Below are 72,089 nucleotides of genomic sequence, written 5' to 3' on the forward strand. Positions count from 1 at the left end.
GTGCTTATCCCAGTGCGGCTGCACTGGGGCTGCTCCCTGCCCAGCTGCGTGCTCAGCAGGGCTCTGCAGGGAAAACTCTGGGTCTTATCTGGGGCCAGAGTCTAATCTTGAAGCTGCAGCTTCCCCTCTGAAGGGATTCTCCCTCCTCTGGCTGGCGGGAGATAGCTGAACAGGACTGAGCTCCCTCGCAGCTCCCAGCCTCGTGTGCCAGGGCTGCTGCGTGCAGGTGCCGCAGAGCGGGTGATGCTCGCGGCTCATGGGCTCTGACCGCCTCCAGCTATCCCGCAGCCCAGGGGAACTGGGCTCTTCCTACAGCCCTCTGAGGAAAGGGTTTCCACAGCATTCTTCAGCTGCGACTTCTGTAGGAGCCCTCACAGCTGGTGTCTGTTGGAAACCAGGTTGCATGTTTTTCACTGTGTGTGTGAAGGATGCAGAGAGCACGCAGTGATTTCACAGCCCCCTCTGCAGTCAGGTGCTGCTTCATCCATCCCACCTTTCATTTCTTGTTCTTGCTCTGCCCTAGGTTACCCCCTTTCCTTCAGCCTTTCTTTGTGGGTTGTTTGGGTGTGTTTGTTTTGTAACTCCCGCTGCTCTCTCCTCAGTCCTCTCAGTTCATTGAGTTTAGTAAATCTAACAGTCTCTGTAATGGGATGTGGGACCTGGGCTGAGGCCTCTTGTAGAGCTGCTGACCCTGGGGACATGGAGCTGGAATGAGACTCCCCAGGAGCAACAGTGTGAGGTTCTACCTCTGGGTTGCCCAACCCTCTTTAGTGAGTGGTCTGCAGAAAGCCTGGCCACACTGACTTCTGGTGTCCAGTGCAGAAGGGAGTTGGGAGGCAGTTTTGCAGGGAGGCTTTGGTCTGGTGGCTGAGCAGCGCAGGGTGTTGTGTGCAATCAGTGCCTCTGCTCAGGGCCAGGTGACTCTGCTGCTCTAGTTTGCTATTTGGCTTCTCTGAGGTCCAGAGGATACATCTGAAGGTGGTGGGTGGTCTCCAAGCCCTCTGGGCTCTCATCTGGTGTGAGTTTTACTGTGGATTTCTTCCCACACTGTGGCTGCAGCGTAGCTGCAAGGATCTGCTGTGGATGTGAAATGCTGGGCAAGTAGAGACTTTGGGTATATACCCAGGTTTGTAGGGTTGTAGTGTATAACAGAGCTGGAAATCTGCTGCCTCCAAGGACCTAAATGTGCTTAACTAAAGGCAAATTCCAACTGGGTTGCAAATAGATTGCTATCAGTATCGACATTTACTTGTGTTTGAGACCTAAGAAAATGCCATCATGACCTGACCCAGGAGAATGAGGTATGTTCCTAGGCTTCTTTGTACTAAAATCTAGTTAAGTGAATTGGCTTTAAAACTGAATATGTTAAAGAGATGTGAAGCAGCACTGTGTGGTGAATAATTCACACACTGTGTGCTGGGAAAAGTTCCTCAAACCTTCAAACCTATTTATAGCTGAATGTGTGTCCCTCTGTGTAAATTTCAGCCTTCACACAGAGCATGGGTGTTTTCCCTGAGTGCCAGTGGCCTAAAACCACAGCATCCCAGTGCCATCTCTGCTAGATGGAGGTCAGCTCCTTGAGGCCACGCAGGCATCACCTAAGGAGCCTTAGCACATCCTCTCTCGGGGACTACTCTTTCAGTTTAGGACCAGTAAAGGTGACAAGTTGCATTTTTGAACTAGCACTATATATAAGACAGCTTAATTAAATTGTATGTCTGAAGTAATTAAAAGACTACAAAATGATCATGGAGACAGCAGTGCTGCACCAAACTCTGAAACCTTCTTTTCCCTTAGCCAGGCTAAGCTTGGCCCCCTCCTCCAGGCACAGCAAGTACATTCCCAGACAGGCTATCTCTGCAGGAATTACCCCACAGAAAAATTATATCTACCTTGCATCTTCAGAGGAAAGCATTCCAGGTTACCATCCCATGAGGACAAGGTCCTTGTGCCTGTGGGGCTTTGTTTATCTTTGTGCATGCATTGATCAGCCTTAGCAACGTGTTTAACTCTGATTATATTCATTTAATTAAATGCTTTTAACATTCATTATGGGGCTGCTAATTGCTGACTTCCTCAGAGAAGCCTGGCAGCCAGACAGCATGGGGTGTGAACAGCCTTTGAACAGCCTGGGTGGGATTCAGAGGGTCTCAAAATGAGCATTTTAGCTTTGCAATCTCTCCCCACCAAACTGAGAAAGGACTGGCTTGGAGGAGACCTCAGAGAGAAATCCAGCATTGTGGCAGTTCTATCAGGCTGCAGTCAGTGCTACTGAAAGTCTGAAGGGCTACTATTATTAGCAAAATGTTATCAGTGTGATTATCTCTGTGCAAGACTTAAGTTCGAAGAAGCTTAAAGGATGAACTGACAGATGCAGACTGGACTTGGACACTGCATATGATAAAACTATGGCAGTCTGAAGCGGTGTGGGAGCTGTGTGTGAATGCTGGTTCTCCCCTGGTTGCACAGCTTGCCACAGTACTTCCAGTGCCTGGCAGCAAATGGGCCTCGGTGTGAACTCCAGCTCCTTGGTGTGAGAGTGGAGCTGGCCGGGGTGACCCCAGGGATTCCTCATGCTGGGCTGTGCAGTGGGGCTGGGCAGCTTTACCAAGACTTAGGGTAAAAACACCCTGAGTCCCAAAGCCATTGGCCTTCCTTCTGGTCCCACTGCCTGCAGGGCTGGCTCTGCTTCTGCAGTAGCTGTGAATTACACATCGTGGGGAAGAAAAGCAGCCCTAAATACTCGGTTTAGTGTAACAGTGTTTTGGTGTTTTTGGAGGTTTGCAGCTGTGAAAGTCCTTGCTGGAGGGTACTGAGGATGCTCTAAGATTTCGTAGTCTCTAGTGGATGCCAAGAAAGTTCATAGGAGAGAACTCCAAGGAGGAGTAGTTAATATATGGAAAGCACCTCTGCTGAGGCACAGCCCCTGGCTTTTGCCCTGATTTTCCTATTATTTGCAGCACCTCTTTTGTCTGTTGTCAGAACAGGAGCCTCTCTGACAAAGTGCTTGAGTGGAGGGTGAAGGGCTGCTGTGTGCTGTGCGAGCCACCTTCCTCCCCTAGTTGTGCATCACAGCTAAGGCATCTGCTCAGGCCTCAGGGTGCAGCAGTGTGGCTGCTAGCCACAGGCGTGGCTTCCACTCCTCCATCGCGACGGCTTCGTTACAGGCTGCTTGGATAACTCACTGTGATAGAAAAACTAATTCCTCTGTCCTTCTCTGCCTCGCTTCTGTCCATCCTCCTCAGCACACACCTCTTGCTGCTTTCTCCAGGCTGGCCTGCGGTGATGTCTGGACACAGAGGCATCATCTGCTAGAAGGGAAGAGGCTTCCTTGGTGTCCTTCCTACACTCCTTGGTGTCAGCTACCGCCTTTGATAGATCCTTCTTGGGTTGTGCCACGCAAACAGGCCCAGACTGTGGTAGGTGCCTCAACTGCTTGCCACTGCCCTGTTCAGGAGCCCTTCTCAGCTGCCCCTCTCCTTCCTGCCCCATGCCAGTCATTTGCTAGTTGAGCAGTCTGAGCTCGTACAGCCTCCAGAGGCTGGCCACTGCCTGGGCTCCTGTACAGGAGATGGGGAAGGAGCTTCAGGCACTGCTGGCAGAGGATACTGCAGTCCCACACCTGCTCATGCAGGGGCTGAAGGACTGCCAGATACCCCCTGTCCGCTCTGATTTGTGTCAGGCAGGAGAGAAAGGGACAAAAGCTGGTGCTTGGCTTGTGCTGATTTGTGTCTCTCCAGAGCACTGGGCACAGAAGGACCCAGATGGAGCTCCTCCACCAGACCTGCATGCTGAGGCTTTCCAGGGGGTGTGCTGCATTTCGAGGCAGAGTGAGAGGAGCATTTTGGAGCTGACTTTTAAGTGCAAAGATTATTCCAGCCTGAGCAGAGCAGAGCGGCTCTGCTGTTACACTGAGCAGTCACCACGTTTTGAGATGCAGCTTTTGTTTCCTTCTATGAGTTCTCGCACAAAGCTGGTGGCTAAATGGCTGTCAAAGGCAGAGTGGAAGTCAGGCACAGCTTGTGAGATTAATGGGATGATTATGAGGAATTTGGAACTGGTCCTAACCCATCACAAAAAGCAAAGGAATCCTGTGTTCACAGGACTGTTCTGTCTCTCCACCGCCCAGTGTCCGAAGCTTGATCATATAAAGGGTAGAGTTAAATGTACTCCATTGAAACCATACCCTAAAACACTCGGGATGCTTTCCAGCGCTTGATCACTAGCTTGGGTGGAGGTGAACTGTTTCTGCCCTGACCCCTCTTAATGGACTTTTTTCCTGTTCCCATAATGTTTATTCTCAGTCCCTTTGGCTTCACATCCAAAACGATTTGAAGGTTGTTTTTTCCAGATGCCTCTTTTGAAAACTGCACACTGGAGCCATTGTGCATGGCAGCTCTGATTTCAACCTGCTACAAGTTTGACAACAATCTCTGCAGCCTTTATTTTCCTTTCCCTGTGGCTCCTGCTTTGTTTGGTTTTTGAGGGTTATTTTGTGGCAGAAATTTCTTTGTGTCAGGCTGACAGCAGTCTACAGCTTCATTACTGGATTAAAAGACATTTGGGGCGGTCTTCTGTATGTTTATGAATCCCAAATATTTCCCTGGAAAAAAAAAGGTACAGGCTGTCCTGGAGCTGCAGAAATGAATCACTTGGGTGAATGCTTTTTCTTCTTTTTTTTTGCTGCCAGTTTGAAACAGTAAAGTCTGGTTAAACCCTTCCTCCCTAATGAAATCCCATGCAAAACTTTCACTTGGACTACTGCACTCTGTCTGCATGTAGGGACTACTTTCTTCCTGAAGCGATTTTACTGTCCATTTATGCTAACCTTGTCAGAAAAAGGCACTTTCTAAAATTCAGGGCCGAGACCTCAGCTGTTTTGGAGAGGCTGCATCTTTCATTAACTAATTTGCTGGTTTATTGAATCCACACAGACTTGCGGGGAACGTTTCTGTGCCAGACCTTTTCAATGGGCTGGTTGTGCAGGTAAGTGCTCAGTGCTGTAAGGGTTGCACAATCCAACCCTTCAGCTTTTGTAACAATATCCTTTTACAAGCCCTAAGATCAGGAGAAGTACCTGTGATATTTTTACTTTGGTGCAGTTCTCTGTGGCAATGAAGGGCTGTGTGTATGGGATGTTTACTGGGCAAACACCACAGCTTCAAACTCCTGCAAGTGAAACTGCCTTTATTGCTTTTTCACTGTCCAAAGCATACCAACACCAAATACAAATACAGTATAGAATGTGGATCTTCAAGTGCCATTTTGGGATAAATGTTTACAAGGACATGAGTAACAGGCAAAGAAACGTGCTTGTGGCTGAAAGGTGCCCAAGCTTCTTGTTGACCCTGTGTTTGCCTGTCTGGTTCAGCCAGGGAGACAGCAGCAAGCACATGGCCAGCTCTGCCTGGGTGCCTGGATCCAGAACCAGGCAGCAGCAGGTGTAAGGCTGAGAAGGAGGTCACTTCATACAACCATAGAGTCATAGAACCATTTTGCTTGGAAGAGACCTTTAAGATCATCAAGTCCAGCTTTTGTCCCAGCCCTATCAACAACTAGACTATTTCCCAAAGTGCAACATCTAACAGTCTCTTAAATCCCTCCAAGGGACAGTGACTCCACCACCTCCCTGGGCAGCCCCTTCCAATGCCTGTCAGCCCCTTCAGTAAAGAAATTTGTCCTAATATGCAGCCTCAGCCTCCCTTGGCACCATGTTCTGCGGCTTGTTACTAGGGCAAGCAGACTGACCCCTGCCTTGCTACAGCTTCCTTTCAGGTAGTTGTAGTGAGCGATAAGGTCTCCCCTGAGCCTTCTTTTCTCCAGGCTAAACAGCCCCAGATCACTCAGCCGTTCTTCATATGAGATGTGCTCCAAATCCTTTCCTAGCTTGGTAGCCTGCCCCTGGATCCTCTCCAGCCCCTCAATGTCCTTCTTTGTAAAGAGGGGCCCAAAACTTCTGTCTGCTCTGTTTTTTTGAAGCCTCAAGAGGAGAGCCAGCTGCTAATACTCTTTCTGGTGGCACTGAGAAGCGGGCAGGAGCCTGCTGGGAAAAGATCCAAGAGCATCAATTCTTTTTCATTTCCTATGCATCAGTTAGATGGTGAGAGTATCGATTTAACCCAAGAGCTGGAACTGACAAAACCATATCCATGGCTGCTGATAACGAAGTTTTGCTTTTCCTGTTACTTAGAGCATCTGGGAAGTGGCTTTAAATGGACAGCTTATGTGTCTTCTCTGAGGAGGAAAACAATGAAGGTCTGTGCAGAGACGGTTGCTCTGGCACGGCCTTTGCTCAGCTGGATGGATCCTCGACAGATGGGACGTTACCTTAGCTCACTGAATGGTAGGGGTTGGAAGGGACCTCTAGAGAGCATCTAGTCCATCCCCCCTGGATAAAGCAGGTCCACCTAGATCAGGTCAACACAGGTCACATGTGTCCAGACGGGTTTTTAAAACCTCCAGAGGAGGAGCCTCCACACCCTCCCTGGGCAGCCTGTGCCAGGGCTCCCTCACCCTGACAGTAAAGAGGTTTTTCCTTAAGTTGTTTCCGTAGTTGTTGTGGTCACTTTACAATTGTCTTTAATTTGCTGAAGGAATCAGGCCTGACAGGGCTACAGCACTTCACAGACAGCTTGAATTTTCTTTTTCCCTGTCCTGACTCATATCCTCAGGTGAACAAAATCTGAGACAATGTGAAGCCCTGATTGAAAACCCCACACCCTATGGCTGACATCCTATGCTACCCCATCCCACAGTTAACAGCAGCCTAGTTTCTGTGTTTGAAATCAATATGTGAGGATCACTGACCTTTTCACTTGAGGTCAATGTATATGCCAAGGGAGAGTATGATCACAGCACAGAGTGCTGTGGCATGAATGTCAGCAAAGGGGTGTCCAGACTTTCTAGTGCAAGGGTCTGTAAGAAATACCTTTCCTAATGTTGCTGTATGGCCCAGCCTGTGCTCACAGGAACCCCACCTCCAGCTGCTAGTAGATGGCTCTGATTCCCCATGCTTCTGGTGCCAAAGAATTTTGCAATTTTTTTTGTTTTTCTTGGATGGAAAATCGTACTTTGTTGGTGGGTTTTTTTTCTATGATTGCTGCTTTCACTCTCCTTCCCCTAGTATATATGTCTTGGAGAGTTTATACATCCTAATGAAATGATGCAAAGGGGAGGTGTTGCCCAGAGGAGAGGAGCAAGTGGAAAAAAAATATATAGGGTTCCAGAAATAACATGGAAACCTTTCATTGTTTTTTTCTGTAGTGCTGAAAGTCCTTTCTAGAGGGGTAAATTACAGTTTTTTGCAGTTGTATGCTGAAAAGACAATATAAGTTTATTGTCCCTGTGTGGGACCCTCACCTGTAGAAGCACTGCCACCAGAGAGTTTTGCTGCTGTAGCCAGGGGTTTTCCAGGGGATGGCCCTTGGCAAATGCCATCTGATCAATCACACTTTTCTGAGGCAGTTATGGAGTAAGCTTTGGCTGTCCATCCAAATTCCACTGAACAAGCACAACAGAGGAACATTTCCTCACACATGATACGAGGAGAAAGCTGGAGCTGGTCTAGGCCACATCAGCTCCTGGGACAGCCACCTCCCATAGGGTCTCTGAACCACACAGAGCTGGAGCTGGCCTCCATAAGTGGGTGTCTACTGGGCAACCAAAGCCTTTGGGGCCAGTTTCAGGCTTTACCCACCATGTTTACAGTTCCAAAGCAGGTGTTTGTGTGCAGGAATGTGGCAAGAGACAAGGCAGACTGATTGCTTCATGGAGCACTAATCCTGGAGCTCTGAAGCTGGCCCTGGGTATGTGGGACTAGTGTGATGGTAGACATATGTTTACATTTGATTTTTGCCTCTTGTGGAAAAATACATAAGCACATGTCTCTCACAGCATAGCTGTCAGCTGGCTCACCTGGAGTTGCTGGAGCCATAACTAGGAAAGGAGAAAGAAAAAGGAAAAGAGACACATCTGAGCCACGGGGAAGATCTGCATCAGAGCCCATAATGAAGCCAGTTCACCCGTGGAGGTGGCTGGGCTGGCTGCTAAATGTCAACAGGAAGGGGGAACATATGCATTTCTTTTTTGTTCCAGAGTGCTTAACATAGGCAATTTCATGGATCCCTCCCAGAACTACCTCAGATACTTCTGACTTTGTGCAGGGGAGCGTCAGGGGTGAAGAGAGTCAATCCATTAACTCGGCAAAGTTGAGGTTACGTGTCCCTTGACATGTCCCCGGCAAATATAGGTGAGAAAATCTGCCTTGGAAGTCCCCATCAAGCCCTGATGCTCACTTCTGCCCTTCCTCAGAAGGTCCTTTCAGAAAAGCTGATTCAGCTTCTTTGAAAAAGCCCTCCAAAAGGCAGGGTTGTGCACCTGTGCAGGAAACCTGTGCTGTGCATCTGTATTAGGAGCCCTGATCATGGTTAGAAGAGGTTATCAGCATTTGAAGTGCTCCTGAATTGGGAGCACTGGTTATAAGGCCAACTGGAACCACATGCTCAGGAGGTATATGACCCTGGAGCACGGAAGCTCCACGTTTCTCTGGGGTTTTTGAAAGGCAGCCAGCACTGGTTCCAAATTGCTCTCAAGTATCGTGGTGGAAATGTTGACAGGCACTGTGATCTTCACACAGGTGAATGTGCTCAGGCTGTATCAGTAGCTCTAAGTTCATGCCAGGACTTGAGAGACAGATTAACAAGTGCAGTGGAAGAGAAGGAGGAGGAAGCAGAAGCTGATACTGAGGTGATGCTATCATTTTCTGCAGCAGCTTCTCTGTGCTCAGCAGAAGCAGCTATCTCCTGGTGAGGCAGGGCTTCAGGGCCCGCTGCCAGCAGAGCAGGCAAGGGAATCAGGCCAAAGTCATTTTTCAGACCTTAGAGTAAACCTTCCCAGGGCTGTGCACGTGAGACCTCAGGCAGTCCCAAGCTGCTCGTCTCCCTTGACACCCTGGGAGCTGCTCCCCTGGCTGCTGATGCGTGGGAGGGTGGTGGAGGGTGGCACAGCACCCACCTTTTGCAGTGAATAAACCTACCCCTGTCTCCTGACCAAGGCTCCAAAGTGGGTTCAACAGCACAATTACTGAGCTAACAGAGTGTGTAATCATCGGCTGTTTCACGGAAACCGGGATGTTTGGATGTGAGGCTCCTCAGGGCAGATTAAATCAAAGCACAACAAAGCACAGAGAAGCTAAACACACTAAACACAGACATTGTACTAAACACACACTACATGCATGGACCTAATCCAGAAATATGAAATATGTGCAGCAAATGGAGATTTTATAAGCCTTGTGTGGTAAAGTGTTTGCTGAAATTTCTTTCACCCTTGAAGTGCATGGGAAGTAGCATGCACAGTGTGAGGAAGAGGCTGGGGCTACTTATACATTTGAAGGGATTTTGCATATGTTCCCTGTTTTCATGAAACTAAGCAGCAATTCCCCTACAAAACATCAGTAACTGGGACATAAACTGTTAGATGAAAGTGTGTGTGCCACAGTGTGCACACTGTATCATAACCTCAGCACAATCAGACAGCAAATTTCCCTTCCTGCGCTAGAGGAAAATACCTTCTGCAGAACAGCTCTTTTAGCAATAGTCACCAACAAAACAGAGTTTAAGGAAAGAAAATGCTGAGCACTGTCATGGCAGGATGTATTGGGCCATGTGGAAATTGTTCCTTGAATGAACTACTTTTGAAACACAGGAGAAAAACATCTGAAATGTTATGTCAAACCATATGCTGACATTCTGGTGATTCTGTCACAAACCTTCTAACAGTTAGTGTTTGCTGTACACCCCTGCAATCTGTCTCAAGAGAGCATGGAAAGCTGAGTTTTAAATATCAAAATGATACATTAAAAATGACAAAAAATGTTGCTCAGAGTCACACCGAAAAGTTCAAGAATAAAGCCCAAGAGCAGAAGCTCAGAAAGTGGCCTGTGAGTGTAAATAAACATACCCTCAGCCTTTTCTTCCCCCCTCCTTTTTTACTATGTTTAGACTCTGTATGAGTTCACAGCAGTTTGGAGGATGGAGGCACAGGAGCATGGGCAGCCTCCTACCTCTGTGAACAGCTCCTGTAGGAAGTCCACATCCCAAACTCCCCTTTGCTTACTGCAGCAGGGAGAAAAGGAGACATGCCTTTTTCTACCTCTGTCCCTACAAATGCAGTAACAAATATGCTGCTGTGCCCCACTAGTTGTGCAGATGTCAGAGTGGACATGGCAGTCTGCTGTGCATTTTTTAATGATCCTATGGAGGGATGATTTTCTGTTTCAGAAGAGGGATTTTTCAATGGGGGATTGCCAGGAGTAGGACCCTTCCCATGTGGAGCTCTCCTCTTCTGGCTTCTCTTTTGTTCTGCAGTAAGCCCATGGATTGGTCTATACAAACCATAGTCATAAGATTTCTATAAACAGACCAAGATCTTTGGCCTTGGAAGTCCCTATCCACCTTGTATGACAAAAATCACCCATGTGTTTATTTTCTTTCTCTAGGAGATGACATGCTTTCCAACATTTCTCTTGTTGAGCATTCCTGTCTTCAGTCACAGTAACAGCATCCTAGCTAACAGTGACGTTTATTTTAAAGGGGCATGTCTAAAAACATGCCTTTACATTCTGAGATAAGTTGTCTGACTGCTGCTGTGTGCTGCAAATATGTGATCTTCATGTTTTTTAGCTTGGAGCCTGTTGGTTTCTCACACATGCTGCTTCTATGTAAAAAGTATTTCAAATGTATATGCACTGGCCAAACTTTCTAGGAAAACAGTGAACAAAGCCTTGGTGTGAATGGCACGATGCTATTTCAGCTACTCTGTGTGGCAGAGAGGGCATGTGCATAAAATCTACTTAAATGCAAAGTTTCTTGTGAGAGAACTGGGTTTGTTACCTTTCTGATGCATGAGTACTTATACAAGAGGGTTGAGAAATATTAGTAATCAATATTCCTGTTTGTGCTAGTTATCAGCTTGTCTTTTTGACTGGGGTTTTTTGAAGGATAGGGAAAGTTAGGCAGGGAGTATGGCACAGATATCTCTAACACAGGAGCAAATGGGCACGTAACAGGCAACTGAAAGAAGTGCCCCAGGATACCATTGGGCTGACAGTGAAAGGGCAGTGAGCTACAACGAGCCCAGTTCTGTCTGTGTTTAGGGCACCTATGCAGCTCTGACTTGCCTACTGTGGAGGCTGTAGGGCAAAGAGCCCAGCCAGAGTCCTGCAAACCTCCACCAGCACTTTCCTGCAAGATCACTAGAGCTGACCTCCAATGAGCATAAAGGGAAAGTAAGTCACAAATCTAAAGAGAAGCATAATTGCTCCTGAGTATCTGCATGCAAGAAAAGTAAGGCACTTCACTGATAATTTGCCAATTACTAATAAGTTGCTCTGCAAAGACCCTGAAGAGCTGTGCAATGAATGAAACGGATACTCTCGACTGCCAACCAACCAGCAGCTGGAAACCGTGCCAAAAACAAAAACCAAAGCCTGAAATGGCACAGTGTTCCACAGTGACCCAGAAGTTACAGCAATTACTTTTCCCATCAGGTGCCCACCACTGTTAGTGGGATGCTGATGGGGCTCCAGCAGGTCTGTGCTATGGCTTGAAGTCTTTACTGTAAAACAGCTATATAAAGGAGTTTGTTAAGTCTGACTGATTTTTGATCTAGAGTCTAAATGGTTTTGTTTCCTGTAAGAAAGGATGACATGATTAGCCTGTTTCTGCATGACCATGTTTCCATTCCTGCTGAATCTAAGGGCATTTTTTATGCTTGTGTTGTACAGTAGGGCCATAACTTTTCAGCTCTGGAAATACCATATTATAGCTCTGATTTATGCTGTGATGACAGGCACAGGAGCCTACAGAAATCAGTGGCTCTAGATGGTTACCATGGTTCTTCTGCAAGGCTCAGACGGAAGGATCTGCTGCTTTGTTAACATCGAAGAAGAAACAAAGGGAATTAGATTTCACATTCTAGAAAGAATCAACACAATTTTCATGTTCCTGCTCCACTCCCCATTGCTCTAAAATGAAAAAAAAAGCCACCTCCTGAAAACGTCAGGTTTCAGTGGAGAGGTATGTTCAAAACTTCAAGAAAAAAGTAAATCCTACTGCTGTGAATATTGTTTTAACAGCACAGGAGAGATGTGCTGTTGGAGATGTGCTCCTGTAAATTCAAACACTATGTCAATCACACCTGCTCTAAACAGAGTTTAGAGATGAAGAGCCTTCATCAAAGGCCAGAAGAACCCCCCCTATTGTTGATGAGACTCAGATCAACCCTGCTGCAATAAAATAGAAAGGTTTTTTAGAGTTAGGCTTCCACAATTGCTAGTACCTAGTTGCTAGCCACTGTTAGCAGCAATTTACAGTAATTTTACAGAATTTCTTCAGGTTTTAGACAATGCTTTAAATGAAAGGCTGGGAGAAAACACAGCACTTGGAAAGAGGAGAGAGTGTGGGTAGTTACCGTACCGAACTACAGAGGAGCTGTATTTCACAATAACCATGCTGCTGTGTGTGCTTGGAGAAATCACTGATTGTTCTCTACCCCTGTACTGCTCTGAAGAATCTACAAAACAATCCAAGAAAAACCCAGGAAGCAGCAGAACAAGAATTCAAGAGCAGAACAGGATTGCACAGGGAGATCCTACGCTGGGCTCGTGTTTGGAACGAACTAAGTACAATATTGGTCTGTTCCCTTTCTCTTCTTATGTCTCCATTCTGTTTTGCTTTGCTTAGCTTAGATTTTTTTTTTTCCTTTTTGGAATCCTGCAGGGAGGAAAGAAGGAGTCTTTGTTTCAAAAAGCCTGAAACCAACAGTGGCCCATTGATCATAATTAAGTCTAAAATAATACGCTTTTGCTGACCTGTTTGTACTGAATCCAAAAAACTCAACGTTATACCTGCTGTACCCTTGGCCTACCCCTAGATCCAGTTTCTTCTTCTTGAGCTTCTGGGGCACTAACTTTAAAAGCCCAAATACACCTGTGTGTTTGCAGGGCTGCCTGTGAAAGCACATCCTCTTCTGTCTGGTGCCTGAAGTGCTTGTTGGTATATGAACAAATTTTTCGTCACTGGATGTTCTCTTTGCCATGTACCCTCTTTGATAGACTGCTGTCCCCTTGTCAGTAACCTCAGTGACCTCCCTTGTCAGTAACTTCCTCAGAAGATGAAATGACACACAGGATAGCAGTGATTCTGGCACTAACACCGGGGGATTCCATACAAATTACAAGTAACCTTGCCACGGTGTGCGTGGGCACAGTTCAGAGCTTCCTGAAGTCTGTATTAATTTCTCTGCTGACCTCTAACAATCACTGGTTTCTTCAGAGGCTGCTTCTAACCTTTCAAAGCCAGATTTTTAATATGACAAAATGTGGAGGCTTAACCTTGTAACTCTTGGTAGTCTAGTATGCTTTAATGAGTAAATATACTGGTGGATTAGTCACAGAACCAATGTGCTTTAGGAGAATAGGGGAGAGATTCAGAAAAAAAACCCCAATCAGATGCCTTTTTGGCATCAAATCCTTTATTTAGCCTTCCTACAAATGGGCAGTGTTAGGTGCCTTGGCTGTGGTTCTGCCTTGTCTCAGTCCTGGTCTTTACAGAGAGCCACACCACACATGCAAACATTCTAAGGATGTGTGCTCAGGGAAAATCCCCTTCAGTTTGTGTCCCAGACTGCTTCTTTGACTCACTGACTCGTCTGGCTTGGAATTCATGAGCAGATGACACAGACACGGAACAGACAGTATGGTCACATGGAGGCTAACTAAACCCAGAATTTAAAAAGATAGGACAGACAGTAGCATCAGTCACAGGGCTCAGCCATACAAACATATTGACTAGCAGCCTGCTTATAAGAAGCAAGTGGTCCTTTCTATTATCCTTCTTCAATCTACTTAGGTCTTTTTTGTTCTTCCCTGGTCTATCTTTCTCCCACTCTTTCTCTTCTTTGGCCTTCCCCCCCCAAACCTCTTGTAATAATCCTTTACCATTTTAACCGTCCCTTGTTCAATCCCAGTGTTTCCCTCTCAGACACCTGACTAAAAATCCTGTTCTCCTTTATGCAATAGTTCATTTTAGGTTGCATAGCCTACCCGAGAATTCCATTTGTTGGATCCCTCCAGTATGTTTTGCACCAGGGAAAACAGCTAAAACATTCACCTTTGATAGTCTTAGAGGCAGCTGATTCTGATGAATCAGGTTTTGTGGATGTTTATTTTGAACAACCATTAGCCAGATAGTCTTACAGTGATCACAAATCTATCTATTCTGCATGATTTCCTCCCTTCAGAGCTGCTTATTCAATAACATTTTCATTATCCATCTCATTTGGCCCAGCCAGATGCACTGGAAAGGGGTGAGAATCCACTTAGTGCATTCCTCAGCAACTGATCCTGCAGCATGTGTTGAGTCCTCAGGCAGAGATGATACTTTACAACTTTGACTGCTGTGTGTTTCAGGCCAGCTGGGAAAATCAGTGTATTCCCACCATATTTGTATTGAATTGTTACTTAGGATAGCCTTTGGAGTCTTTGCATGTATATGCTATTTCTTAAATCCTCACATTTTTTGTTTTGCATGCAGCAAAATGCATAGAGCTGTGCCCTAGCATTTTCTCACACAGCAAAAATCTTCCTATCTATTTTTCCTGAGAAGAGACAACATCTGCACCAGGTTGTGTTGGCAGACAGGCCCTGGGTAGGTGCTGCTGGCAGATGCCCATTAGCACTGGTGGTGGGTGCCTTCTAGCAGGAGCTCCTCTGACTGTACAGCTCATAAGCTGGATGCTGCTGCTGATGCTTCCTGCTCATAAGCTCATGACTACAGATCAGGTTAAGTAGTGCTACACCCAGCACTGCAACAAAAGGCTGCAGAAAAGAGGCTGCTGTGTTGCAAACATGAGGCATACAGCCCTGAATGTATAGATGGGAAAACGCCTCCTGTATAAATCTCACGTTCATTCAATGCAAGAAATGTGTCTGGTCTGCATAGCGATGCACGTGTGAAGATATGGCTACTTGGAGGGCTATTTCGATGTTGAAATCACCACTCTGCCCAAGCATAACGTATCTCTGTCTAAGCAGTTAGTGGTGAAGCTGAAGGAAATATTCCCTTTGCCAGGGAATAACCATTTTCTCTGCATGTATTTCTCTGCGATGCTGGAGAGAGAAAGGAGCTGAGCTCATCAGGGGAAACGGCTGGACGCGATGCTCTTCCCTAGTTGTAGCAGAGCTGTGACTCAAGTACATTCGCATCTGCTGCCATCCAGAGCTTGGGGAGGGAAACTGACTGCTTTGCCAGGCTTAGGTGTTAGTTTAATACAAAGCTTGGACTCTGGCCCCCGGTGAGTCAAATCTTCCCTTCCTGCAACAGGGTTTGTATTACTTTTCAGATGGGGAGAAACTGGAAGTTTTTGATGTTACCCTGTCAGCCACCCAAGGCCAAAAGAAACCCTTTTTTCCCTATAAAATCAAACCTCAGGAGATAGTGGCTTTGCCCACCCTTGCAACCTGAAAGTTCAGCTTGTCCTCTGAGATATATTCCCCGTTTTTCCGTAACAGATCTGCTCATTGCCATCTCTCTTCCCTTTTGTTTGCTTTTGTCTTTTTTTAGTTCATAGAATCATAGAATCCTTAATCATTGAAACTCACGCTGCCAAGCCCATCACTAAACTAAGCCATATCCCTCAGTACTTCATCTGTGTGTCTTTTGACTGTCTCCAGGGATAGTGACTCCACAGTTCAGGGCTGTGTAAAACATTAAGAAACGATACGGAATGAAACACTTCTCCACGTGTGACCTTCACACAGGACTTTGGGATTTTTTTGCACAATGATGTGTCTGGGGCAAAGTGTATCTTCCTCAAATCTTTGGTTACGCAGAGGAGCACAATATTGTCATACAACTAACTTAAAAGTGGAAATCCGTGTTTGCTGTTAGCTTGTTTCAGCGTTTCAAAGAAGCCTGTTATAGATGCTGAAACGCTTTGTCTTGAGATTGACAGGTAAAGCAGTCTTAACCAGGCGAGGTGCACCAAAGGGAGTACGTTACATGGGTGGCGTTCCCTAAGCGTTTTATTTTGCACAGCCACTTGTTTGCCCCCGTGGGGAGCCGTCAAGGCCGGCGTGCCCGCGGCTGTGGTGCTGCAGGGGAGCTACCGACGGCTCACTCCCGCCAGGCACCGTCCCACTTCTGACCACCATAACGGAACATTTCAGTGCTTGTGCGCGGATGTGTTTTTCTGCAGTGGCCACTTCACCCGGGCCATGCAGTGTATGCGTGAGGGTAAAACTGGATCTTCCGCCGCTGTTAATCCCGGAGCAAGGCCCGGCGCCAGAACACAAAATGACGGCTGCCAGGGTCCAAGATGGCTGCCGCACAGCCTCCCTCGTGACACGGCGGCGCCGCCGCTCTGCGGGCCGGCCTGCTCACGTGACGCGGCGCCCCGGCCAATCGCCGCGCCTCGTGGCCGCGCTGCCGCGCACAAGTCCCGCCTCGCCTCGTTGTGCTGGAAGGCGCCATTGAGAGGGCCGGTCGCTGCCGCCGCTTCCGTTAACCGGCCGACGGAGCAGCGCCCGCCGCCGCCATGGACTACGGGGAAGGTGAGGGCGCGCCCCCACAGCAAGGGTAGGGCTCGGCCGCCGCCGCCGCCGCTGCCGCCGCGGGGCCCGGCCGCTTCTCAAAATGGCAGCGGCTGCTTTGTTCCGCGCAGGACGGAGCCCCCTTCACCCACCTCCTCGCCGCCCGTCCCGGGTCGGGGGGAGCTGCGGCGGCGGCCGGCGGCGGGAGGGCTGCGCGGGAGGAGGGCCCTCCCGGGGCGGGGGGCGGCGCGGGCGGGCGGGCGGCGCGGGCGGGGGCGGCCCTCGGCGGGGCGAGGCGCCCTGGGGCGCGGGGCGAGCGGGGGGCGAGGGGGAGGCGGCGGGCGGGGGCGGCGCGGGCAGAGACGGGGGGAGCTCGGGGCGAGCTCCGTGAGGGGGTCGTGTCAGGAGACTGGAGATCCGACAGGAGAGAGAGCCGCCTCTTGTTGCGGCTCCCTGTCTCTCCCCTCCGGCTCTTGCTAAGAACTAAGTCATTCTCACTGACCCATCCTCTCCAGCTGAAGACAGAGATTGGAGATTCCCAGATACCCCCATGCATTGTGGTGTGAACATGCCCAGTGGGTCAGTCTCAGGTATGAGCTATAAATACGTCTAACCTGTAAAAAAGCGTTGGGGCTGAACAGTCAGTGTTGACAAAAACAAAGAGCGGACGGGTTATTAAAAGTACGTAACGTGGTTTGACTGCACATGTTGTTTTCTGGAGGAGTTATAACTGGCTGGGAGCGAGACTTGATTTTCATCTTGGGCATGTCAACATGTACTCCTGCACTTTCCAAATCAAAATTCTGAGATCAAGGAGTGGGGATGGGGGAGGAATACAGGCTTTTCTTATGATGATGCTTTTTGCATAGATCAGTATTTTGTTTTCTTATGGACTATTGTGTTTGATTCTTGTTACTTCTAACGGAAAGAAAGAGGATGTTTTCCTCTTTTATACAGACTGGAAAAAAACAGAACCTAGAACTGTTTGATTTATGTCTTTGTTATTGCTTTTTTTTTTTAGGTTTACTTTAACAATTTGGAAACATATAAAAAACATAAAGTAAATGTTATACTGTAAAAGCTCTTGGTTTTTTTTACACTGTAAAATACCACATAGATAAAAAATTGGAGTGATATGTCTTCGAAGAAACTTAAGGTTATGAGTTTAGTAAGACTCGAGAAATAATTTGACATCTTTTGCTAGCATGCAAGCAAGTATTAAAAAGATGTTGATATAAAAACTTTACCATACAAACTTTAGCCAGACTTCACTTACAAATGTCATCAAATAAGTGTTTGCTGTTGCATCTCTTGATACTCTTAGTGGCTACTATACAGAAATAACATGTTAGATTACAGACATGTCTTTGGTTGCAGTGTGATGGGTTTTGTGATTCATTCCATGAGTCTTAGCTTTCTTCCTGATGATGCTATTTTTCCTTTATGTTTCTTAATATTAAAAACCATTAAAGCTATGACCCTGTTTTTTTAATCTTACATATTAATTCCTGATTAAAAATCCTTAATATTTTTTTTCTTCTACTAAAAATTTAAAGCAGTAGTTTAAGTCTCTTATTGGAATATTCATTGTAGCCCTTAACCAGAACTTGCTTTTCTGAGACCTAATGATAGCAGTATTAAAGTGAATCCAGGCTAATCTTGGGAAGTTAACAATCAAATGTATGTTGTACAAATAGGTTGTTCCTTTCATGTGCCTCTGTAGTAATAGTTTTCATTGCAATACTTGAGCTTTTTATTATTCATAACTATTAAACAAGATTAATTGTGATGTATGCAGCATGAACCGTTTACCGTAAATGTTTATGCAGTTTATTTATCTTAGTAAGGCATGCATAAAGCTTTGTATTCCCCTTATTCTGTACAGTGGGTAGGCGGCTATTTTGTAGGGCTCCAGTAGATGGCAGTAGAGGACGGATGTTGGGAGTTTCGATCTTTATCCGGTTTTCATTTGAGTTCCTGGCAAGGTGCTTCCTGTGGGAAGCTTTTAGCCAGTGTGAAGCACTTCCCATTGGATGACTGATGACTGCTGTAATTGCACCATTGTCCCTTGCTGATGACTTGTTTTAAGACAGAGATGACATGGCCTGTAGAGTAAATTGGTATTATTAACTATTCATGTTAGTATGTTGATTTCTGTAACTATTGTCCTTTTAATTCTGGAAGGGGAAATGGCTTTTGCTGCTATTCCTAAAATTCACCAACGTTGTTAGACTGGTTCCTTGTTTTGTATGGGACTCAATGATGTGTTAAAACATCTGTATCTAATGACAATATTGTGGTCTTAAAGCAGAGAAGTGTTATGAAAATGTAATGTGTCTGGAAAAAAACGTTACTTGCTGTTTCACAATGAACCCTTAAGCTTGTAGTCACTGTGGATTATGAAATTAAAACACAGGGAAATTTAGCCTGTTTTAAGCTAATACTTGTGTGTTTTATTGTTTAAAGTTTATTTTTATTTTAGTGAAGTTTATTTTTTTAAATTATTTATTACTACAGGATCTTTCTTGTTTTCTCATCTTCCTAGGTTTTACATACACTGCTCCACATGGAGAACACTACTGGAAATTGTTTAGTTTCTTTGTGCTATGGATATGATTTCAGTGTGCTCTGATCTTAAGCTTTTCCTTTCAAAGGGAGTTTGTTGTACCAAAAGATTCTGAGTCTAATCTGCTACATGTTTAACTTCCTAGTTATTTTCTTAAGAAAATATTGGATTTTTCTTAGCTGCAAACTAAACCTCAATAGCCAGAAATGTTAAATGGTATCTCTGCGTATGGCTTTAAAAAAATCTGAAGGATTACATCTATTTTAACTTTTAATTTGTAAATTGAATTGGTTTTTATTGTCCTGTTATTTTTTTTAGAAGTAATGTGTTTTTTCCTCTTTGACATAGTTGTTATTTTTTCTGTCTTACCCAAATAGACTAAGTATCATCTAGAAATGGAGTGAAATTGTTCTTTACAATTCTGTTTCTGTATTTTAGTTCAACTGCTTATTTGTCCACACAGTACTTATGCAAGAGGCTGCAGATACCAAAACCTGATTTATTCCTTCACCAAACTCTTTGTTTCAGATACATTGTCAGCGCTTTCATCAGTTTAGAGAGTTGCTCTTTCACTTTTAAACTTTTTACCAAATATGAACCACTCTTTCTTTTTTCTTCCCCACCTTTTTCATTTTGTAGGATTCATAGACACACAAGTATAATATTTCTTCAAGGTTTTCTTTAATAAACAGTTACTATAATATTACACTGCATACAATTCCAGGTGTTGTTTTTTTTCCTAGTGCTTAAGCACATGTTATCTTGCCATGTGGAACAGTTTCACATTTAGTCTGCACAGACAGGCAACTTCTGTGGATCTCCACTAGTGGTGATGGGCAGAGCTCACACAACAGGGAACAGTAGACTACAGGCAGAGGAAACCATTCTATGTAGTTATGTATCTGTATCCATATGTTCCATATCCATATGTCTTGCTTTAGTTAATAGAAGGCTCAGAAGTGTGAAAGATGCCAGTGTGAATGGATTCTGATATCTGTGGCTGTGACGTTTGTCAACTAATAACCTATTTACCTTGAGACTGTAATAATTAAAGTTGTATGAGTGATTATTATTTTATTGCTACATTCAAAAATTGAAGTATTTTTATTTTGGTTGAACATTTACTGTTGTCTCATATGTTTCTCTCCTTTTTATGATAAAGCCTATCTGGAGAATAGAGTTTCATAGTAAAGAAAGGCGAAATACCGCACTTGTTAATTTGAATGGGATATCATTGTTAGGCTCTGAGCATGAAGTGTAAAATCTGTAAGTCTTTTTGGTAAAGTTTGCAGCTGACAAAACGACTGATCCAGGAGTCCAGTGCAGTGGTTGGAATGGTAGGTTAACTGCTCAGCAATCTGGAATAGTGAATGAAATTATTGGAAAGAGAATAAGATCGCCTTTGTTAGCTCAGGTCAAAGATGTGTCTGTCCCACTTCACCAACATCCTGTATGTCACTGTCTGTTTGGAAATGTGGAAGGAATAGTACAAGTACTCCTCCAGTGTGTTTATATGCCTTCACAGATTTGCAGTGTCAGGACTTTATGAACCAGAGACCCCTAATCTTTATGTTCAGCATCCTTTGAATTTCTTGTCAGTGGATTTATCGAATTTCTTTCTTAAATCTTTGTAAACTTTTAGTAACTTCTTGTCACAGAGCAGTTTCAGGACTTAACTGTTTTGTGAAAAAAGGATCCAATTAATTTTTTGTCTTGCTAATTTGAAGTTTCATTTGCTTCCTCTAGTGCCTTGTACTAGAAAATCAGTCAAATGATCATCCCTCTTCACCTTTTGTGTCCTCTGTTAAACCTTTAAAAATATAAGTGTATAATGATGTAGGTAAACGTAGTGCACTGGTCTGGAAAGGATGAGTAAGTTATTCACTTTTACGGTGGAGGTAGTGATGTCCTAAAGGCAGTGATTTGAGAATTTAAGGACTGACATAACTCTGCAGCAAGATTGCTGATGTTAGATAACATGAACTATGGCTAAGGAGAGCATTGAGCAAAAGTGGATGTCAGAAGTTATCCTGTGATTGTGAAACCTATTTTAGTATTGGCTTTCATGCTAAAAATCCTAGACTAAAAATTTGTTTTAAAACTATGCTTCAGATCACTTTTGGGAAGAGTTCTATTGTATGTAAGTGTTTTCTTATTTTTCCCACTAACAACTTTCTTACCTATGGACAACATTGGTCACCACTTAACACAGTGCAGTAGAGTTAGATTGCAGTGGCAGGCATCTTGACAGGGTGTTGTACTCTTCCTTGTTGAATGATTTGATTCACCTCTTCATCTCTTGAAGTAATTAATTTATGTACCATCTCAGAGTCTGTAGATTACAGGTAGCAGGTGTAATGAAGGTAAATTATTGCTTACTTTCAGGTCAGGTTTCAATTTTCAGAGTATCCATGTCTTTTAGATATACTGTATTTAACAGCTAATGCCTTAGGTTGGAGATTCTAACCTTAATTTCTGTGAAACTGAGCTAATTTTATTGACTACCTTATGCTTTGTACTGGCCTTTATGTAGGCAGTCTTGAGGATATTCAACTGGATTATGTGGCATTCAGTCATACCAGAGAGGACTGTCAGATGCTTCTATTAGAAGGCTCATCTATTTCTTTGAAGAGTAACTTTTTGCAATTGGGGTTGATACTGTGTGGTGCTATGTGATTAGTATTTTGAAAGACTTTTTGTGTGCTTTGCTGCAGAATCTTCATGTTCAGAATATGGAAAGGTGCAATGTGACTTAGATGTTAAAAGTTTTTTTTTCTTTCAGAATTCTCATCTTTAAGTTTTTTGTAGAAAATGCATCATTAGAAGAAAAATGTCAGCAGGAGATCTTCATTGGTTGGAGTCCTTATTCAGGCATTTTACACATCTCTGTAAAAGTGATACAGTCAACTTATTACCGTTTGCAGAGTTCTTGTTGCCAGATGTAAGAAAGAACTTAAGATACTAAGAAATTGTAAGAAATTGCAATGGCTACCTGGTACTAGCAAGAAGCAGGCATGAACAGGAGGCTTGGATATGTGTAAAATACTCTCTCTTGTCAGAGTGGACAAGTCTGCGTGGTTCTGTTTTGATCCTTCTTGTGTTCATTGTGTTTTCCTTCTGTGTGTTACCCTTCTGTGAGGATTGACTTGTTAGGCTTTCTTTGTGTTATCCAAAAGTTGGTGTTGGTTGATAGTGGGAAGCAGTTTTGGTCACTTAGAATGCCAGTGAAGTGCAAATTGTATATATAATAGGAAGATAGTAGATGACACTCGTTATGCAGAGCTATGGCACTGGTTTAGTGCTTTCAGTTTCTGAGTGGGTAATTTATGAATTTTACATAGACCTTCAAGTGTTGAAAAATAAGCGGATTCTTTTGCCAAACTTCATTACAAGTTAAGATGATGTTGTCAAGTGGTATCAGTTCTGTTATGAAATACTAACACATTAATGCAGATAGTGAACTGCAGTTCAGTGCTGATTTGGGTGAATTTTTGTTTGTGCTAGATGGGAGAATTCTTTTGTTTGGCTGTAGCTTATACACAGAGTCAGTGCTGCAGCATGACAGCTTGTAACCTTGACCCAGGGCCTTTGTCAGTGAAAGTGAAGTGTTTTTTGTGGTGTTGGATGGAGAAAGCAGATGCCTGTGATGGGAACTGCTCTTAGTTCTCCACTAACTTCTGACATTCTACATCTGGCATCTCCATTTAATTGTCTTAGTTTAACTTGCGTCTGAATTCCAGCTGATAGAACAAAGATTATCCTCTGCTGTGAAAAAATACAAACTTCAGTTAAGAGGTGCTCAGATGGTGACAAAGACACACAGCTTCCCTAAGCACAGTGCCAAAATTCATTTGTTACTGGCAGTTTTGTATGTTGTTTGTAAGCACTGTGGCAAAGAGTAAACCTTTTACTTAAGACTTTAGCTTGCTTAATAAGACTTCTTGCTTGCTTTCTTTATAAACATTTTTCTGCTCTCTTTTTAGACATGGACCGTGATTATGGGCATGGAGGCTATGGTGGGCCACGATCCATGGACTCTTACCTTAACCAATCCTATGGGATGGAGAGTCATGGAGGTGGAGGCGGAGGAGGTGGTGGTGGTGGTAACAGGTAAAATAATCCTTCAGTTGTCCCAAGAATCCCAAATCCAGTTTAAGTTGAAATCATTCTGTCTTCAAACTTAAGTGTTCCTGAGGCATGTTGTTATGATTTTCTATGAACTCTTTCATTCTGAGTCTTCATGTTTGATAAATACTGGCAACTACTAAACTGGAAGAGCTAGAGTCTTGTAATAATGAGCACTTTTGTGGAAAAGTTCATCAGTGAAACACGCGTCTTTGACAATGGAAAAAGTTTTTTCAGTAATGGCTAGCAATTTGTAGCTGATTGGCCTGAGATACCATTTCTGACATAGCAGACTAGACCTAACTGGTTTAGTGCCTTAGACCGAATCTTATCAACATTCCGTTTTCAAGGAACATTTAGGGTATGTGTTCTTTGGTTTGAATGTGTGGTGCTCAAATGATCTCAGTATTGAAAGTCATGTCCAGATTATTTCATTGGCAGGTACTGATTACACTCAAAACTGTGTGCATGTTCTGGCTGCTTTGTAAGATGGATTGGTCTAAAAATAAATTCTGATGCAGTGGTCTTAAAGTTGTGTATTTAATGCTAGGACACTATTACTGTTGCTCTTTCACATAAAAACAGTAGGGAGCAGCTGATTTTATGTAGGTATTAATAGAGCATTCAAAGAAGCATGCTTTACAGAGTAGTGATTCTGTCTTGGAGGGAGTAAAATGTGAAGAAAACTTAGATAATCTGGTTTTCTTGTGTGCGCCCTTGAATTCTTGTCTGACTGTAGCCAGACTACTGTATAATTCTTGTTTGTAGACACTGATGCCACTGGGCAGGGACAGTACTAAGTAGGAAAGCTGGAGAAGTGTTGTGTTCTGCTGCATGGTTCTGTTAAACATTTTAGTTAAGTATAATTTATTTAATGATTAAGATAGACCTAAAAGTCTAAGCAGAGATTCGGGATTGAGCTGTACCTACCATATAGTAATCTGCATATGATTGAGGTTGAATGACTATTTGAACACTGAAATGTCTCTTGCCATGTAATGTTAATGTTGTGCATGGGCTCTTTCTGTAGATAGTGTTGTTTTCTGTGTAGCTTTGGATCCTCTGAGACTAACATTTTAAAATGAAGGCATTTGGTTTTCTATAGATACAGTTAGTAATTTGAGTCTCTTCTAGTTTATATTTTATCAGTTAAGGGGTTGTCTTTCCCAACTCCTGCTGAATCACCCTGCAGGGACGCTAATGTGTTTCTTTACCAAGTGATTACAAATATTGATGATTCCTATCCTGACCCCCTCCTCTCAGGCAAAGCAAACTCCTGGTAAATAAGATTTCAGCTCCTCCTTACTCTACTCTGAAATTCCAAGGACTCTTTTTGTGTCCACTGTGCATGCATTGGGTAGACTTTCAAAATCCTGAGTTGCTAGACTTAATGGTCTGCAAGTGAAGGATGGATACACTGAAGAGAACAAACTCTTGGACTGGGAGACTGAATCTTATAGGAAAGACAATTTCCAAAATGTGCAAAGAGGAATGGAAGAACATGTGTATTTTTCCTTTAAGATTAGCACTGTAGGGTGTTTAAGACTCACAACTGTACCACTAAAAAAATATTTTTGTTTTCCTCAGTTCAGAACTAAGCCACCTTTTAACTGCTGTTCAATTGTTAGAATACGAGGGCATGATTTTGAAGAAAGGAGGGTTTGACTGGCCTATAGAATCATATGAATGTCTACAGGTGATTATTTTCGTGAGACTAGGGCTGGGCTCCAATAATCTTCTAGTAAATAAATGTTTCTGAAAATTTTAACTAAACAAAGTTCAGACGTACTGAACTTCAGAATTGTTTGTAGCAAAAATGGCTCAGATAGCTTTCTATCTGGTCATAGTGTCGTTTGCCCAGCCCTAATCAAGATCAAACAATAACACAACTGTACGGACCAGTATAGTAATAAATTGATTTTAGTTGATAAATGTCAACTGATAACTTGTCTTTTGAAATGTATAACATTAGTAAGCTTACTTTTTTTTCTCCTCACTGTGCAACTTTTCCAGGTTTGGACCTTATGAGTCTTACGACTCCGGGTCTTCTCTGGGTGGGCGAGATCTGTACAGATCTGGCTATGGTTATAATGAACCCGAACAAAGCCGCTTCGGAGGTAGTTATGGTGGTCGATTTGACAACTCCTACCGGAATAGCCTTGACTCTTTCGGAGGTAGAAACCAGGGCGGGTCTAGCTGGGAAGCACCTTACTCCCGTTCAAAATTGAGGCCTGGGTTTATGGAGGACAGAGGAAGAGAGAGTTACTCTTCCTACAGCAGTTTTTCTTCACCCCATATGAAGCCTGCACCTGTAGGCTCTCGGGGGAGAGGAACGCCTGCTTATCCTGAAAGTGGATTTGGAAGCAGAAACTATGATGCTTTTGGAGGACCATCAACAGGCAGAGGCCGAGGCCGAGGAGTAAGTACAGAATCTTTTCAGATTCTTTTCACTAGACACTCTTTTAAACCCTTTCAAGACCACTGCTTTAAAATGAATGCACTGTTCAGTACAGTGTGGGATTTTTTTTTGTCCAGGCAAACTATCACGGTTGGCAATGTTGTTTACTCCCTTGAAGTTGTCTTCAAGTAGAATCTAGTTCCCTCTTTCTGTGGAAAGTAATAAGTAATAGAAGACTAGCTGTTAAGGTTTGTTAAATCTCTCCTTTTGCTTGAAAGGTGAAGATAAAAGTAATAGGTTTGGTCTAAAAGGGATTAAAAGGACTTGCATTTTTCCTTGTAAACACCAGCATCTTTGCTGCTGGTGGGGAAATTCTTGAATATTATAAAAGTTTAATTCAAAGTCTTTTGAAGTTTTGAGTAGGTTAAAGGTGCAATGTATAAGCAAAAAATAAACCCCAGGTTGTGAATGCTAGAGTAGTTTTTGTTTCCTGTAAAGGTAGAAGTTTAGCAAGTTCTTTAACAGATTGAACATGTGCTTTATCAAACATCAAGTCTTCTTTTAAACTTAATTCTTACTCTGACTTGTGTATTGGAAGCGTGATGGGGAGGAAATTACAAAGGTGGGTGGTTAGCAGTTACAGTGGTTCTTTTTTTAAAAATAAAAGGATGCTTGAAGGGGCATCATCAACTTGAAATCGAGTCCTTTCACAGAACTGAGATTAGTTTCCAGACAGTGTACCTAGTCAGACTTACATTCTAGCTCCTTTTCAATAGATTCCTTTCCAGTGTAGGATGTAAAAACTGTATGTCCAAGAAACAGTGAGATTAATTTTACACAAAATAGTGGATCACAGTTTTGAGAAATAATGCTTAATGTTAAATGAGCTAGGGGAAAAAAAAACCAACCCATCAGAAGACAATTAAAAACCATGCTGTCAGAAGTACTAACTTTAAGTTGATGGTGTCCCTTTATCTTGAGTTTATAATCCCAATTCTGATTATGTTTTTTTTAAGCACGAAGAGTTCAGTGAATGCTTTTCTGCCTGTGACTCTGGGTGTAATTGATTTTAAAATCCTTAAGTGTGCCATATTTCTTTGAGATGCAATTCTTTAGTATCAAACCATACAAATTGTTTGTAGCTTCAAGTGTAGAGGAAGGTTTTTTATTTACTGAATCAAATGACTAATTGTGTGGTGGTTTTGTTGCAGAAAGTTTACTTCACAGCATTCTTGAACACTATAGTTGCTATATTAAAATTGTAGCTCAAGTTTGCATATGGCTGCTAAGTAGCATGTAGCATGGTATGAGAAATAGATTCTAATCTTTATGCTTCTCTGCTTGTGAAGCTGAAGGTGTTAGGTTCTTAAGTTTGAATGCCATCCTTTCAGAACTCATTTAGATCAGAAAGTTTTGTGCAGAGCTCCAACCAAGTAGCCTTATTGCCTTTTTGTTTTGCTTTTGAAATTTACATTGTTAGTCTTTTAGGTAATAAAGGAGAATGTAAAGGGTAAACTACTTACCTTATGTAAAATGCATTGCACCTTTAATAGCTAGACTGTCTGTTTAAAAACCAAAAGTACTTGGGAGTTATCCAAATGCATACTTCATATCAAAATTGTGTACAGTGTAAATGTACGTGCTAGGTAGTTCTGTAACTATCTCAACTAAATAAATTAACATGGAGATGTTGTGCATGGAATTCAGGTTAAGAAAAGTGCCTGTTTTGGTACATTCTGTCCGTCACTTAAAAAATGCTTTAAGAAAACAAGTGATACCCATCATAAGTATGTTGAAGTTATTTTTATGTTCTTTTAACTTTGATAGTGTAGTACTACTTATCTTATCATAGAATGGTAGGGGTTGGAAGGGACCTTTAGAGATCCTCTAGTCCAACCCCCAATTTTCATGGCAATACAAATATTTCTGCTTATCCATGTCACCCATCCAGTCAGTGGGCTCTCTTCTGCTTTATTAATCAAATAATTCAGTTAATATTGAGAAGTATGTTGACACTTTTGACAATGTTGCAGCTCCTTAAATTCTCCCTCTTCAGATTACTCATTTATTCCATGACTCCAGAGAGGTAACTTTCATAAACAAGTGTCCATAACTGATTGTACAGCATTTTAGAAATAATAGAAAGGTTAAGTCTTTCAACTGAGTTTTCATGTTGCTGCCAGGGCTTTGTGTTATTCCCTCCAGGCTCAGCTGGTAGATGCCGAGTGTATTGAAGTTAGTGGAAAGATAAGGATAAAGATAAGTGAAAGGAATGAACTTCAGTTAATTGCCGTTCCACGCTGGACAACCTTCTTTACTCAGTTTTCAAATCACTGCTAGTCATTTGACATGAAGAAGCTCTTTTTAAATTTTTGTCTTATTTAATTTTTTAATAATTACTGACTAAGTGTTGAAAACTGAGTTGGTTAGCTGGTTGTTTTTTTCCCAGAGGGAGAACTCATTTGGCATCTAGAGAATCTGAAGAGAGGAGCCAAGTGATAGGCTGAGAGGTGGACTCTGATAGAAATGTTCATTGTCTGGACATTGGTTCTGAATAAGCAGAAACACAGTTTATACCTATGTGTTCATGCTTACTGGACAAACACCCACAGTGCAATTATACAACACAACATCAGACTAGGAGCTTAAATTTCCCCTGCATCTTGCTCTAGAATGCAGACTTCAGGCAGTTCACAGTTTTATCGTACCAAGTAATTGTGTTATTTCTGTCAATTTCATATGCTAATACTTTTTTTTCTTGATTTCACAAATTTTCAGCATATGGGAGACTTTGGAGGAATGCACAGACCTGGAATTGTTGTTGACTATCATAACAAACCCAGTCCTGCAGCAGTTGCTGCAAGAGGAATAAAAAGAAAAATGATACCACAGCCGTATAACAAACCTGGTGGGACGTTCATCAAGAAACCCAAAATGACAAAACCCATTTTGAAGCTGAGCCAGAAAAAACCACCTAGTAAGTAGCAAGTGCCAAAATTCTTTAGTTAAAATTACTCTTTTGTTGTTCATTAGGAATGGTCTTATTTTAATATTCAGAAAGAGGACTGTATGTGCTGTTTTATAATTCTTAATTTTGTCTCTTTGAAGTACTTCACAACAGGTTTCTCTGAATTTACTCTTCTGAGTCTTCTTTTAAAGAGAATTTACTGAATGAAATTGAATATTTTAATGTGTTTAAATATATACTGCTGAAGACTGTTTAATTCAGACTTTATAATGGTACTTCCTGGAGGCAAATTTTCAGCACTGAAAATGATTTAAAAATCTCAGGTTGCCTTAAGTCACGATACCTGACAAATATGCCTTCGCCCGAGTCTGGATGCTGCTGACCAGGTTCTCAAATGTATCCTGGCAGGAGCTTGAGCCTTTGGAGGGAATGTAAACTTGGGTATTAAGTATTATGAATGGCATGTAAACAGTCAAACTTTAGGTTTTTATGCTTGTAATTTTGTCAGTAATTGGATCTACAGTGTTTTATGTAGTCTGGTTTCAAATCACACCTGAAAAATATTTAAATCACTTTAGCTCAAAGCTTGTAAGATAAATGTGTAGACTTGGCAGAAACTTCCACATGAACATTTTGGGTTTGATTTTGTAATTCTAGTTAATACTACTGTGTATTACAAAACTATTCCCTTAACTTCGAGAGTACTGGAAAAATTTCAGTTACTGGGTATATGGAAAGTGTTCCTCTGCCTTTTGTATAGAGAATGTTATTGTTGGACCTCCCGATTTTGTTCTGATTAAATTAATCTGTAAAATACATGTCCAGGTATAGCCAAGGCTTGTATCTCAAAGGTTTCTCTTAGCTCTTCTGAAAGAAGAGCTTAGTATTGTTTTCCACCTCACCATTTTCTACAGTCCAGTGATGAGTGTACTATGTAATGGTAAAGTTATTCTGAGAAGTAGAGTAGATAGTGCTTGTTAGAATGCACATCTCAACTTCTGTGGCTCTCAGACTGGGGGGAAGAAACTGTTGGTTGGCTTAACATAACTTTCTGAAACTTGAACTGAAAGATGCTCTTGGCAGTATCGTGTAGTTGGAAACTAAAAAGTGGGTGACAGATAACAGAAAATTGGATACAATTAGTATACAGTAGATGTGTGAAAATGTCTCAAAATTACATTGTCCTTTCATTCTTGACTTTCTAGTTTTGTGGAGTTAGATACAGGTGATTGTGTCTAGAAGACTATAGTTTATATTCCTAAGGATAACTGATTTGAGAGTTAGATAAAATCTGTCATGTTTTAGTAATAATACTATAGACTATCCTAGCTGCATAACAAGCTGATTCTTTTTCCTTAATGTGTTGTTGTCTTACAATGCATTGACAGTGACAACATTTCTGCATTATTTATTTTTTTCCTCATTTTATGTTTATAGACATGAAGACATCATTCCAGGATTCTACTATAGAGGTAAAGATTCCCAAATTTGGAACAGGCTTGTGATTCTTTTGGAAGTTTTCACAGTATACCTTAAGATGAATAATTATTAAACCAGAGTTATAGAAATGAAGTACTTAACTATTAAAGTTTTTCTAAAAGTAACGTTTTAAATCCATTTTGTCTGAGTCTTATTTTGATTGCAGTCTGAAATCCTTACTGATTTTGAATGAGAGATATAACTTGTGCAGATAGGCTTGGAAAAAAGCCTACTTGGAAAGTATCTGTAAACCCTCCTTATTCTTGTAAGCTGGCATATGAACACTTCTCATGTTGTCACGTGCAGTCAACTTGATTTTTGTGCAACTGTGACCTGCTTGGATAGGTTGAAAAATTTTAAATACAAAATGACAGGGAGATTACTGAACAGCAGTGAGCAACAATGGATAAGACAGAAGACACATCAAGCAGAGGGGGTAAATAAAACAACCAGTGTTAACAGGTGTTTTTGATTCAGTACAAAGTTTATTTCCCACCTACAGAAAGATCAGTTTGTAAGAATGGGATTATTAAGCTAAATGTGTATCTGTCTCTCCATATCCTGATTCTATGGTGAAAGACTGGAATGGTATTTTTCTTGTTTTGAATGGAGGTATTAACATATTCTCAACTAGTTCTTTAAACATCTGAACTGTAAGAGTATTTATGTAGAAGAGAATTTTGATTGTGAAACTGATTCACAGAGACTTGAAGGCATTAAGGAGAAATGCATAAATCTATGCTGAATCTAAGGTGCTTTGCTTCCTTATATTCTCATATCTGATAAAAATAGCCAGTAACAGGTGATTGGAAGTAAGCAATTTGCACTGTCTTTTTCTGGATTTAGAATGACAGTGTTTTTGTTGGGTTTCTTTTTCCTCACAAAAATTTGTGGATTTCATTTCATTAGGAAATTGAAGTGGACACAAGTGGTGCAGTTGTTATATATGAAGACTTTACGAGAGATGCTTATGATCTTGGCTATCAGACTTTTGGAGGTAAGTCAGTTTGCTTTGTCAGGTAAGGTATTGTGGGTATTATATTTGTGTGACTTTGAATAGATACAGTAAGCTTGTAGGTATGACCTCTGTTAGTTTATAAATTTAGGCCATGAAGATAATTGTAACATCCACCTATCACTTATTTTCTTCTTTACATGCGTATTATCTCCTTCCTTTCTCATCATCTCTGTATGTTGTGGTTGTTAGACTTGTTTTATTTATTGTGAAAATGTAAATGGTCTTCTATGCTTACTGCCATCCACTGCTTAAATATTTATCCCACTGGTTCCTCACCCATATCCTATTATTTATCCCACTAGCTGGTCAACCTCACCCTTAAATCCTAGGTGAGTTGTTTTTATAAAAGTGGATTTAGTTAACTCAGCTGCTCTCAACAACACAGGATTTATTACATGTGCAGTTTTAATGAAACAGATTAATAACTACTTAACAGTAAGGAATGCTGGAAATTTGCAGCAAGCTGATTAGAGTTTCTGTTCTTGAAATAGTAATTTTTTAATGTTTTTTTTGTTCTTTTTTTTTAATTGTGTGAGGTTTTTAATTTCTGAAAGTGTGTGTGAGTGCACTGAAAAATGGGAGCCCCAATAGGGAGTCCCAGGTCATACAGGCAGGTTAATATTCAGACTCCCGTTCCCCAGCTTGCAATAGGATGGGCACTTGAATTTCTGAGCTTGAGGGATAAGATATAGGCCACTTCACTCCACAGAATGCCATACCAGATGAATTTTTTTAACATCTTTGACAATTTTCTAAGCTTGGTGGTAAGGCACTAAGTGAAATTTACATCCTGAGATAAGTCATGGGAATTGCTTCTGTGAGTGGATGGGTGATTTCAGATTGAGTTTAATAAAGTCTTTTGGATGGGAGCTTTTCTCCTCTTCAGCTCAGAGTATTATTTTAAACTCCTTGCTACAAAGTAGAAAAGTTTGGAGTAATCAGGAATGAAATGTTTTAGTGCTTAGTGACACTTCTGGAGCCACAGAGCTTTTTTGCAAGTCTTATTTTTTTGTATTATGCTGCTCTGCGTTGCTTACAGTTGCTGTTTAGATGGAGATAGATTTCATGGAGGTTTAGGTGTTGAACTGCAAAAGAAAAATAAGTGATCCTCTTTCTTCTACTCTAAAACTACTCACTAATTGTTTCCCTTTGTCCATGGGCTTTTAAAGCAGACATGGGAAGAGACAAACATTTAAGTACTCTTATGCAAAAAGTCAATGGTCTTAAAAGTCTTTAATCTTGCAAAGCTGATTTCTAGTTACTGTTTGTTTGCAGTCTTACATGCCAAGCGATAATCTAATGAAGTTCTTTGAAAGTTTGCTTGAGTTTTTGTTGCAGGGAGTTGTCATTCCCCTCCTACCCTCCCCCTTTACTTCCCTGGTTTACTTTTCTGTGAAGTCAAATGAAGTCTAGTGAGGAAAATAATAAACCTGTTGAAGATTAGGTTAGGTTCCATGCCTTAATGAAACATTGCCTTGTCTCCTTTCTGTGACCCTTTGCTTTTAATTTTGGAAACTGCCTTCTCATCAGAAGACTTTAGAAAGTTTATTTAGGGGGTGGTAGCAAGGATGCTCTAAAACTATGGAGAGTTTGAAATTATGTGTTTCTCCCAATGCACTCACAGTACACTTCTTCTGGTCACTTGAGGAGGCCTTTAATAACTAGGATCAATGGGATAGAGTTTGCTTCAACTCTGAATTTCCTTATTTTTAGGAATATAATCTGGAATGTAACCACTTAACTACTGAGTTTGCATTGTTAGAAGCAAATGTTTAAATTGTTTGTCTTTAGAGGAGGAAAATGAAGCAAAACTTGTGGCGTTTAAATAAGTCATGGAACCACTTTCTCTGCGTACTGAAGAGACAGGAAAGACAGTTTAACTGGAGTGGAGGTTTTTTGGTTGCGTTTTGTGTGGGTTTGGTTTTTTTTGTTTCATTCATTTATTTTAACATAACACTTTAAAATCCTTCTGTTGTATGTTAAGATGGCAAAGGAGAAGCCAAAAGTGAGGAAGAAGAAAAGCGACGGATCGAGGCCAGAAGAGAGAAGCAAAGGCGTAGAAGGGAGAAAAACAGCGAAAAATATGGAGATGGATACAGGTTTGTGCTGTAATTTCTGTTTTGTCTGCAGTGGTTTTCTTCCACTTCTGTAACCTTCTGTGAGGTTACATAACCTTCCTTCGGTAAGGTTATGTCTGCTTTCCTGAAAGACCCCTTTGATTTTTAGGAAAATAAAATGCAATGAAGAAAAAAGTAAAAAACCCCTTCCCCCTGCCCCACCTCAAACCAAAAAACCTGAAATTAAAAACCTTCAAAACCCAGCACCAAAATTCTGTGGCTTAGACTGAATGTTTCACTGGACTTCCATATCAGAAAATACACAACTTCCTAACCTCCCCTACAGTGCATCAGTGCACCCTTATTAGCAGCTTAGAATAACACTGCTTTTGATGTGCATGTTACACGTACATATGTATTCATGCTGACTTAATGAGCTGTTAGAAATTGATTTATTCTGTCTACTATTTTATTTGTATGTATGGTGAGCTATTTTCTAGCAAAATTAAGTAGGCCTGTAATTGTTCTTAGTCTGGCAACAGCCAAGCAGGCTAATGTCCACCACTGGACAAAACTGTTCTCTGTCAGTGCAGTATATGATCACAGCATTAGGGCCTCTTCCTCATTGTACTGAGGAGACCATATTTCCTTATAAAGATTATATAGGGTTTTTTTAATGGAAAATGAACTTTAAATGAATTCTTTCTGATTACGTGTAATGAGGAAGTTGTGGACTGGCTTGACTGAGTACTACAAAAGGTGACCCAAACTAGAGAGCTGTGATAGATATACTCAGAGAATAATATGGCTTTTACATGACTAGTTCCTGACTTCAGCAACTTTCATCTTTACGTAGATAATTCATTACTCTGAGCCTGGCCTGATTTGTATTTGGTTATGATAGCAGTCAACCTTCATAATGGTAAAAATCAGTGGATTCTTTTTCACTTAGGCTTCTTTAAAGAATGCTTTTTCCATTGCTTTTCTCATTAAGTTTGTCATATCCTCATGGTTCCGAGGAAAGAACACTTCTTTAATATTCATGTGTTTCTCTTGCTAGAATGGCATTTACTTGCTCATTTTGCAAGTTTCGAACGTTTGAAGAAAAAGAAATCGAGTCACATCTGGAGAGTGCAGCTCACCAGGAAACATTAGATCACATCCAGAAGCAAACCAAATTTGACAAAGTAGTGATGGAGTTTCTTCATGTAAGATCACTGTTTTTATTTATGTAATTCTTCAACTACATTCCAATGCAACGAGTTACTGTCTTCACATTATGCTTAATTTATCATTGTTACTTCTTGTGTAGGTGACTTTTGGCATAGCACATGCTACTAATAGTGGAAGCAAATCAGAATCTGTGTTACTTTTAATCATAAAAGTAGTGCCTTAAGAAGTAACAGTAATTGTTACTTATTACAGAGATGTTCTGAGTAATACTTGAAGTATAGATTCCTATTGGAGTATAAACTGTACATTAAATGTGTTACTTCTCTTTTTCTGATTCTTTGTAGGAGTGTATGGTGAATAAATTCAAGAAGACAGCTATGCGTAAGCAACAGACAAGTAACCAAACAGAAAATGCTCAAGCTGCTGAAAAAGATATAATGGAAGGTGAGTAATGGGTTTTTATGTGAAAGTGCGTATTGTGGAGCTCTGCTTGTCCTTTTCTCTTTTCATTCCTTTTCAAATTTGATAAAAATGTTTGGATTAAAATGATTATTTTTCACACCTTTTCTGTATCGGGTAGGGATTCCTCACTTTGTTTGTGATAGGATGTGGACTTTAAGCACAGTGGGAGATAGTAAACCTTATTTATATTTGCTATCCAGGTAGCCTTGTCAGAAAGCAAGATAAAATTCTGCTAGGTACTTGACAAGTAGTTATGTAGGTTTCACCACAGTCTTACTCAGTATAACATATGAGAAGTGGCAACAGGTAGATGTAGATAGAATGAAAGAGAATGCATAAGAAAGCAATAAGGTGATAACAATGAAATATGGTAGCAGGGATTTGGATAATGTAAGAAGAGTAGTGGCTGTGGTTTTGAGGGACGCTGACAACAGCAGGATTTTGAGCACTGTCTTGGCTACCCAGGATGCATCTTGGCTTTTTTTTCTCCCCCTTCCCCCCTCGGCTGCCCTCCAGGCAGTTTTCTAGAATATTTTGTGTGTTCCTGCCTGATTCTGCCAAGTCCTTCCTCTTTATCCTTTGTTTGAGGGCTTTCTGCTAGAGCCAGAGGGGAATGTCTGTTGAGTACCTTTACTTTAGGCAATAACTACGTTTGGATATTACCCTAATTCACTTGCTAATAGTTACTTAAAAATGGATATAGCCAACATCTTAGCAGTCTCACAAATTCTTCTTGTGTACTTTCCCTAAGTAATGGAGGGCCTGTTTGTCTTTATGATCAGAATGTTCTATTGCAAGCTAATATTTAAAGTGCAAAAGGAACTGGAATGATATGTTTCTTCCTGATGATAAGGAGAAGCAAGGGAACAAATCTGTTGTTCTTATGAGGGGTAAAGTAAATTCAACTGTTTTGATGAAGCTTTGTTTTTCACGTGTGTACTATTAAGGATATTAACTGTTGTTGATTTTAAATAGATGGCATTTTTGTACATGTTTCATTGGGAGTGTTGTGTTATTTGCCTCTGTTTAGGCAGGTAGGTGTTCCTATATCATAACCTAAGACAGCAACCATAATTACCTGGGTCTCATATATAGTCTGTCAAGAGATGTCCAAGTGAAAAACATCCTCCTTCAACATTGCCTTTAGAGAACTTTATTTTGATGCCTGAATTTGGGTGAATATTCCCCTGTGGTTCAGTTTGACATGTTTTAACAACTGAGAGCTTTAAACAACCATTTCCTTGTGCTTCCTTAGAGCAACACATTTTGTGTTAATGATTTGTTGCTTCTTTTTTTGCAGGGGTTACTGCTGATGACCATATGATGAAAGTTGAGACTGTTCACTGCAGTGCTTGCAGTGTGTATGTTCCTGCGTTACACAGTTCTGTTCAGCAACACTTAAAATCTCCTGATCACACAAAAGGAAAACAAGTAAGACATGGCATGTTATTTAAAATAAAACCAAACCAGCAAGTGTAATGTAATAGTAGGTGAAAAGTGTTATGGTACTCTGCAAGCAATTCCTAAGTTCTTGTTAGTATTACTACTTCTGTGGAAAACTGGAATGTCATTGTTACTCTTTGTAAATGTGTTGTCTTGTGAAGTAGCCAGCACTGAAGCATCTCCAGCTAGTGTAACGTTGGTGTGCTTAATAGCTGACAGCAGTAAGTCCTAAGAAGGACTGCTTACATATGTTTCCAGTGAGATAAGCTGGGTGTCTCCTTTGCTTGACTGTTATCTTTTTAATTTGAAGAAAAGTGAGAGCAGCTCAGAATAAGCTGGAGTATGATATTGGTCCCTGTTGCAGTTTATAGTGATATAAGGTTGGTTGAAGGGTTGAAAGAATAGCATGAGTGAAAAAAAGAACAGTTGTCTCAGTAAGCAAGATTACCAAATTAATGTTTTGTCTATGTATGAGCTTCTGTGGTGATGGAATATCATTTGAGTTGGAAGAAACCTTTTAAAGATCATCTAGCCCAGGCTTTCTACAGTGGATGGGAACATCTTCAACAGTATGTTAGGCTGTGATGGAAAAGCATGCATGTTCTCTGTAGATGAGAATAGATAACTGGTTGTAATCGGATGTGTGGTTGCAATTCATTATATAAACAAGACATAGATATATTCTTTTTTCTCAACCTAAAGCAACAAACTATAAACACAACCCAATTTAATTGAGCTTATTTTGTGGTTTGGACTTCAATGCTAAGAATGAACATATAATGCTGCAATATGTTCATGATTTTCCTGACAGAAACTGACCACGAATTCAAATTGTGTATATGATAATTATTCACTGTAAATTTTTTTCACAGGCCTACAGAGAACAAATTAAAAGGGAGAGTGTTCTTACTGCCACCAGTATCTTGAATAATCCTATAGTCAAGGCACGATATGAGCTGTATGTGAAGGTAAGATTCAAATGGAAAAAATCTGTGATGTTTGCTATATGACAATTTCCTCCGTGCTGACGGAGTTTAACCTCAGTGCTCTGTCTTCAGTTTCTGACTTCTAGGTAACTCACAGATTGAGTATACTTGTAATGTATTTTGCCAGTCTCAGATAATTTTTTTGTTTCCAGAATTATCACCTTCAGGTTTACCAGTTTTGTGTTTAGATTTACCATATTTTTATATTTATATATATAGTCAATGTTTCATTAGATGCTTTCATTAAAAAAGTTAAAGCTTTAAGAAAACATGAGCACTGTAGAGGAGTGCAGAGCACTGTAGAAATAGTCTGTTTTTGTGTTTAGAAGCAAAGAATCCAGCATAGCTTTGTACTGAAGTACAGTGCATACACTGCTCAGCTACTTTTTGTTCCATAGAATTTCTAGGATCCATGGCAACACAGAAAAAATGAAAGCTTAAATTTAAAAGGCACGGCAGCCTGTGTTACAGATAAGTGGCCTGAGAAACATATGGGGATTCATTTTTAGGAAAATTGGGATTTTGTTTTTCCTTCTGGCCTAACAAAGTAGCTTTTTCTGTAGTACCATGGATAGCTATTGTGCTTTCCATTGGTTTAGAATTTTGCATGTGACCAAGCTGGACTCTTTTGGACAAAGCAATGCTGTGTCGTGGAAATATGACGAGATATGAGCCAATGCAGAAGTGACTTACGTTATACAGTGTCAAATTAGTCATGTCTTGCAAAATTGTATATGGTTGGATATGGGAATCAGTTTTGAACAACTGTATCTGTTTAGAAAAGGTAGCAAATGAGGAGATATAACACCACCTGTAATACCTGTCACTCTTTCCAGCCACTTCTTCAACTGTTCCTGGTGGCCTGGTACCTGTGGGCATTGTCTTGTACAACTCCCTAGAAGGAGCTGCCTAGGGGGTACTGGGAAGAGGGGCAGTGGAAGTTTGCAGGATTGTCTTCACAAGGAGACTGACATTTTCAGAATGCCTAGTGCAGGTGTTTCCTGAGGTGGATTGAACTTGATACACTTTCAGCAGCACCTGCATAGTGAGATGGATCTGGCTTCAGGTTATGCAAATCCTTCTCAACCTTATCCAAATGTATTACCAACAAGACTGGAGGGAGTCTGGTTTAATTACATAGCATATGATAAATCAGAGCATGCAGTGTGTGATTTGGTGCCTGCAGTCTTCCAGGAGAGGAGGAAGTCCTTCTTAGCAGCTGAAAATAGCTTGCCTGAGGTGAGGGGCAGGCTGGTATGGGGAAACACCCCTGCCCACAGCCTCCCAGCCAAAAAATCCCAAGGGAAATGACCCACAAAAAACCCCAACAGAAAACTAAACCCAAACCCAATTCTAAAAACCCTCCAAACCCAGCAGTGGTTTGGAATGTGTTGACTGTCCTGTATGTGCAGTATGGAAGGAGGAAGTTCAGAGCTGGTAGGCTTTCATACAGATCTATGCAACAGCCTTAAAAGTGGCAAAGGCAGATCATCAGCATCACAAACACATTTGACAAAAGGAGACAAAAGTTTAAGTCAGCAATGCCTAATTTGATACAGTTTGACACGAGCAAAGAAGACTTTTCTGTTACGTGGTTGGCTGTCCGTGTGCATATTGGGAAGTTTGTCCTTTGAGTGAGTGGCCTAGAAGAGGTGCCTATCCTCAATAAAATTCAGTTAGGGAAAGCTCTTTTTCTATTGAGGCCAGGAGTACTTTCTAGAACCACCTTTGGGTCTCACCTTCCCCCAGTGTGGTTTTGTTTGAAAAATTGTGCTTAAGTAATGGGGATTGTCCTGTGGTGCTATTGAGTAACTGCTTGGAGGATGACAATTGAATGTCATTTGGGTTCAGTAGCTGGCTGACACCTGGCAGCAAGGTGGTCAATTTTGAGGATGTTTGTTGTGATTGTATAAGACACTTCAAAGTTGAAAGCTCTGGCAAATGTTTGTCAAATGAAGGAGTGGATCATGACTTCTGGTCTGGAGTAAGCTGGATGATGAGCAGTAACAACTGCTTTTTTACTTGAGATACCTTGGCCACTGCTGAGTAAATGCTATTCTACTCATTACTTAATTCCTCTACCCAGTGCTTAATGGAAAATCTCGTTTGCCCTTTGATTTAATCTTCTCCTCAACTAGAGACTGCTCCACAGATTGCTTGCTGTGTGTGCAAAAAGCAAGCAAGCAGATGCATCCATTTTAAACACACAGCTTCAAATGTGTCATTCCACAAACATTCAACTTTCATTTTTCTCCAACCATGTATTTCTAGTTTGATTGTGAAAAAGGCAGAACTCTTTTTGCCGTAAATATTTTCAATTTTCAATATTGTACTGAAGACAACTTCAGTAAATTAGATGATGTAGGTTTAGAGAAAGTCTTGGTGGTTTATAAAGGCTCTGATCTTTGTTAATGCTTCTGGTCAGTGACTAGAGCTACAAATGGAAGGGAAAAGCCAAAAGTTTCAGGTAGGGCTTGGTAGCAGTTGTTAGTGCCACAGCTGAAGATAAGAGCAGCAAGAGTCACAATGCAGGAGAAGAGTATTTCTTAAAAGTGGCCTTCTTAACTTACTAATGCAGCTTCCTAGGATCTATTAGTATTGGAATAACTGTTGATATGTACTGTTCTTCCACTCTGACTGTCACTTACTGTATCATGTGTTCTGCCACAAAATGCTGCTTCTGTTCCCTGTGCTGCTGCTGCATTCCTGGAAATCTCTCCATTCACTTTCTAGAAAAACTACTTTACCAGAATTGAGGTTTAGAGTTGTCAAAACCCTCATGTGATCTCTAGGATCTTAGTGATGCTGGTGGCATCTTTTATGCTGTCTTATTCCACTACTTTAAGAAAAAAATCCTATATTTGAAAATCCAATTTGGTGCTTAAAATAACAGCATATTTCTTGCCTCCTGTCCTTTGCATGGAAGGAGCCTTTCCTCTTAATATCATTTGATATCCTCATCATAGATATTTTGATCGTAGAACCTTGAAAGGATTTTTTTGAGAGATATCTCTGTTTTCCTCCCATTCATCTTGTGTAGTTCCTTTTCATGCTTCCAGTGTACCCTTTGTATGCTTTTTTAAAAAGTTCTTCATTTCTCCTTACTCTCCTACATTAATGTTGTAAAGAAGAGAGGAAGGAGGTGGGGTGGGGATCCACCACAACCCACCTACTGGCCACTCTGAAACAGTCATCTTAGAAATCTTACGAATGTGTAGCAATTCCCTTTATAATAAGGAAGAAAAGACACTACTATTTCTCACTCAAAGTTACCACTTGATGAAGTCGTGACTGTCTAATTCTGGACCATGTAGAATTTCCTAGATAGAATCATGTCTGTGATTAAAAGCTGTTTGGATGTTAAGAGAAGCACCATAGAGGTTGTTATTTTCTATCTCTGGATCACAGGACTGTTTGATCATGTGTGTCAGTGAAGGGACTCTGCCTCAGCTAGGTAGGCAGACTGTGGTAGCTGTTGGGGTCAGGTTCGCCAGACCTGTTATAAACAGACACAGAGAGTGATTTCTGTGGAGGTTTGAGTTCTGAAGCTTTGGTTGTAAATACCAGTTCACAGCCTTAAGCTTTCCCTGCAGTTTAAATGTTCTAGAGGCAAGGGTCCCAAAGAATGCATCTCTTGGGAATATACTACTTACCTGCTTGTGTTTTGGTGCTCTGTAGACACCACAAAGTCTTTCTGCAGCAGTTCAATTGTGTGCCTGTGTTCTTGTTTTCTTTGGGTTTTTTTTTGTTTTGTATTTTAAAGCCATCTGGGGAAGATGGGACCAGTGTGGCTGTCAAAACCAACTAGGATCAAAATTGACTCTGCATGCTGTGCTGGATGCCTCTGATGCTACACTGCTGGAAAAGAGTGCAGTCGTTAGGATCTTCCCCTTGAGGGCAGTAACTTACTCCTTAGTTTGAGAGCTTGAAAAGTGCATTTTTCTCTGGAAAAAAAACAGTTGGAGAAAGCAATTTCATTTTTGTTGTTGTTATTGTATAGAGATCTGCTCAGATGGAAGCAGTGAGCTGAATCTTTCTACTAGGTTAGACAGAAGCAACGTACTGTCTCCACAGGAATGAAGTGTTGTTTTCAGTAGCTTGTCCCCAAGAGTCAGGAACAGTCAGAAGTTGTCTACAGGAGTGTGGAAGTAGTCATTTCAGGAGTACATTCTTTAGCTACAGTTCAGCATCATGCCTAGTCTGGACATTGAGAGGATTCTCATCTTTCCACTTGTATCAGACCTATAAAAGGACTTTCGAATCTTTGTGAATTGTTTACAGAGAAAGTCCACCTTTTGTTTTCTTTTGCTAGGAAATAATGCTCTCTATTAGGCCATGTGACACTCTTAAAATACCTGTCTTCACTCTTATGTCTGCTGGTGAGCATGTATTTGAAGCTAAACAAGTGGAGTGTTCTTACATCTGCAATTAGCTTATTTCTGTCTGTATTTGCAAATCCTTGTTCCGGGACCCAAATGTGATTGAAAATATTTAGCTGAACCTAAGGAAAATGGCACTAGAAGCTTTGCAGTCAGGAGGTCTTTGGCAGCCAGACTTTGTATCTTGAAGTTGGAAGTACTACCATATTCATGGGGTTTATATGTGGCAATTATGCCCCTGATTGGGCTGCGAATTGATTGGGCTCAACAGATATTACCACCCAAGTGGTGTAGGCTGGCCATTACAAAGCGTGTGCGTAAAATGATCCTGGGACTTGGAAGAGCATGCTCTCAAAGAATTCTGCTTTCTTTGGGTTACTCATTAAATAGAAATTATATTTCTCAATTTTTGGAATAATAACAAAGCCAAGTTTTTGTTTAGTGGCATTTGTGAAGTCTTTTTGTAGCTTTCTAACTTTCCAGTGATTTGTAAGCTGGAAGACCCTACATGAAAGTGTAACTGAAGTAAGAATATGGAATTAAAAAGACAAAGGGCCTAGTACTCATTTTTTTTTAATAATCTTTTAAATAATATTCTTGAAATCCCAATCCTGGTATAATTAGTGGTTGGCATCATCTGTTCGGATGAGACTTGCTCTGTCAAATGTTGTAACATGAAAGGAGTTTTACTACTGAACTCCCAATACTTTGCTCTGTGGTTTTTTTTTGTTGCTTGTTCATAGTTCTTAAATATCTGAAACAAGTGAAAGCTGAGATATGTCTTGTACTGAATTAATGTATCGAACAGAAAATGTGAAATTGGAATACCAGGATATTTAAAATGCTGTCTGAGAAGTCTGCTTGATTGTTTTGCTAGGTGAGCAATGATATTAATTTCAGGCTAGTCAGCGTACTTAATTCTAGATTTCAGTTACTGAAGAGTTTGCATTTGATGGATGGATGGAATTAGAGTGAGTAAAGACTAAGGAGGAGCAGAGCAAAACTCTTCAGGTTTGGGTTTAAGTGGAGAGACAAAGGAAGCAGATGCAGTTCTTAATAAACATATTGCAGTCTAACCGTGTGATTTTAGTTTACTGAATGTTGGATTTAAACTGCATTTGTAGGTAGCGTACTTTTGCTTTTTCTCTATGCCACTTCTGCTTTCATGTAAGCAGTGTATTGGGATCCCAATTTCCAGTGAGCATAAAAATGAGGTGTTGCTAATTTTAAGTCAACTTTGTTTTGATTTTCTTGCAAGAAGTTTCCAGCTATTAAAAAGTTGTATAGAACAGCATTCTTTAGTGGCTGCTCTTTTCATTCACTGAAATGATATCTATTTCAAATATAGAATAATACTTAAAGTGTGTGTTTTCAATCTTCTGTTTCAGGGTGAAAATCCTTTTGAAATTAATGATCAGGCTCAGGAGCAGCAGGCAGAAGAAGAGGACAAAGCTGATGAGCCAGCTGAGGCGGAGGAAGAAGAGGAGGAAGAAGAGGAAGAAGAAACTGAAGAACAGACTGACTTCACTTTAGACCACACTGAAGATAACTAAGTGGAAGAAAATGAAACTATATTAAGGGGGGGGCAAAACAGCTTTTTATTTCTGCTCTAAAGTGGCTAAGACTTTTTAATAGTCTCAGATGACATTGAAGATTCCCCACCATATGCATGCATTCCATTCCGTGGAGAACTTGTTTATATAATTCCTCTGTGTTTCTGATTTTGTTTAAAATGAAATTAAGACTATTTTAGTTGAGCTTTTTATAGAAAACTGACTGTTAAAGCTGATTAAAACATCGTGTTGTATATTTTTTTAAGCATCCTATTTTTTTGGTGTGTGTATTGAAAGTTGGATATAATAATAACTCTCGGTCTAATCAGTTGAGAAGAAAGGCTGGTCTGTGGGGTAAATGTATGAAGTGCTGTATGGCATAAGCATATATTTCCCTCTTAGTACAGAATGAGTAACTTCAAAAACCGTGCTGTTGAGTGTGGCTGTTTCGGGGACTGCATTGCACTCTGTATAATAGAGTATGTGCTATAATATGCCTTGTAGCTTTTTGTGATAAGATGTACCAGTTTGTAGCAATAAAACACATAATGTTACTGTTTAAAAGTGTCTATGGTTAACTGTTTCAGGTGCTTCCCCATGCTGGCTACCAAGTTGTTTCCACATCAAATCTTAATTGATATTATGATTGAAATGATTTACAATTTGTACTTGCATCTGAGTGACTCTTGTTATTAATTGCTGAGTTTTGATGTATTCAGGCTCCACTTCCCAGGACAGATAAGCACTTTGACTGTGACAGTATGCCTAGGGGAAGCATGCTTGCAGTGTGTATCTCAGAAGTTATATATAAGTAGACTTGGATTTTTTTCCCACAGTTCCTCCTAATGTAGCTTTTGACTAATGTGAACATGAACTGTCTGATTTAACTATTTATAAGTACAGCTAAGTAATATACCTATTTTTTTCCCTAAATGTAGTAAGTTAACCAAGTAACTGTATAATCTCTTATGGCTATTGTGGGAAGTTATTTTCAAAAGTCTCATCAGATATGTAACTTGTGCACCTTGCTGCTGGAGAAGGTTTCTGTCGATTTGCAGCCATTACTGACATCACCTGTACACAGCAGAGAGTGGAAAGAGGTTAGGTAGAACTAAGATACTTCTAACCTCAAATGTGAACCAAGTTGCTTTTCCAGTGACTGATTGTAGAATTGGGGAGAGTGTGCAAATACTGTGGGAGAGTATTTGATTTAGGTGTTGGACCACCAGAAGGTCTAGTAACAGACAACTCCAAGGAATGCTGTGTATTAGTCTTTCAGTTGCTGCCTTTTAACATAGCTTTGAGTAGAAAAGACAACATTGTGAGGAAAGACAGAAGAAACTGAGTCTAGGGCCTTGACCTCTTGTTCTCTATGGCTTACACTTTCCCATTTTAAAGTTGCTATGATGTAGACTTGTACCTGTAAGTGTATTAGCTAGGAACTAAAAGCTAGCATGGTTTGGTTGAAAGATGTGTTGAGCTGATTGAATGGTATCTCTCTTGGATCTGTAAGTCTTAACTCCCTGGATCTCTAAACACTCATTCACCTGTTCTCCATCTTAAGGCTAGGATTAAGAGTCATGTGTTCATTACATATAAGGTGTAATCTCTCCTTCTGCCTTACAAGCTGGTCACTCAATTATTTATGTCCTGTTTGTAAAACTCTTGCCTTACAAGAAGGAGATGATGATGATGATCTCTTCCCAGACAATCAACAGGAACTGTATCAGTGTTCTAGAAACAGGGTGAGAACTTGTTTGCAGTAGTAAAGAGAACTGAGATGCTGTCCAAATTTCTGCATGTGGTGGGGTTTTTGTTTGACTCCTTTACATAGTTGGAGAGAATTAAGTTGCTTCTAAGCAGCTAAGATAAGCTCCTCAGTCCTTAATTTGTGTTGCTGTAGTCCTTAATTTGTGTTGCTGTGGTCCTTTTGTCCACTATGACCTCAGGATCTTTGAACTTTAAGCATTCTTGGCTTCACTGAGACTCGACATAATTGGCTTTTGTATTACTGACAGTTCTCACCTATAAACTCTGTTAAATGATAGCTTAGATGACAGATGGCTGCAGGGAGGGACAACTTGATTATAATGGACAAAATTACACTTTTCTAGAGGTTTAGAATGCACTGTCAATGGAGTCCCTGAGTCACTTTTGTAGCTTATGTTTCACCAAATTAAATGGATTTCCTACACCAGAATCAAAGTGTGGAAATCCTTTCAGAGGGAATGATGGCTGCCCCTTCCACATGACACACATTCCTGGTAAGCTGTGCTCCCTTCCCAGTCATTCCAAACTGAGTGGAGATTGCATTTGTTTGTTTCACAGTTTCAGAAATGGCAGCCTCAGTTGTAGGCAGATCTGGCTGAAGTTGCCCATAGGAATATACATGTATATTCATACTTCCAAGCTGAGAGACCTTTCCAGTTTCCTTTGCATTTACCAAAGATCAGCTATATGCTGTCAGCTTCCTGACTGCAACTAACACTTCTTGTCAACAGTAACATGTGCCTTTCCCTACATATTTTTCTGTGTAAGGAGCATGGCTGTATTCTCCATCCCTAAAGTCCAGGTTAACTTAACAAAAGTTCAGTGGAAAAGTGGAACTGAAATGTAGTTTGTGGTTCACACTGCAGGTGAGTAATTTGTCTTTGGAGAGTCAGTTGATCAGGGAAAAGCAGTTGATGGGAGTTTAGGCAGCTGGTGGGAGTGTCTTATCCTGGAACCCATATTGAGAGGTTTGATAAGGAATTTTGTGGTTGGTAAAGACATGGCATCAAGTGATGTGAAGTATTTCAGACTGTTTAGAAACATCTATTGGGGAATTAAAAATGGTGTCCTAGATGATAGGCAAGATGTTTCTCTAGTGGTGTTCTAGTCCATGAGCTATACAACTCTTCAGTGTCTTGACTGGAGGCAACAGAAGACATCGTACCTCTGACCTCAGTAGCCAAATCTGCATGGGGTGTTTCAGGTGAGGATTTGCCTTGCACAGTGATACTAACACTACTGTGTTCCTGTTGGAAACACCTTGATGCAATTAGACTCTTTTTACAGGATACCACGTAGTCATGTGCTTGTTCATGGTTGTGCTGAATAAGTACATGCAGCTCATATAGTCTACCTACCTCTTTCTGAAGCTAGAACTGAAATCTTTTTGCTCTGAGAAGTGTTGAAAAAACATTGTGGTTTATTTTGTTTGGGCTTGAAGTTGCAAGATGCCAAATAGAAAGAAAGATGGGCTCTAATCTTTCCATCTTACACATACTGAATAACTGCCATATGTATGTGTTCTTATGTGCATTGCAGCCCAAGTGCATTAGGCTTTTTATGTACAATTATTTTTGCTACTCAATGTAACTGGAGAATGATCAGCATCACACCAGTGTAATGTTAGACTTGTTTTCATACTATGCAGATAATTGAAGTCTTGAAATGAGCCTGTAGATTCTCTTGCTTTGGCTTTTTGTGTATTGCTTACAGTTAAGAATAAATCCATTTTTAACTTGCTCAGATATTAACTACATCTTCTTGCTGCCTTCTGCCAACAGTTCTGGAAAAAAGTCAAACTTTTCCTTAAATGCCCATCTAGTCTTCCAATATTTTTCAGAGACTGGAATGCCTCCTGCTCTTTATAAGCAGAACTAAAATAAAGCATCCAGAGCTTTTCTTCAGTTGGTTATCCTTCTACTAAAGTCCTCACTCATCTTTTAGGATTGGAGGGAGAAACTTTATTTTAAGGAGAGCTCATAACTGTCAGAGAGTTGGGTGTCTCATAGATTCTTCCAATTGAAAGTAAGGAAAGGCTTGGTAAGTGCCACGTACTCTTGGGTCTAAAACCTGGGATGAAGTCCCTGAAATCGTGTGAGAAGATGAGAATTTTATACCAGATTTGTTGGTAATGAAGGTTTGTTCTGAGTTAAGTATAAAAATGAATAACCTGTTATTCACCTGTTTAAGTTGTTTTTAAGTTAATCCTAAGTTTTTTAGGCTCACAATATTGTACTTGCTTTTGAAACAAGTATAACTGTACAAAGTTCTGCAGCTCAACTCATCTATCTTTAAACAGCTTTGACTGGTTTTAAATAGAGCTAGCCAATGAATAAGCTTTTCTCTGTAAAGAAAAATGTGTATAAACTGAAGTCCAACATCTAAAACAAAAGAGCTTCTGATCTTATTCTACAAATCTAAGCTTTCCTCATCCCATCCTTTGGTACTTCAAAGCTGATGCCCACAGGAAAAGGAATAAATACCTAGAGGGTGAACTGGAGCATCAAAATCTGCTGAGAGAAAAACATAAAAGAGAAGGCTTCTTAACAAGACCTGAAGACCCTCTACTACCCTGTGATTCTGATTTGAAACAAAGTTCTGCCTGTATGCAGAAGTGTGGTTGTTTTTCTTTTCTCTTTCTTTCAGAATTGAAGAGTACAAAGTGTTATGGGAGAAAAAGGAATAAATAACCTGCTTGCTTTTGTGGTCCCTTGCAGGCCAAACATTCGAGTCTTCCCTCAAAATGTGCTTGTTCTTTTGTGGAGACTTGGCATTTTCACTTCTCTTTACCCCATACATCTTCCTCGTGGACTCTAGAACATGTGTATTACAAACTCTTCCTCTGTTTATAGGGTTCTGTTCATACCTAAAGCTGTGAAGGTAAGTCAAGAATATTGGGAACTTTTATAGGGTTCCAAAAAAAGTGAAGAATGGCTAATAGTGGCAGGAAGATTGCATGTAGTGTGAATAAGCACAACCTGCTGCTTATTTAAGTGAGTATTTGTCAAAGATTAAGAGCAGGACAGCTGTATGGACTTGGGAAGAGAGCCTCAAGGGTTGATGGGCTCCATTTAAAAAGGAGCATCTTGGGCAATGTACAATCCTTTTCAATCATCTCACTGCAGCAAAGTCATGGGAGAGTTGTCCTTCACCATCAGCTGTAACACTGTGGTTCACATACCTTTATTTTGTTGTGTTATCAGTCTGTAAGGTTGCTGTGTCATTAAACCATTAATTGGGAAGGTTTCTTCAAGAGTACCTGTAAATTGGTGCTTCATCCTAAAATGACTGAAACATGTTGGATCCCGTTTGAATTCCCTAGGACATAGCTAAGAGAGGTGTGTAGCTACTACACACATGGCAATGGACAATTGACAGTTGCCTTAAGATCTAAATAAGCCTTATAGTGTCTGAATATCTTACTCTGTGTCAAAGGCATCCATCTGGAAGCTAATTATTCTGAGGGGGTACTGTGATGGCAGTTCAGCAGTTTGTTGAGTGTGCAGTTAGTGATTACCTGGGGTAGAGTGACAAATGCAAAGGCTGTAGATTTTTAAGGCTGGAGATGGCTATTGTGTAGCCATCTTAGATAAATGTCAACAACGCTATTCTTGGTGATCAAATGTCTTTTTGTTTGGCTAGAATATGTATTTTAGAGAGCTAATTTATTTTCAATCTTATTATTCAGAGAGAAGTGAATCTTACACAGTCTCTTACCATGTTTTATTTAAAAGCCAAAACTGACTTTGTTAGTGTAGTGTGGGACTCTGTATGGCTCTGCCCTGGTTTTCAGCCTTTGTATCTGTCACTGTTAGTTTTGTTTCTGTTAGTGATGAAACCCACACTGGTTAAATGCCATAGTAAACAACTTAAAAAGGGTGGAGGGGAGACATGACAATCCTATTGACTACTAAGCAATCTGTGATGCTGCATGGACATCTCCTCCCTCAAAAGGCTGGTAAAACTGTGAAGTTAGGAGAGCTGAGTTGTCTGCCAGACCCAACTATAGGTTTGCCACCATATGTCTCTATGTTTTCCTTTGGAAAATGTCAATAGTTGGTTCAGACATTGTGAGGTTGTCAGTGTTCAAGAATTCCAAGTGATCTGGTGGAGTGAAAGCTTCCCAGCTTACTGTCATTGATGCTGCCAATAACTGGAGTTCAGTATTCAAACAGATGTAGCTGCCTTCCTTAGTTGTGCAGGTTTGTCTAGCAATGAGTATGGTGCTTTTCTCAGAAGGAGGGATGCTTTATCTTGTGTTGTGATAGTTCTCTGTGTGGAAATGCACAGAATGTGAGGTGGGGTCAAGCAAGGCTGAAAGTCTTAATGTATTGTTCCTTAGAGCTTCTTGTACTGTCCCACTCTCCATAGGTATCATGGGGAATACTAGAGTCACGCAATAGAGTAATCTCCATGGCCTCTCTCTTGCCTTGCAGACACGTGCTGAGCATCTGGATCATATGGGCAATCTTTTAAATTTCTCCCTGGGTTTCCTTAGGACTATATGGAGGAGTCGAGGTCAGGTCAGGTTGCAGGCCAGTGTTGTAGCAGTTCCTGGTGAAAAGACTACACGGGATCTCTAGCATGTCCCAGTTCTGAATTTGAACACCCTCGTGATAGAGCGTGACTGCCACGTGGAAGGGTTATATATAAAGGATGCTAACTTCCCTACTTGTGTGCCCAGTCCTTAAACACCACATTACAAATGTTTGGCAGTGAAGGATTTCTTTCTGCAGTTCCTTTGCACCTTTTGAAGACTATCAATAGCACGATGTTAAAAAATGTTGTAACTTTATATAGAGCACTTTTAATTTAAGTATATTTCATTTCATCTACTGCTTGTAAAACATTCCATAGGCTAGACTGTCACAGTGTGCAGCAGTCCTAATGCTGGAGTTCTCAGCCCACCGTGTACCAAGGGGTTAATTTGTTTCCATCACTGGGGATTTGAATTGCTTGTCAGTGCTGAGGTCACTGTCACTGTTAAATGACAGATGTCTTTCTGAAAATCCCTTGCATCTTCCCTTGTGATGTGAAGTTCAGTGACTGCAATAACAGGGTGTTGTTCTTTAATAACTGTTAAATTTATTCTTTAGAGAATTTACAAAGATGTCCTATTGCTCTGGGAGAGCTCCCTTGACGCCGAACTCTGCATTTTCTTTTTGCATAATGCCTACAGATTTAGAGCCACTGTACTCCCAGTTGTATAGCTTCTGTATCCCTTGTTCAGTGCTGCTGAAATACTCGTAAATCTCCTTTCTTCTAGTGGCTTTGTGCAGCAGCTGGGGTATGACAATAAGGTCCCTGATCTATAATTCCAGACAGCCCCTGAGGGTGAATGGATCGACCAATCCTCATCCCCAACGTAAGCCCGAGGAACTCGCCGTCCCTGGGAGGTAGTCGGCTAATGCTTTCTATTTGTATTCTGCATGAAACTCTTCTTGATGCTGGACTGTTGTTCACTTAGAGAATTATCCAGTGCACAGTATATAAACTCCCACTAGAGATTGAATGCGTGTAAATAAAGCGTGCCTTAAGTCTAGCATAATGTAACTTTAAATGAGAAGAAATAGACTCAATCTAAGCACCTTGTAAGGCTGCATTCACTGCTCAGATCTGCACAATGCAGTCACAATCTGCATTTCTATGTCACAGGGATAAGAGGTAAGGAGGACAGCTGAATAGGATTTCTAATTCTCAGGATTTCCTGGCTTTTTATTGAACTTGATAAGAATCCACCACTGACTTTAAAATAACAGCTGTTTTTGAAACACTCTTGTGAAACAGCAACATTCACATTATAACAGAAAGGGACATAGTTTGAAAGATGTGATTGATTGATTGACCTTTATGCCATACATGCCTCATGAAAGCGTTACTTTATACTCAGTGTTTTCACACCACCCGAAAGCCTGGCAGGCATTTCAGAGTACAGACAGAAGATGATCCCTGCCCTACAGCCTTTGCAATCTCCTTGTAATCTTTAGCTATATTTGCTTCAGCTATATTATTTTCTGCAACTTTTGTCTATGTTGCAGCACTGACATGTATTTTAACTACACATTATTTAGAAAGGGTCTGCTTGAAAGCTAGTACTCGTCTTCTTATAAACCCCCATCATCTGTTTTAATCCTTGAGATTAATGAAGTGCAAGGGGCTATTTTTAAATGCAAGGTGTTATGCATATGCTGTCAGCCTTTGATTACACTTGGCTTATCCAAGCAATGTTAATACTGACACATATTTTCTGCAGCAGCCTTAAAGGAGATTAAACTGCTTCATTTTAGTGATTCGCTGTTTACCAGAAAAAATATATTCAGTGCATGGAAAACAAGAGTCACAGGTTTGACACAAGTAACGTGTTCCACGTGAAGTGCCCAGTGCATGAGCCCCATGGCAGAGTTTCCATTGACAGCAACGTGGCCAGGGCAGCACCCAGCTTGTTTCAGTAAGATCGAGTGTTGGACACTTAATCAACACTACTCTTACAAAACTGATTGCTCTTCCAATAGTGTAGGAGTACAATTCCATACATGCTCTCTGAAACCTAATCCATAATGAAAAGATGGAACCTTAGTAGAAGAAAACCATTTTACTCTTCATTCATATTTTTAAGAGCTGATGGCCTCCTTTCCAGCTCCTCCAGAATGGCAATGGGGCACTGGTCTGTCATGAGACACAAGAATAGCTTAATTACAGAGGACAAACCAAAGGACATTTGAAGTCATATTTGACTTGTATTTCCATCTCCTTTGTAAAGGCAGCTGTACATTTATGGCCTTTAGCCTATCCTTCCTCAGATGGGAATTAAGGAAAGCTGAGAAAAAGCCTGTTTAAAGCCAAAGTATCTCTGTCCGTAGAGACTTCAAAAAGGATTCATTTGCCCAAGTTGAATACAGAAGCATATAAATTCATCCCTAGTAAATGTGGATTTGTGCTGAAAGAGTTAAAGATTATTAAACTGCAGAAGCATATTTGAATTAAGGTGGTTTTTATTATCAGATGATCTAAATACAGGATATTTCAAACTCTGAAACTAAATGTAAGATAATAATTATCTCTAGTCTTGCACGATTGCAGCAAAACTCACTAAGCACGAAGTCTTAGTGAAGATAAGAATGTATATATGAAATGGTGTTCAGGGCATGCTCAGTTCTGTGCCAAAGCCCTGGGGTTTGCTAATTATTTTGCATGAGAGCCAAGCACTGCTTTTTAAGATGGACATTAGTAGGCTTACAGTATTTATCTAAGTGTATAATGAAATGAATGTGGTCTTAGTTAGCTAAAGTGAACTTTGCATCAACATTAATGTGTATTGGTTTTGTCCTTGCTGCTCTCAAGAGGTTCCTTTTAGCTGGAGGTTCATGACTGTGTGATTTTTGGGATGTTAGACACAGCCAAAATAAGGAAAGATCTTCATCAAGCAGAACCAAATTGCTTCGATTTCACAGATTTTTCAATCAATCACCTTTTCATTTTGTGTTTTTTACCAAAAAATGCTCACAAAGTATTTCTAAAACTAATTTAATGATGTTCTAAGTGGTTTTCAAAGGAGTCTACGAGCCTTTCAAAATGAGAAGGTGCTTAAAACGTCAAAGAAATCAGTTGACACAGGAAGATCTAAATGCCGTGGGATGTTTTTGAGAGAGCTTTGTTCTTGTATAGAGGTGTTACTTCAGGTGGTTGAAGTAAATTCTGCTTTACAGAAGTTGTAGCTGTCACAATGTGAATTTTGCCTGATATTTTTCTGAATGCTGTAGCCTTTACTACTACTTCTAATCTGCATCATAAATATTAATCTACGTGAAAGTCCACTGAGGGAACAGAGGCAGCTACATTTTACATCCTTTGCAAGATATTGTCCTTTCATTTCCTCTTTTGCTCTCTTCTGAGTAGCTTTTCCTCTATTCAAAGTCTTTATCTCAAGCCTGTGGAAGGTGCTATAATGGTAATTGTTCTTTCTACATATTAGCTCTGTTAAAGAAAATGCTAATCCTTAGGTTGATGTCACTATTGTAAATCAAGATTGACTTACTTTCCCTTCTGCCTCTGATTCCTTCTTCCTCTGTCACATTTGTTTTGCCACTTATGCTCTTCAAATTCTCATCAGAATGGTAAGGACATTTCATACAGGACTGATTTATTCTTCTCCCCTTACCCACTCACTATTGTTTCCAACATTTCAATCAAGAATAAATGCTGCTGGAAGCGTAAGTATGGACAGAGCCAAATATTTGTCTCTGAAAGAACAGACAAAAAGAGTTGTCCATTCTTCAGCTCCTCAGACTTTTCTTCAGCTTTTTTCCTAGGTTTTCTTTAATGTAGAAACTATATTTAAATCCAGATACAATTGACAGTGTGGAATGCTTAAGTCCAGACAGATCCATCTTCACTGTAGCTTTCATGTTACAGAAACTGAGGTGCCAGCGATTTGACATGACTCAAATAAGACACTCAATATGCAAAACAAGAATGCCAGGTGCCATGAGCACTTTGATATTCCACAGGGATCGGTTCTGGGGCCAGTCTTATTCAGCATCTTCATCAATGACCTGGATGAGGGCACAGAGTGTACCCTCAGCAAGTTCTCTGCTGGCACCAAACTGGGAGCACTGGCTGATTCCCCAGAGGCTGTGCTGCCGTTCAGCGGGATCTCGACCGGCTTGAGAGTTGGGCAGAGAGGAACCTCATGAGGTTCAACAAGGACAAGTGCAGAGTCCTGCATCTGGGAAGGAACAACCCCATGCACCAGGACAGGCTGGGGGTCAAACTGCTGAAGAGCAGCTCTGCAGAGAGACACCTGGGAGGGCTGATTGATAATAAACTAACCATGAGCCAGCAATGTGCCCTCGTGGCCAAGAAGGCCAATGACATCTTGGGATGCATCAAGAAGAGTGTGAGCAGCAGGCTGAGGGAGGTGGTTCTCCCCCTCTACTCTGCCCTGCTGAGGCCTCATTTGGAGTCCTGTGTCCAGTTCTCGGCTCCTCAGCTCAAGAGGGACAGAGAACTTCTGGAGAGAGTCCAGCACAGGGCCACCAAGATGATCAGGGGACTGGAAAGTCTTCTTTATGAGGAAAGGCTGCGGGAACTGGAGCTGTTCAGCCTGGAGAAGAGGAGACTGAGGGGGGATCTCATTAATACTTAAAAGTATTTGAAAGGTGCATGTCAAGGCAACATTTTTTTTTTTGTCCTGCAGTGACAGGACAAGGGGTTATGGACAAAAGCTGGAACACAGAATCTTCCACTTAAAGAAAAAATTCTTTACTGTTCAGATGAGGGAGCCCTGGCACAGGCTGCCCAGGGAGGGTGTGGAGTCTCCTTCTCTGGAGGTTTTCAAAACCTGCCTGAACATATTCCTGTGTGACCTGATCTAGGTGGACCTGCAGGGGGGTTGGACTAGTTGATCTTTAGAGATCCTTTCCAACCCCTATCATTCTGTGATTCTGTGACTTTATTTCAGACCTCTACTCACTTCCTGGGAGAGATTTTTAACTCACCTGGATGAGGGAATTCTAAGCTCATAAAGCAGCTGAAGGTGTGATTCCAAGAGAGACTACCACAGAATCCCATATTTGGTTGCTGCCATGACTCACAGAGGAGCCCTGTGCTTATTAAGTAAAGTGCCTACTCTGTCCCTGTATTCTTTTGTTGATGAAGATGCTTTCATTTAATTCTTTTTCTTTGAATGAGAGGTGTTTATTCAGCGTTTCAGTCCTTGTGGATGGAAATGTGGCATGTGAAACTCATTAGACTTTCAGTTCCTCTTGAAAGCCTTGCTTCCCCCCCCCCAAATTTTTCTGGGGGAAGTTCACAAAGAAATAGATGTTTTTTTGTTTTGTTGTTCTTTAAAACAAACTCAGGATAAAAAAAAAAGCCCAACAAAAGCCTGAATTGCTGAGTCTGTCTGGCTATCTGTCTTAAGGTTTTATAGTGGAGCCCACTGGTGTAGTTTCTGTACAGCAGTGTGGTTAATAAAATGAGATCCCAAGTGTTCTTGGAGTTCTTGGAGGCTTTTTATCCTTTGTGGTGGTAGGTAGCAGAGCCTGGTATAATCATGAGATGATCAGTGTTGATTTGTTAGCTTTGCCATGCAGTAGGACCTAGGCCATACCTGAGAAAAGCCTCTCTCCCTCTCTGGATAGTGTATGCTTTTCTTACATCTTTATAAGCTACCCAGAGCAGGAGCTGTCTTTCTTCCTGACAAGCTTCTTGGAAGTTTTACCATTAACCCTAAGAAAAGGTAACTTTTTCTCTCCATACAGGTTCCTTGATGTTAGTAACAGTTGGATCTGAAGGATGGTTGATGTTAATGGAATAAATGATGATGAAACAAACATTGATGAAGTTTCCTTCTGTGTGCAGGAGGGCTTTTCTCAGAAGAGTAAAGTCTACATCTAAAAAGGGATGCTTGCCTTGTTTCACTTCATGCTGGCTTTCAAAGGGCAGAATTAACAAAATGGATCTTGTTTGTCTGTTTATTTTCACTAGAAACAAACGCTTCGTTGTGTTTCAAGTTAATGACATACTCTAGATGTTTGACCTGGTGTGCTGTAGTGTGTGGTGAAAGTAGCCTGAGTAATCTGTCTTGTTTTAGAGCTTCATTAAAATGCAGTGGACCTTCTTTGTATCTCATGTAGGCCTACTTTTGGCCAGTGGCTTCAGTTATCAAATGGTGAGGTGGCAGGGCATGGAAAGTGTCTCCTTAACTTTATTTTACTTTCTCTTTTTTCCTATATAAGAAAAGCTGCTTTATCCTATTTAAGTATCATTATATTAAGGGGTATTGTCTTGGTCTCCTTATTGTGTAGAACTATGGACATGGGAAGTATTCATTCGAAGCTCTTATTCTCTTCATAGAGAGGGGAGGATGGGCAGGCTACTGGGGATTCAAGGAGGTTTTTTTGCTTGGGTGTTTTAATTAAGTGGGCATTAAGAGAAATTAATGAACAAACTGTAGTTTTAAAAAGGAAGAGTAAAACTGTTGCCATCTAAATGAGTAGTATTTGACTTCAAAGCTGTAATGATTGTGCTGATTCTCTGGTCACAAGTGTTTAGTTCAAATGCAACTTGAATTTGTGATGGAAGAAAGTAAAGAAGTTTTCTGCTTTTCCTTCTGTGATCACAGTTCTAAATGTTGAGCACTTTTTAGTGCAACAGAAACAGCTGAAGCAAGGGCTCACACTTTATTTTTGTAAGTCTTGCCTTTTGTAACAGAGCAAAACAAACCCAAAATGTTTGAGGAATATAGCCTGTGAAAGGAAAGGGACTGTGTACTCCTGTGAGAGAAAGCAGAGGCAGAAACAAGGCAGTTCTGCACGCGCTGAACACAATACTTGACACGAAAGAAATGAAGTGGGTACGACCTGAATGAAGCCACGTTGGTAGCCCCATTAATGGATGATGAACTGAGTGAGTGTTTTTTGGGCAGTGACTTCCAGCTGAATGTAGTTAAAATCCTTCAGCAGTCATTCTTCCCTTGGTGGTTGTGCACTCCATATTTCATCATAACTGAAAGAGTTATGATGAGTTATTTTTTGTATTTTCCAAGTAGTCCCATGGCAATCTCTCACTTAAACTCAATACAAAGAGAAAATATTTGTGGCTTTGATGTTCTGCTTGATCAAGACATTGTATAGTCATAGCCAAATTTTGAACCCTTTTTTGTATTTTTTGAAAAGTCCGTGCCTCTGGACATAGTTGCGATTTTTCTCTCCTCCCACAGTTTGAAAATTGACAGGTAGAGGGCAGCAAAGTTCTATTTTTTTAGTGAAGTTCAACCCGTATGTTTTATAGAAGTGATTTTTTTTTATCAGGCTGTGTAATGATGATGTCAGTTTGATGCACTGCTTGATGCTCTTTCTGAATGATTCAAAGTTAATATAAAATTTTCAATTAAGAGAAAGCATTTACTAAAATAAATTCAGAAGAACTTTGCTGGCATTGTGATTTAACTGGTTGTAAAGTAGCTGCAATGTAGGAGAGAAAAATAACTTCCAAGACCAATTGAAAGACAGTTTTTCAACATCAACTGTGAGAAAATTGTGCTTGTTTGTGCCAAAAACTATAATTATAGACTGTGTGCTCAATTATATGAGTGGAAACAAAATGAGATTGCAACCAGACATCTCTTACTTAAAGAAGAAAAACCAAAAGGTATTTTGCATGTGGTTCTGGAGTGATTTTTTTGGATAAATGCCCCATCTTTGCATCCTTTATCTTGCAACATGAAATTACTCATATTACTCAATGGTGATGCTCAGTTCCCTTCTGATCCCTTAAGCATGGTTAGGAAATGATGGCATTGAGTTTGAAATCAGGTACTCCTCCATCATCAGCTATAAACATTTCACAAGAGGAACAGGAAAAGCATTAAAGCAAAAATGTAAGTGTGAGTTAATTCTTATCAATTCATCCAAAAGGGAATACCCCATGCAGTACTTTAACCACTAATAATGAATGTTGATTATTAATGCAGAAGGTAGAATTTACTTTGTTAAATACATTGGCATATGTATTTTATTTGTTAGATGATAATGTTATATTGCTCAGCTGTTCCTGTTGCCTGGTACAGTAGTAGGCAATACTAGTACAATGAATTTAGGAGAGAGTTTGAGCTGAAAGCTCTGGATGGATAAGGAAGAGCAGAGTCTGAAGCTGGCAACAGTCATGCATTACTGTGACTTTCTGATCAGAACCACAGCTGCCAAAAAAACCTCCAGAAAATAGAACAACAAAAATATCTCTGTTCAAATGTTCTGGCTCATTTACCTTTACTCAGATGTTCTGGCCCACTTTCAGAGTTAACTTTTATATCACCTGTAGTCACTGAGAACAGGGAATTGCTTAGGAATATAAGGACTGGAAGTGGCTTACCAGTGCTGAATTGTTCAGATTTTGTACAGCCTGGTTGAAGCTGTCACTGCTTTTCAGTCTCATCCTCTTTGGTTTCTGTAGGCATATTTGAAACCCACACTTTCAGCTGTGTGCAGGTTTCAGCCACACCTCAGGTAGCTATTAATTTGGCTTCTTTGGGGTGGTTTAATAAACTGCAGGGAAAAAGTTTACAAAAGGAAAAAAATTAGGTGTAAGGTTGAAGGCAGTAAACACAGAGATGCTATCAGTCCTTTGGCTGCTTGCTTCACAGATGGAAGATATTTTGAAGGTTTAAATTGTGATTAAATATTAAAATATATCTTAATTTCTTTGTGTGTGTTATTTTTGCAGGTAAATTATTATTAGGTAAAATATTAATTTACAACAATTAATATTGGTTTAAACATACTGCATTGATTTTATGTCGTGCTGGGACTTTCACTGCTGCCAACAGGTGCTGCCTTTGAACACCACAGAAAGCACAATTTGACATCCATATTCTTAGTTTTACTGTGCTTTAGAGTCTGGATTGTATTTTGTTTTCCCTCAGCAACCCTTGGGGAACTGTATGCTATACTTAGTTTAAAAATACTTTTTGAAGGATGTTATGTTAGGTTTTCATTGTCCTCCCATTGTATTATCATTCCTCTTTGAATCTCCCCTAGATAAAATCTTGGCATGCTTATTCTGGCTGAAACTGTGACCTGGAACTGTTGCAGATGTTTTGAAATACCTCCTGCTTTATCTAAACCAAGATTTCAGGCATGTTCCTTTGAACTCCATCGCATCTGAATAAGTGAATCTCAAGTTGTGTCTAGGTAAAATTTTTAGTTTAGGTTTTTGAGACCCATTGTCAATTTATAGGAACAATTTCGTGTAAGTTTTTAGCATTATCAAAAATGACCACACCTGAAGGTTTAACTGTTAAAGTAGTAGGTAATGGAATAGGAATAACAAGTATTTAAGTATTAAAATACTTATTGCATGTTAATTCTTCATATAAGTGACAAGTACTTGGATCTGGAAAAGAAATCTGGTCCTTTCATACATAATGCAGTCATTAGAAACCAACAATCCACAAACTGGTGAAATAACAGTACCTAATGGGTTGTACTGTGGTGTGAAGCTACAGATACCTGAAGCTTGAACCTTTGTGCTGTAACAGCATAAAGCAGCTCTAAGCCAAATTGGCTGTTTTAATTTCTGCATGGCTAACATTTAGAAAATGATTAATGAATTTTTAATGCATGTGTTGTGGGGGGGTTTGTTTTCTTGGGTTTTTTTTTTATCCAGAAGAGAGCAAGGAGGTTAAAGCAAGACTTTAAGCATCACTGCTTTGAATCCAAAGTAGGTCTGAGACATTTTTGTGATCAAATTGTATCATCTAAAAAGAAACTAAATTGAAGGGCTGAAACACTCTTTACTATGTAGCATTACAAAACCATAGCTCCTATAATGTGCAAAATATTGCATTTTTCATTGGCAGGCTAAGTCTGTAGTGCTGCTGGTAAAAAACAGATTGACATTTGGTCATTATTTCTTATCAAGGGTGTTTTACTTGTAATGCTATTTGACAGCTATATTCTAGGTCTGACAGCATTGAACCAGCTTAATTCCCACTGAACTGCTCTAAATACGTGGTATTGCAATCAGTTTAACAACCCCTGGAGGCAATAAAATCTCTCCTTTGAACACACACAAGGGGAAGAAATCTAAGATTTATAAAGGGCAGCAAGTATTCAAGATAGGGGCAAAGTTTATGTGTGAGCCTATAATTGATGTTTCCTTTGTTGAAAAAGAAAGCTTGAGGATGCTTTAGGAATTAATCTTTAACAAGTTCTAATCTGCACTAACAAGATCTTCTCAAGATGAGTGAGAAAGAGATATGATACCAAGAGTTTGTCAGATTCAGCCAATGATGAAAATTCAAAGGTGCTGTGTAGTTCAGGAACATTTTTGAGCAGACAAGGAAACTTGCCAATTAGATGTGAAATCTGCTGGAGCAATCTGCTGCGGGTGGGTGAGTGCAGAACTGCTGCTTCTCTATGCATGGCCAGGTGAGTTCCAATGGCTGCAAGCACTTCCCATTGTCTACTGAACATACAAGATAGATGGGAAGGTACTTGTAAGTTTGTCTGCTCCTGTAATTCTTGCAACATGTAATTTGGCAGAGCAGAGAGTGACAAAACAAGGGCAGATGCTGATGAGCTTATTGAAGAGTATCTTACACGCTAAGGGTTACACAGTGCTTCCAAAAATACAGCATTTGCTATCACCCATGGCTAAAGTGTAGCTGCCTCTAGGATGAATGATGGTATCTCTCTCAGGGAGTACAGTCACAGTTGACATGTAAGAATAGAAATATAAAAACATTTAACTTAAAGAATATTTGTCCATTGTAATTATGTTCTGCTTTATGTCCAAAAGATGTGAGAAATTCCTTAACAGGCAAGTTGCAGCATTGCTGCAGAAAAGTGATGGCCTTCTCTGGATTAACCAATACTTCTTTCTCTATTCCGTGGGACACAGAGGTCTCTTGTGTGAACATTGCACTCCTTGGTCTGCTGAGTTCATAAGATCTGAAGCAAGGTGTCAGGGTGAAGGTCTGAACATGGTCTTTATGCAAAGGGAAGGAGAAGTTGGGCCAGTAGAGGATACTGTCAGGGCAAGAATGTGGATTACTGTACTTCAGAAACTCTCACAGCCATCTAGAGAAATAAAGAGTATTATGCAAAATATAAACCCTGTAATTGTCACATAATTTAGTAAGATACTATTAATGCCCTATTTAAAGGTCCACATGAATCTTTTCCTTGCATATGTAAAACAAGCATTATGGGAAAAGGTTTTCAGAGCCTTCCTGGTTTCTATCTGCAGAACTACACAGTGCAGGGTTAAAATATGACCATGTAAGAGAAATCTTTGTGTTCCAGGTTACCACCTGACTGCTTCTTTTATATCTGTAAAGTATCAGTCCACATGGGGAGCTTGGGGATAGTGTCCCTAGTGAGTGGGTGAAATAGCAGTTCCATTGAGGAGGGCAGGAAATCTCAGCTTATCCTAACTTGTGAGAAGAGCTCTAAACATGGAGAAAATGAGCATGTTTTCTCTGTTAACAGCAAAAGCAGATGCTATCATAACATTGGACTGTAAAATCGCATGTTTAGGTTGTATCCACTATTGCTGTGACAGGCAGTGGAAACTTGAGTGGGTGACTGTCAGACTTTCCAGGCAAAGATTCAAGCAGTGTGCAGAGATCCCATGGACAGTGTTCCAGCAGCAACATCTAGTTCCCGAATGTGCTGTTTTCCTCCTTCAGTCCTGCCATAGATTGAAGCAGACAAGATGAAGTTCTAGTTATTTTTCCATCTGATACTTTTCCAGAGGTTAGAGAAAACTTATCTCAAGTAATTTGTCTGTCAAAACTATTTCCATTAGCTCTGGTGTAGAGAGATCTTGTTTAAGTAACCTTGTCCTGTAGCATTATTGCTGCAATAACTGAGATTTGGGGCTGTCAGTCTGCCTCAGTACTGTCTTATTTTCCTCTAGAAATGAATGTAGCTTTATTTTTAAGGGTTATTTTAGCTGACAACTGCATTCCTTTACAAATTCAATTAAGTATTTGTAATGAGAGGATAGATGGTTGCAGGTTTGCTGTAATTGCATCTAGTTTTTCTTAAACAACTGTAAATCTGATAGTCCAGAGAAAGAGACCACTTCAATATCTCAGTAATAGCTTCTGTTTTAATATGGGAGAGGGGAAGAAACAAAATCTCTCATGCCTGTGGTGAATAGGAAATTACAAAGCAGCATTTAAACCTCTAATGTAACAATGCTGGTAAGATGCTACCAACTGGGCATGTCTTCTAGGAATATGAAAGTTATCTTTGCCCCAACTACTGTCAATAGAACACAGAGTTTATCAGATGAGGAAGTATCAGATATTGATATATTTTTCTGTTCAGTTACACTATTTTTTAACAATACCTATTAAATGTATTTCAAAGGTTTGCCTGCATTCTGGCATGCCCTTAGCCACTATACTGGTTCCATTTGGAAAGCTTCTTTGCTTCTGCTGTCACTTTTGGTTTTGCAGACCTTTACATTAGTAGATTAGGGTAGTCTTTTCATTTAACTTATATGCTTGTTGCTGGGTGGAGGGCTCCCATGTAACATGAACTGTAGAGCAGCCTTGATCAAATCATTACCATGATTGTTGAACACAGTCCATAATGTAGTTGATTCCATTTGCTACCTATTTGCTTTTCTGACTCCTTTTTTCATGCTCATATTCTACTTTATGTGAGTAATGTAGCAGTGTAGTTCTATTTGTAAGCCTGTTCATTATTATACAACGTGTTAGATTGTTCTCTTTATGAAGCACTGCAGATAGTAAATAATTGGGACTTAAGGTCTGCAGCCAAGTGCAGCACCTTTGCTTTTCAAGTTCTTATTCTGGTCAAAAGGCAAATAATTTTTAAAATGACTTGATTCAATGTTTATTGCCAATAGAGACAAACTTCAAAACTGCTGATACAGGCTTCTTGTAAAGAAAGAAACTTCGCTTCTAATATTACAGTAGAAGTGCAGTTATCCCTTTCATGCCCTGTAGTTTTGCTTTATCCACGCACATCCTACAGGAACAGACTGGCCCTTTCTGCTTGACAGTTGGCTGTATTGGCAAAGAGCAGCTGTTGGTCCAATAGAAAAATTACTGTAAATTACTTTTTTAATATATAATGCAACACTTGTGTTATTCTGGAGAGAGTCCAGTGCAGGGTTACCAAGATGATCAGGGGACTGGAACATCTTTCATATGAGGAAGGACTGGGGGAACTGGGGCTGTTTAGTCTGGAGAAGAGGAGATTGAGGAGGGATCTTATTAACATTTACAAATATCTAAAGGATGGGTGTCAGGAGGTTGGGACATCTCTTTTTTTTCTGTTGTAGCTAGCAACAGGACAAGAGGTAATGGGATGAAGCTGGAACACAAAGTTCCATTTCAGTATAAGAAAAAACTATTTTACTGTTCAGGTGATGGAGCCCTGGCACAGGCTGCCCAGGGAGGGTGTGGAGGCTCCTTCTCCTTGGAGGTCGTCAGTACCCACCTGGACATGTTCCTATGTGCCCTGATCTAGGTGACCCTGCTTCTGCAGGGGGGTTGGACTAATGATCTCTAAAGGTCCCTTCCAACCCCTACCATTCTATGGTTCTATGATTCTGAAATCTTTTTACTACTTACATAGTCAAAAAATGAAGGGGGGAAAAAGAGGCAGATTTTGAACAGGTCTCTGCTCATTAATTATATCCTAAGTAATTAAAACCAAATTAAGTAGAGGCACTAAATCTTTGTCTCATAAATGAAGGTTTCAGTAGGGTGAAATTGCATCTCATTGGTCATAGAATGAATTATAAATGAGCCAGTGAATCTAGTGGATCATTTTGAATGACTAATCTTAGTCAGCCAGGTAAGTGAAGATGGCTATAAATTAGGTTAATTACTGTAGCTTGAGTTTTAGCTCAACCACTCTTAATTTCAACTTTCAAAGGCTACACAAACCAATTTTGTACTCTTAGATTATAATGAGCAGTCTTTATTCTTTAATCACTTCATCCAGTATCTGGCTGTCTACTGTAACATTCCTTTGAAGTCTAGAAAGATCTAACATAATTGAAGAAATGTCTAACTACTTGACTCTCCCTTTTTTAATATAAAGGAATTAAACATTAATCAGACTTGTGCATCTCAATTAAGCCAATTAAAATTATCACAGAGTGTGGTGCACAGAGCAATAGGTAGCTTTAATGTTTGAATACATTATCAACTTTTACCTAACGTTCCTTATTTAAGATGTTTGTTACTCAAAAAGGAAACTCACGCAACCCATTACAGAATGCTATGATTGTTTAAAAAGAGTTTGTCTAACTTAATTCATTTAGTGAAATTGCCTACATTTATGCAGGAGATGTGTTAAAATGTGTTGCATTTAGTTAGAAGTAATACTATGGATTACTTCAGGTCCTCCCACACCGATCTAATTTCTGTATTTTTGTGTGCTGACTGGGGTTTCTTTGTTAGGAAAATATTGCACACTATATCTGAATTAATCTCCATCACAGGGAAGTATGGCTTAGTCTTTACTGGATGAAGCATAAACACAAAGTCCATATAATTACTAATAATTTGTAACAAGTGTTAATTGATAAACAACTCCCTCTGGTAGCTTAATTAAAGCTGTAGGATAGCAAGGCGATTTACAACTGGGATTGATCTCAATTAGTCAACAAAATCTGTGTAGTCTGTTCAAAGAATAAGGAAGAAATTCAGCCTAGCAAGGCTTTGGGGATTTTATCTTGTAGTCTTTCTTTTTTTTTTTTCTTTAAAACAAGAGAAATAAAACCACAAAATATAGTAATGTCATCTGCAGTGAACTACCTACTGTATACTATGCTTATCTCTTACGCTACCCAGCATTTGTTCTTTCATTTGTTTGTTCATTGTCAGGTTACAGAACAATATTCAAACATTTCTTTTCATTATACACAATGTGATAAAAAAGTAATTTCATCCAGAGATGTACATTTTAGAACAACACCCCCAGGAGACCACAAACTAGAGAATGAAAAACATTTAGAATATGTCAGTTTTTGATCTTACTTAGAGATTTGTTTATAAACTGGCATTATGCAGCCTTAATTAAAAGATAACACAGGAAAGATGGCATTAGGGAATAACTGGATATGTGGAAGCACACTGATCTTATAAAGTCAGCTATGCTGTTTCAGGATTCACTACTCTTTTATCATTTGGACTGATAGTAAGAATATAATCTATGAGTACTTGAAATTGCCCCCGTGGAATAAAAAAAAGTGTCATCTGTGTTTAAGCTAGATCACAGACTGGCTGCAAACAGCTGCTGAAACATTAATTAATTTGTTTGCAAATAAATCATGGATATGTACTAGCTGAAAATACTGGTATAAACAAGCATAAATGTTGTGCTGCTTGGATTATCTATGGATCCTGCTTTGCCTTCCTTTTTAAAGATAACTTCATAAGCACCAGCAAAACCAACGCAGAGACCAAATAATCTGGAAGAGCTGAACCTTTTCTTTTTAAAGTAGTCCTTTGGATACATCAATATGCTGAAATGCAAATGCATTTGGGTGCTTTAAAAAACACACATCCATTTTACATTTGTGTAGGACTGAACCTCATTTAAGAAAGATTTGTTAATCAAAGAGAATGAAATATTTTGGTGGAGGCATGTGAATGTGAGTTTAACAAGTTTGTAGCTAAAAATACAGCTTGGTGATTCAGCTGTGCAATTAATGTTTCTCTGTAACTTGAATGCTCTTTTGGTGCCTGTGTGGTGTCCTCTATGCATTCTGTATTACTTAGTACCTGCTTCCCATATACCATCAAGGATGCTGTTTAATGTCCATGGATTGCTTAAATAAACAGGCTAAATGCTGGCCTTGTAGCTTCACTGACCTAGAGCGTGGGCAGATGTACCCAAACTTGCACTCCTAACAACACATGCACGTCCTGGGGGCAAGCCTTACAGCTCTTACCGTGCTTCTCATTGTGAGGGCAAATCCTTGACTCTTCTCAGCGCTGCCCTAGGCTCTGCATATGGTAGGCAGGGAGGAGAAGATGACACTGCAGGCCTTGCCCCCTTGACACGAGCTTTATTTTCGAGAGTGGAAAAAAGAAAGGTTAGATGCTGCCAAAGGATGAGACTTGCATATGTAACGTGAGCAATACAGGGAGGCTTTTGGGTACTAATAACCAACCTTCAGGTGGCAGGTGGCTCTGTTACAAAATACATGTGTTTGTGGAGGTTAGAGAACGTGGCCAGGGAAGATTAAATGGCCTAAATTCTGCATTCACAGAGAATGTTGTCTGCATTATAGAGCTGCTGGAGCTGGCTGCCTTACAGACACAGATTTTGCTCTGATTTTTTTTTAGAAGGTTTTGTTTTGAATGTTTTCTAACATGGCAGGTGTCCTTTTTAGACTTCAGAAAATTAAGTGTTGGCAAAGAAGAAAAATTGCATTCTGACATGAAAAAATAAAGCCAAAACCCTGGGGAAAAACAAAAGTATTGCATAGAGGAGCTGGTGCTGGGACTTGAAGATGATGTGAATTTGATTTCCCTCCTTCTTCCAGGTTCTCTATTTTTGGTACACTAGTTGAACTGTCATATAAAAGGTCCTCTTCCAAGGCAGATCCTTTTATCCAGATGTTCTTGTTGGAGAGATACAGGCCTTGAATTTGGAAGGGGCTCATGCTCTAGCCAGTGCTTTTTGAGAGCCCAAGAAAAGGAAAGAAGGTAGTTAAGTACAGTGACTAATTGATCTGAAGCTTTGTCTATCAGGATGAAAGTAGACATGAAGCAGGTATTTGGGTGCTAACAGTACATCCCAGGTGCTCTGCAGGAATACTTCCTCTGAAGTCAAAGACTACTCTTAAAACTAGCTCTAGAGCTTGCACTAGCTACAGAAGAGGTGATCTACAGTGAATAGTATCCCTCTAGAAGCCTGGCTTTCATTTTTTTAAGGAACAAAGGAGAAACTTTAACTTTATTTACACCAGTAACGCTTAGCTCTTCTTTTGTGGAAGATCTAAATCCTTGGATTTTTCTTTTGGAAAGCTACCAGTTACCTGTAGACAGTGGTGTTATGTTTTTACATGGAGGATGGTCATGGCTTCAGGAAACCAATTGATAATCCCTGGCCAAATTGCTCTGTTAGAGCAGGCAGGGAGTCCAGAGAGAAAGATTTCATCGATGGGTCTATTAGGAGAGATTTTACTACTGCGTCTACATTTCCAACTGGAATCTCCAATGAAAGTTGTAACCATCACAGTTTCTGATCAAATTAGAGAGGCATAGATTTTGAGTAGGTTGTTTTTGCTCCTGTATTCTTCAAGAAACCTGCATTTTCATTTTTCTTTTTATTAATGGTCTACTTTTGAGCTTCTGCTGTGTGTACAATCAGTTTGGATAATTGTGCTCAGAACATAATAAAGCCAATGGGCAGCCAGGGATGAACAAGGTCCTCAGCATCAGTAGTGCAGAGAATTATCTCTTGCTTGTCTAGCATTTGTGGTTTTTGTACACTGTTGAGAGGTTTTGGGTGTTACAGTGACTGGATTCACAGTAATGTGTCCCAACCTAAATACAGCGTACTGTTTGTGTGATGGAAACTGGTGTGGAATCTGAATGTGTTCTTGCCATTTGAGCTCTCCCAAGCTGTCAGCCCACTTATGGGGTGGAGTCAAACCATTCTGTTTGCTATTTTATCCTGACACAATCCTGAATAACACTCTAATGTATAGCTTACAGGAAGGAGGCTCTACTTTTACTGTCCTGGTTATGTTAACTGCTAAAATCTAAGAAAGAGAAACAAGTCACAATGTTTTGGGAAGGAGTGTCAGAGTAGTAACCAAGCAAAAAATCTTCTCACTGTAGTGACTGTATCTCCCTTGAATTCTTCTGGTGCTGATGTTCCTAGTGCCAGCAGCACTACTCAAACTTCTCTCCACACTCTGGTTTGTGCTGAAGATACCTTTTGGACTCCTGTATCACCTCATTGTTCCCTGCAAAGTCATGATTTGGGGTATAACTCGGCACATCTTGGGCTAAAATTGTGTTATCTTCTCACAGTTGACCCCTCCCTGAGTCCCTTGGGGTTGCTTTATTGTATTCTGTTGTTTGGGTTTTTTGGTTGCAGGCTTCTCCCTAACCCTTCCTCTGCCTTGTTTTCCCTAGTTTGAAGTACTATAGGTAAGATTTGACTTAAGGAGAGTTCAGGCAAAGCTGAAGCAAGAGCTGGGGGTTCATCCTGGAGACCTTTACAAGTTATTCTGTACTGGTAGTTTCTTTGAGAGCTTAGTCACTCCTGTGATCAGCTTTGAAGTGCTTTATTTATTGATGTAATTGTTTCCAACCAGTGTCCCCATCTCCACTTCCTTTCCCTTTTTGGAGCACAGGAGTGCCCCTGTCATCACGACCCACAAGCTGTCTGGAGGGTGTTGCTTGGGGTCAGGCACCAAGGCAGGGGCTTGTGAACATGCTGCCAGACTGTGAGGCAGTGTACTTAGGACCTGAACGCAGCCCTCCCTCTGGGTTTGGCTGCTTGTTGCAGCTAATTATAATTGTAAATTTGCCCTTAAAATCAAATTCTGTTTAAAGAGCAACTTTTGCCTTGGGGGCAGCCTTGTAAGCGGAAAATACTTATCCAAAAAGCAGTTTACTTGGCTTATGATTTCCTGTAATCCCTATATTGTTCTCTAAGATACTTGTATGAGAGTGAGAACTGCTTTCCACAGCCCAGCCTCTCCCTTCCTCTTTGTGCCTGATCTTGTACAGAAATCATCACTTTTTGGTTTATGGTGTCACAGCTAGTTCCCATAGAAATGACTGGATGCTCCCAACCTTTGTGTCTCTCAGCTGGATCTGCCTTTCAAGCTACCACTTCCACAGCAGTGTGACTGGGGCATGTCTCCTCTGGAATTTAGGCTCTTGGTTCTTCCTCTCAGTGTAGGACAATTTAGGTAGAATCCCTTTGCCCACAACTACAGCTTACTCTCAGCTAAACCATGGAACTTGTTTAACCTTGTGGCCGCAGTACTCAACAGTTTGAAGGCAGGAAGCAAAGAGCAGCATCACGCTTAATTGAAGTGTGCCCTCATCACTTGCCTGTCTCAAGTTTGATTCACTAGCTGCAATTGGGATAGGGTTATTTGCCCAGTGATGTGAAGTCCTATGCTTCTTCAGGAGATTTAAATAAATCTGAGTGCATGAAGCTATTTGTGCAAAATAGGCCATGGAATAATTGAGTACAGCAGGTGTGACCCCCCAGGACTCCAGCAGCTCTGGAAGACAGGGCTTTGAGCTGCATGGGGAGCAAGCCACACAGCTATTGGCACTCATCGAGGGGAAGTGGAAGGAATAACTAAGCTTAGCTGACCCTCCTCATTATCCCACCTCTTTCTGATTCTGACATAAAGAATGTGTTTCTGAACAGTTTTGGCTCAGTTTATATCTTTGGTTCTTGATTAATAAGTTAAAGATCAACTAATGGTTGCAGGGTCAGTCACAAAGAGGAAACTGCTAGGATTCTTCAGCCACAGGTAATTTGGTATCAATGTAGTGGTTCAAAACTGATGTAAGCTAAAATAAGAATGACTTACGTAAGTGTGAAAGCATTCGTAGAGGACAGTTCAGTGCAAGATTTGGATGGGAGCAAGCTGAGAGTGAGTAAAGAGAAACATAATTAAAAATTAAAAAGGCCCACAGAATGCCTTTCTGTTCCAAAATGCCATATGGTCAATTGCTTGGCATCATCTTCCTGAGAATGCCAGCCATACTCTACAGGTTGCCTAACATCAGCGGGCAGACAGGAGGCGATGGCTGAAATAGCGTGATGTGAAAAGGGAGCAGCTTGAGTGCCTCCATCCACGTGTCAGCAGTCAGACAGGGTTGGATTGTCGTGGCTTCTGAACCTGATTGTTGTTTTGGATCTTGCTTGGGTAGGAATTGATGGAATGATGTTTTAACACTGTCCTAAGTTTGGGTGGCAGAACTTTAAGGAAAAGAAATCCGTTGAAGTTTCTTTTTTCTGTCATTATTTATTTGCAGTGTGAATAATTGTCGTTCTTGTCACGGGGTCCAAAACATAATCATCAAGCTACTTAAGGGCATGGAGTAAACAAAGCTTGTGAGTTGTGATACATACTTAGAATAACTCATGGGAAACAATGAGGGAGGGATATTATTGATGCAAAACTAATTTATGTTCTTGAGTAACATTCTGACCAGAACAGTGAAGGACATCACAGATCCATTCATTTATTTCAAAATTTGCAAAACAAATCCCTTCTTACATGTAGTATTTGTACAACATGAAATTATTATTCAATAAGTTGACATTTTAAACCTATTACAGCCTAAACCCATCTATTACTGAGCTATTCAGAGCACTAAGTTAACATTTACCAGAACATTCATCCTCGTATCATGGGGAGATCAAGCTCAAATCCTTTATTTCATATTCAGATCTTGTTGGGTCAGGATTGAAAACTGCTACCTTTCTGATACTTTACTGAAAAGCCACTCTGAAATCCACAAAAGAATTATTATCAAGTTACTGCAGTTATTCAGCTAGATGTTGACTTTGATATGTCAACTCTCTGATCTTTAATAGAAAATTGATGGTCTTGCCCTGAGGGTCAGTCATATGCATGACCAGGATAGGCCAAGGTTTGCATTAAATTACACCCAGCCTTGCATTCTCATTCTCTGGCAGGCAAAGTCAAACAAAGCCAAATGGATCCCTTGTTAGTTTTGTTTTCTTCATTGTTTTGTGTTGGCATATGGATTTAATTCTGTAATGGGTGACTGCTGGGCACAATCTGCTTTATTGATTTTTCTGGGCAAGGTTTTTGTGAGGGCACCCGGAAGTATAATAACACAAAAGCAACTGGTGCAATTTTTGTTCTTGTTACAGTATGTGTCTATTATAGCACTTATTCCACAATTGACTGTGTCACAAGAAATCAGGTCAAATTTGTGTCTTTGGAACTTGCTTTCTTCAGCCATGGGCTCAAGTCGTTAATCCCACCGAGGCTTCTGTGGTTCCTATAGACTTTGTCCCCGTGGTAACTGCAATGAATCATGCAAACTTTGGCCCTTTTCAGTGCTGTTAGTTGTCAGTTCGTACAAAGCTGCATTTGTTTTTCATTTGTCTGAGGAAGGAGTACTGTATGGCAAAACTAGGACATCCATGGTCTGGGACTGCATTTTGGATCCCAGCTTCTAAAGCGTCGGCTGAAGCCACAGGGGGTTGGGTGAGCTACCGCTCCGTGCATAATTTCTTTGATGGCTGCAGATGAATATGTTGTGTGGCAGCAACTAAAGGAAATGAAAGAAAGGGAATACATTTTCCATTTAAAAAAAAAATCCCAGACTGTTCTTCAGCTTCTGTTTCCTGCAACTGCGATTACATAAACACCGCATCAAACATCCCTGCAGAGACTTGGATGGCACAGCAGCATCTTCTGGTCTTGTCTGTAGCTTCCTGCAAGGTCCCTAGGTTTACTGCTCACACTGTTCAAAATCATGACAGATGATGATCATACTTGTTTTCCTTCTCAGAACAAAGCAAAATTTTCATACCAAATCATCATAGAAGTTGACAGAGAAGTTTGAACGTACACCTCTCCTGGTAATGGCAGCAAAGAAAGTCTCATTCCTTTCTGAGTGGAAGTTGGCAAATACAGTGGCCAATAAAGTGGGCCTTATCTGGCCTGTCACAGATGTGCCATCTATGCATTAGCTGGTGTTTCTTTCCTCACAGAAAGTCTGGAGAGGGTCCTGGGTAGAGTGATATCACTTTTTAGAGATCTTAACATTTAGAGTGGGCTGATCATGGAAAGACTCCATTTGTACAACTTATGCCTGTGGTGTGTGTTAATTTTGTGGCAGTGTTATTTTGTTGTCTATATTTTTCAAAGCCTTAGCTGTGAGGCAGACAACTCTTACTGGAATGCAATAGGGTCTAACATTCAGAAAACCTAACTGATTTAGGAAGACAAGTCTCATTGACTGCCATCATTGACTGTCAGGACGATTTAAGCACATAAGTCTCTTAAATGCTTCTGAAAATGCCAGACTTGGATTTGGAAGCCTAACTTGGATTCCAGACATAGGTGCTAAGCACTTTGACAGAAGCAAACTGCTCACAGTACACACTGCAGGACCGAGTGGTTTCACAACAGACGCATATAAGGCATTTAGGTGTTAGAAAAAGGGTGTCAGACTTCAGATTTGAAGGAGAATGCAGAGCCTAATGTGAGCACTAATATAGCTCTTAATGCCAAGTTAAGAAGATCAGTGAATAGCTAGGAATGATTTTTAGGAATAGCTCTTGTTACTGCTTTGATGTGAATCTCCTTCATCAAACTCAGAATTAACTTTGTTGAAGTCAATAGACTTCTGCACCCTTGTAAGTGAATGCAGTCAAGCAACCTTCTAACTATATATGCTATTATAGAGCAAAACACACAGATTATAAATAACATCACAGGGAGACTGGGTCCACTTTATCTCTGCAGTAATTCTTCGGATATGCTTTGAGTTACATCAGAGTAAATTTGGCCCAGTGAGATTAGTATAAAAAAGCAGACAGTGTTTCTTAGCTAGAAAGGTGCATATAAATCCCTGTAACTCTGACTTTGATCA

The 72,089-nt window shown here is 40.6% G+C and overlaps 1 protein-coding gene across 3 annotated transcripts; it reads left to right on the top strand.

Moving 5' to 3' along the window:
• Nucleotides 1–254: 254 nt before the first annotated feature.
• Nucleotides 255–43,762, top strand: ZNF326 (zinc finger protein 326). 3 transcript variants are annotated; one of them, XM_062004255.1, is made up of 13 exons: nt 16,497–16,612; nt 17,107–17,181; nt 23,141–23,267; nt 25,296–25,701; nt 28,459–28,657; nt 30,086–30,120; nt 31,037–31,124; nt 33,130–33,244; nt 34,263–34,410; nt 34,720–34,819; nt 36,138–36,268; nt 37,153–37,248; nt 43,034–43,762. In XM_062004255.1, the coding sequence occupies exons 1-13, from the start codon at nt 16,597–16,599 to the stop codon at nt 43,196–43,198; spliced, it is 1,701 nt and encodes a 566-aa protein (XP_061860239.1). In that variant the 5' UTR covers nt 16,497–16,596; the 3' UTR covers nt 43,199–43,762. The 3 variants fall into 3 exon arrangements, with proteins under 3 accessions (XP_061860241.1, XP_061860239.1, XP_061860240.1); XM_062004257.1 differs by lacking the exons at nt 16,497–16,612; nt 17,107–17,181 and adding an exon at nt 255–472; XM_062004256.1 differs by lacking the exon at nt 17,107–17,181.
• The last annotated feature ends 28,327 nt before the right edge of the window (nt 43,763–72,089 follow it).

This window comes from Colius striatus, chromosome 10, assembly GCF_028858725.1.
Source record: "Colius striatus isolate bColStr4 chromosome 10, bColStr4.1.hap1, whole genome shotgun sequence".
Taxonomy (NCBI): domain Eukaryota; kingdom Metazoa; phylum Chordata; class Aves; order Coliiformes; family Coliidae; genus Colius; species Colius striatus.

Excerpts from the sequence above, each read along its gene's own strand:
- ZNF326 (XM_062004255.1), top strand. Across the intron at positions 17,182-23,140 it reads GCCCAGTGGGTCAGTCTCAG|ACATGGACCGTGATTATGGG; the intron begins GTATGAGCTATA and ends CTCTCTTTTTAG. Across the intron at positions 34,820-36,137 it reads TGAAAAAGATATAATGGAAG|GGGTTACTGCTGATGACCAT; the intron begins GTGAGTAATGGG and ends CTTTTTTTGCAG.